Source organism: Idiotropiscis lumnitzeri, chromosome 6 (genome assembly GCF_059441095.1).
Source record: "Idiotropiscis lumnitzeri isolate Australia: NSW breed Sydney's pygmy pipehorse chromosome 6, RoL_Ilum_1.0, whole genome shotgun sequence".
Classification (NCBI taxonomy): domain Eukaryota; kingdom Metazoa; phylum Chordata; class Actinopteri; order Syngnathiformes; family Syngnathidae; genus Idiotropiscis; species Idiotropiscis lumnitzeri.
Window position 1 is genome coordinate 7104570 of NC_142396.1, and position 71584 is coordinate 7176153.

Below are 71584 nucleotides of genomic sequence, written 5' to 3' on the forward strand. Positions count from 1 at the left end.
ATGGCGTGTTCATGCCTCTTGGTGAGTTTGCAGGGTGCTCGCTGTCCACCTGAATCAGAGCCAGTGTCTGAGTCTTTGCTCTGTGAACTAGCGGGCCCACATGAATTGCTTATGACAGCTGGAGCCATGGGCGAGCGAGAGGAGGACGCTCTGCTCTTTTAAATTTGTCTCCTGCATGTATTGCTGTGCCGTTCCCTTTGTACTCGCTCAAGCATCTTGAAAAGTCCCCTGTTGTCAGGATTATATACAGTTGCAAGAACGTAGGTTGTGCAATTTTTGACTGATGCTCTTTACAAAATGGCTTCAGTGCAAGCAATATTTTGGAGATGTCACGTGAGGGTCACTCTTTTGGTTTCATGCCATAGCATCTCAGAAGGTCTAGTTTATGTTGAAGCCATTTTGTTGTTGCGTTACTTCCTCGACTTCCTTTGGGCCATTGTTGTGTTGCATCACCAATATTCTGTAAAGCAAGTGTGGGCAAACTACGGCCCGGGGGCCACACATGGCCCGTTAAACGTTTTAATCCGGCCCGCTGTACTTGGAAAAAAATTAAATGAATAAACCTTGTTCATGTTTTATTTTATAAATACTGTGGTTTTTCAAAGACATATATTTTGTTGTAATTCTTTTGTTCACTTTCATTTAAAATGAAATGTATTTTTTTTTTCTCAGATGAGGTGAGGTTACCAAAACACTCCATTATCTGCTCCTGGTTCGGCTCCTCTGTCAAATTTTAGAACCCATTGTGGCCCGCAGATCAAAAAGTTTGCCCACCCCTGGTGTAAAGGTTCAATTAGGTGATATATGGTCTGAAGTTCTCCTGCAAAATATCTTGACAAACTTGGTCATGAATTTTGCCATTAATGGTCTCAATTTGCCCGAGCCCTGAGTTAGCAAAGCAACCCCAAATCATGCCACCTCTTCTAATAATATACTTCACAATTGGGATGTTTTGATGATGGCTATAGGGTTTTTTTTTCTAATAATTGTAATTTAAACCTGTTAAAATTTCAATTTGTTATGTGTAGGTGACTGCCTTGACCTTCTGAAAACAGTCTGCTGCACGAGGCAATCGAGAACAGAATTTAGCGTCTTCAATAAACTGCAATATTAGTGTGTGTGTGCGTGTGTGTGTATGTTTGCGCATTTTAATGCAAGTGCTTGAGAAGCTACAGTATATGTGAATAGCAATTTATTTAAAATGGCAAGGGCCAGAGAGGATCCAAAGTGATGAAAAAGGGTGGAATACAATTATAGATTGCATTTACATTTAAAAGGCCAGTCCATAAAAAAAGTAAAAACAGGCACTCAAGATGCAATTTTGATGTCGAAATCAATGAGGAGCATTCATTATCGGCAATGTAAGAGCGAGAGCAGTGTTGATAACAAAGAGGAATCTTTTGTTTTATTATGAATGTGTAAAAGTGTCTCAATCGGCTTCTTCAGATGTTTTCTCAAACGCTGACCTCCGTTCACACATTTTTGTGCCCTCGCTGCAGGTGTGTGTCTGGTACTGGGCTGTATGATCTACCCTGATGGCTGGGACAGCGACGAAGTGCGGCGGATGTGCGGCGAGCAGACGGACAAATACAGCCTGGGGGCCTGCTCCATGCGCTGGGCCTACATCCTCGCCATCATGGGCATCCTGGACGCGCTCATCCTGTCCTTCCTGGCTTTTGTCCTCGGGAATCGACAGGACGGCCTCATGACAGAGGAGCTGCTGGCTGAGAGCAAGGGTGAAAGTGACATCATAACCTCATGATGATGTTGTGTTTTGTTGTTTTCCTCTTATCAAACCCAACAGCCAGCACATTCGGGTGATGAGAGGTTTAGTATACTAATTAGTTCAGCTTTGGTGCCCTCTGCTGGTGCATGTGAGCAATACAAGTTGTTAAAGTGAATGATGCTTTTGGCCAAGTGTGAATGTGGGAGTCTATTAATAGCATGACCTTGAGAAAGTGCAGATGCATTTTAATTGTTTCCTTCTTGTTTCTGTACTTTGTTTCAGAGGGAGGCAATGCTTAACAACATTTCGGTGAGTAATTTTACTTGTGGACCCAAGTATTACCATATTATGTAATCAGACATTATGGAACTTGATATTTTGGTAGCCGTTGCATGTGTTAGTGATGTTAACATTTTTTTTTTTTATGCATCGTCATTTTAAGAATACAAACAATTCACCCTGAAGCTCTGTTTTGTGTGCACCATGGTGCAAATTCCTGGGGGAATCTGATTCTCGTATCGACACTGGTCTTGCACGTGTTTGCCATTTTGGCAGACCTGCCTCCACCAATCTGAGCAGACCAGCCTTGCAGAAGAAGTTTGTTGGAGATGCGCCCAGTGGAGTGACAATTTGTTGGCTGAAAGTCGATCTAAACCACGTCTAACACCGGCAGACAGCTGGTCTACCATGACGTATTTCACTCATGAATATGTGAACGGCAGGCATCAAGCTATTTGAATTGTCTTGTACTTTTTAAATAATCCCACTTGGGGGCATAGATATGGGTGTGGTCACAAGTGGGTGTCGGTGGGGCGCGGGGGTTCTCCAAGTGCTCACTTGTGCTTCCACCATGGCAAGACTCTAGTGGAACTTGGTCTGGCCCTGATTGAAGTCGGGTGTGACCACTCCCACAGCGGCGCAGCCCCCTACTCACAGGCCTGCATCTGCTGGTCACTGTTTAGCTGTTTCCATTTTTATGGGTTTAGATTTGTTTTAAAAATCAAACATGACAAAACAGGATTTATGTTTATTTTTTGAAAAAATATTATTTTAAGTTCTCTATAGATCCAGGACACACACAAGAATGTGTTTCTTTCTTTCTGGTCCACTCTGTTCATGAAGATAAAAAATATATTTATAGCTACAAGCACAAGACAGTTAATAGCTTTGTGCTAACGTGTTCATTCTTGCCATTCTTCACCATGCAATAAAAAAAATAAACAACTAAATTTGGAGACATCCAATTTAAAAGTTTTGATTTGTCATACTTCCAGGCTCCTGTAGTCCAGAATACCATCCCTTCAACATGACACGACAGAAGGAAGCGGAAAGGGAACCAACCAGCCTCTTTCCATCGACTTTCCAAAAACTCTCCGCCATTGTCCTTTCCTGTTTGCTTGCAGCCCCTTACGTCATCCTCCAGCACTTAGACCCACGTAACACACATTCAACCCAGTGAGCCTGCAGAGCAGTCCCCTTTGCATTCACGGACCGTGGCGGGGCCGCAGACTGTTACTAAATGACAGAGGTAGACTAAGCACCACCTGCAGCAACCTCCAACACATCATTATCCAATAAACACATGCTTACTCTACTCTGCTGTACAACCCATTTACTACTATACTCTATGTTAACAATGATCTGTATGTTCCACTGTCAACATCCGTGTCACAATTTATCCCGACAACAGAAGAATCGATGTACAGTCAGTCTGTTGTGTTTCATTTTGACGTAAAGGCTTGATAATGACACAATTGAGACCATTTGTCTTTCTCTGTTCACATTTAACAGATATTCGATGTAGATTTAAGTATGTACAGAAAATTCAAGATGCTATAGGACTCAATCCCTTCTATGCCCGTCTAGCTAACTTTGCACACTGCTTCAGTTCTGTTGTTTTTAGTATTTAACTCGAGTATCGACACTGTGATGGGGCTGTTAGAAGACCGCCTGTTGCAGGATGTGTAGCTGCTGTGTGAATGTATGACCGAATGCGCACGTGCGAATGTGTCACATTCCGTGTGTGTGTAGTACTCACGCACACAATTTTCCGGTTGTATCTATTTTAACCTGTCTTTGGCTGTTTGTGTTTCTCTTTGACTCAACCATGAGCTAAGTAGTGAGTGTAAACAGGGTAACAGGATGCAGTGTCATCTGATGGTGTGGCTTATGCGTCAAGTCGAGATGAAATGGATTTAGCTTCACCTGTCTTGTATAAATAGATTTAGACAAAAACCCGTAGGGGTTCTCTCACAGCGATTTAAGAGATTCTTTTAAGAATACTGTATATCAAGACATAATAAAGATTTTGACTCTATCGCTCTTGTGTTTTTATTTAGGCCTGAATGTGTGGTTATAGTATAAATAACGCATAATTAATAGATCAATGGTAAAATACTTGCATTGCACTTTTGATCTAATTAACACGCTTAATTTGAATAACTAAAAAAAATAACCACAGCATAATTCACACAATTATGCTATGAATTCTAATCAATAATATTTTTTATGAATATTGTATTCATGATTATTAATGATAATTATTCACGTAAGTCAGAGTTTATTTTTATTACCCTGCTTTTCAACACACAGCTTTCAAAGCAAAATGCAACTTTGAGGTTTTAGAATGATAATCAAATTTATCAAGGACTTTAAAATATACCACGGCAAACCGAATCAAAATGTTATTACTGTATCTTATCATCACATCACTGAATCCGAAACAATTTCAGACAACAGATGCTGATCCCTTTCGAGGCACTTTACCTCCTCACCATGATGCCCCTCATCCCTAATTTTTGCTGTACTTTTGTTCTCTCTCCCGCCATGGCTCAGCAGGATGTCTTTACTTGTTATTTAGGCATCTAAATGAAACTTTAAATTTCACCCCTAGATGCAGTGCCTCATTAGATATGCGGGAGAGCCCGCAATTTCATAGAAATTTTTTACCGACGATTGGTTCATTTAATCGTGGCAGGCAAATTCTTGATCACGATTCAAATTGAATTTGTCGCGCAGCACGCAGTACAAGCCAAACTTTGAATCAGTCTCATCACCGACTCTATCAATGGAGTTCAGTTCCAAGGGTACTGAGCCGAAAGTCAATCAAGTTCCTTATTTAAAAATGATTTATTAACCATGCAGAGGATCACGGAATAAATGCGGATCGTGTAAATCTAATTTAGAGACTTGCAGATGCTGCCTCCGTGAGTAAAAACACAATCTCAGAGAGACTGGTTGAAATTCTAGCTAGAAAGCAACTGGCTTTTCACGATAGCTCCACCCTCAGTCGTCATGGTAACCAGAGTGAGAAACAGCCAATTGCATGGGGTTTTCTTTTTTTAAATTGCTACGTGAAAATAGACTATAATTCTTGATCCTGTAGTAATTTGCCCAAGGCATGTCACCGACGTGTTTAAAAGACACCAAGGAATTGTTTTATATTATGAATGAAATGCACATGTCATGTAAAATGTGAACTAAAACACTTATACGACAGGATTCCCTTGATTAAGAAGGAAAAACTCGCCTGTAGGATTAAGCAAGCTTAACATTTCACTGGCAAGTAACAATAGTCTTAGCCAAGTCACATGTCCACACTACCACGAGGACAAGAATTTGGTGGCGATTACAAAGAAAATTCATTTATCAGGACCACATTACACCATCAGTACGCCATCATTAATTGCTGCTCAGTCAGCCATGCCTTCTATCATAAAAAAAAAGAATACATTTCGTCCAAGGGTTATGAGGTTGATTCATTGCAGTGAAAGCAATAATGCTTGTGAGTGGTTTCTGGCTGATTGCTTGTGTGTGGTTCATTGGCATCATGGGAGTCGTTCTGTGTCCCCACAGGACCACATGGACAATAACAATCATATTACTTTCAGTTGACGGAATTTCATTAGAACACCTACTGATCACATGCAACAACCGCAATGTGTTAGTTTTTTTGTTTAAATTGTGGTTTATTGACTCTTTTATGACAGGATTTTTGCATTTGGTTAAATCGCCTCAGAATCTTGAATAAAACATGAGTTCTAACAACATCACTGTGTCAAATATTAAATTTTTCCTGACTGGGAAAACTAAATACGTATTTTTTTTCCTTGGTAGTACACTGAAAACTGTCTTTTACATACGATTTCACGTAGGAAAAAAAATAATTAAATGTTGTGTTTAAATAGCCTAAACCGAATGTGTCGCTCTAACGAAAGGAAGCTCAAACGGGATACTACACCTTTAAGAAAAGAGGAAAAGCGGTTCAAACAGTTTGGCCCCGCCTCTTTATTCGTCATCCCGGAAGTAGTTTTACAACAACATATTCCCGAACGCATGACAACATGGGGGCATCGCTGCAAACTCCCGTCAAGTGTCCTCTGTGCGACGAGCAAACGCGCGATCCTGTCGTCCTCAGCTGCAACCACCACTTCTGCCAACGATGTATCGGAGATCTCTGGAGTATTCACCCCGACGGGCCGTTCAGATGTCCGCAGTGGAGGTGTAACACAAGTTACGAAACGCTGCCGTTTGACAGCAGGAAGTTATGGCCGCCAAACAGCAGCAGTCGACGGCTTTCGACCGACAGCAGCCCCGGTACGCTGTGCAAAAATAAAACTAACTGTTCCACTTTCACAACTAATGATAACTTATGGAAATGAAACATACAATAAGAAATAAACGCTACCTGGTAGCTACTGCAACGTTACAAAAGGGTGAAAACAACTTAAGGGAAACTTTTCATTTTTAAAAGGGGCAAATGGGTGAAGTCAGTCTATAAAATTATTTTAGACTGTTTGTTATTAAAGACAAATCATTCAACATTTATTTTAAAAGCATATGGAATGAAAACGTTTTTGGGCGGACCAAACGGCTAATTTTACGCAACAAATATACTTTAAAACGGTGGACCAGCTGCCCTTTCTCAATAAAGAAATACTTGAGATCATCATGATTTATTAGTTTGGTTTTGCTTTTTAAATGCACACTCTTTAATGTTATATATTTGGAGATCCAATGTAAGCTATCTTACAATGTACTTAATTTGTATAATGGTGTATAAATGAGTGTCCTTTTGGCACACTTAACATGTAAATCTCTAAACTAAAGTTGATCAGAAGTATACAACATGTATGCTAGCAGTATATAAATGGGTGCACTTGTAGTACACTTTAAGTAAACTAAACTGTGGACTAGAAGTATATAAATGGGTGTACTTGGAGTACACTTGTGTGTGCCAATTTAGTATAAAAAAATATTGAATTTGTATACTTTCAGTACACTACAAGTACATAATCCAGAGCACTCTTTACAAACGTACACGTATACTTGAGTATAGTTTATTAAGTATACTTCATGTATACTACTTTTTCGTAAGGGATGTTAAAAAAAACAAGCTACATTTGGCTCGTGAGGCATACTTGGATTTAAAAGCATACCAAACTGATAAGTCTTGGTGTCTTTACGTATTTGTTGACAGCAAAGAATATCAAAGAGACAACATTAAAGCAGGAAAAAAGTACTTTTTTTTTTTAAACAACGGTTTCACGTTTGTATATAAGTGTCAAGGGTTCAAACTGATCACACTATTGTGTACTCTTAGCTGTGCTTTTGCCCAAGTTGAGGGAACCAACTGTATTTCTTTTTGAAACACATTTTTCAATTTCATGTTGAGAAGCCACACTCAAACCCCAGATGAGCCATATGTTGTCCAACTAATGCGGTTTGTTACTGTAATCTAAAATTCCGCCCATCCATCCCATGTAACTGGCAGACAAACATTCAAACCTAATATTGGAATTCTTTACTTTGTTCAAAGAGCCCATTTCCGATTAGGCCCTTCTATTGTTCTATCACTTCTTTTGCTATTTTAATCCTTGGTGAACGTCTGGAGTCTAAGGGTTCTTTTTTCATTTCTAGGTATGTCCACTAAAGCCCCAACTACCACAATTACCTCCCCGCAAACGAGGCAATCACTGAGCAGTCGACTCCTGGGAAAGAGAAAGGCCAGCGCTCCTGCTCCGGAGCAGCCTGACACAAAGCGGCCATCCACAAGTGAGCAGTCAGCTGTCGTCAAGACTCATTTAAATTCCCCTTCGGACGCAGCAGAGGACCTCCCCAGTGCGGCTGCAACCGAGAATGGTCTGAATTCCGAGTGTAATGACCTAACATTCTCCTCGTCAGATAATGATGAAGATGACGATGGTGGTGATGTGTCACAAGGAAGCTCGCAGCAACTTAATCCATTCAAAAAGGTGGAACGAGACGACTCTGACTGCTCCGCTGAATCAGATTTATGTGGCGTTCTCCCTCTCGCGACAACCCAGCAAGACAGCCAAGCGTCAAGCGACTCCGCTGCCAGTTGTCATTCATTTACTGCATCTTCCACTTCACCGCTATCACCGTCTCCTGTACAAAATGTGAACAAGTCACCAGTGATGCTCCCCAAGCATGCCGCTGTCCCTTCAGGATCTCCAAGCAGGATTGGCATATCCGCCCAGCCCAAAAAGCAAACTAGAGATCCAGTGCCGTGCCATTATTGCCCGAAAACAGTCTATCAGTCGGCGGTGAAGACCTGCCTTGTATGCGGGGCCTCCATGTGTGCCGAGCATCTGCGTCCCCACATGGAGTCCCCCGTGTTCCGAAGTCACACACTGGTTCCCCCCACGGAGGACATTTCTGTTTGGAGGTGCCAGGATCACCAGGAGATGAACCGCATCTACTGCCGGCAGTGCGATGCCTGCGTGTGCACAGTGTGCACAGTCATCGGCTCCCACCGCGGCCACGTCTGCATCAGCATCAGGGAGGCAGAGCAAGAGCTCAGGGTAAGTGTGTACGAGGGCTGAACAAGTAATCATATTCAAACCGACATTGCAGTGTCGTAGAATGCAATTTTCAAATCGCAAAGGCTTCATTTCGGTTGGTTGGTCACTAGTTGTGCTTCATTTTTGTATGTTTCCACCGAGTCATTCACCTCAATAAATTTGACCAAAAAAAAAGAGTTGCAATAACACTTTGTCCCAATTTTGCATCCAGTTAGTGTACATGCAAGGACTGAAAGAGTTTGAAAATTGTTCAGTCTTCGTAGGACAAGAAGGAAAATGCCCAATGTGTGTGTGGGGGGGGTGTGTGCGTGTCTGCGTGTGTGTGTGTGTGTTTGTGCAGGTTAATTTGAAAGGGGAAATAAAGCAGCTGCACAGAGTGGAACGGCAAGTGAAAGACCAAGTGACTGAATTCACTCAAAGGCAATCAGCCTACAAAGTAAGAAACCTAAATCCGACATGCATGTTTTGCTTTCGTCAGAGTTTTTGTGTGACACTTATCCCGCGAAACAATAATTGACCCCTTCTCAAATTTTTTGTTTTTTCCAAAGTTATCCCACTTTCTTGTCTTAGACCATCAAACAAAGTGCATTTTTAAAATTAATTTATTTGTTTGTCCCGATCCTTGCACAACTACAGGAGGTTTTGAGAGAAGCGCGAGCGGACGTGCGCCAGCAGTACGCAGCCATCAGGGAGGCCCTGGAGGAGGAGGAGCGAGCAGCGCTGCAATGTTTGGAACAGGAGGAGAGTCGAGTGGTGGGGAGCCTGCAGGAGAAGCTAAGCCCCCTCCACAACTCCCTTCGGTCCGTCCAGGAAGGCCTTCACACCTTGGAGACATTGGTTGATGCGAAGGGGGAAAATCTCATCAGGGACCAAGCTTTCATTATGGTGAGTGTGTATGATTGTAGTATGGAATATATGTCTAGCTGGTAGCTAAACATGACTATGTTCTATTCCTTTGTCACAGGAATACAGAAAAATCCCCCAACTGTAAGTCATGCACTTCTATCTTATTATGAAAACATTCATGACAGAAAAAGATATATAATCAGTAATATACTGTTAAAACAATTTAACAGCAGTTTACATGGTATGGTGGTGCGAGTATCGAATTTACGTAAGGATTGCCCGAGGACACCCCTGAAGTTGACATATTATGTGCTCAATAACGCCCTCTTCTGGCAGCACTCTTGGGGCGTCTCACAATAAAAATCTATTAAGATATTTGTTGACTCAAATAAGTAGTGTTCATATGCTTTTTTTTTTTTCATGTTGTCTCTGCTCAGCAACATGGAAACAGTGCATCAGTTGGAGGCTCCAGAGGAAGTGAATGAAGCGCGGCTGAAATATCTAAAGCGGTGGATGGAGAAACGTCTGGACATGGTGGTCATCTCGGAGCTGAGTAGCAACCGAGAGCTCTTCGCAGTGCGCTGTGAGACCTGATCGCCTTCCATTCATCGATGATCAAAGCTTTTAAAACAAAGCCAGTAAAGATGCAATTTCGGATGATTTAAAAAAATAAGTGAATCTGTCGATTTCGTTGATTTTGATGGAAAAACAATTGTTGGTGCCCATCCCTTTGTTAAAAACCAGGACATTAGTTCAAATTGCAAAAAAATGCAAAAACAAAGTCTGTTTCAGTTACTGATTTGGGCCATAACATGTCAGAAAATACGTTTTTTTTTAATCTTATTTCTATTTTATCCTATCTTGTCTGCTTTCATGAAGGACTCCAGAAATCTGAGAATATTTACTGCTGTGAAGCTGCAATTACGGAGATTTTGACAATTAAAAACAAAAAGTATCTGAACGACCAATCGATGATAATTTTTTTTTTTTTTTTAAATGACATTAATTTGATAGTCGATTAGGTGTCGATTATACCTCAACAAGCCAGTTTGTGGATGCCATTGTGCTCGTCTTGACACAGAATCAATTTCAAACCTGAGCAGGCAGAACTTGTCAAGTCATGCAGTTCAAGTCTGAATCAAGTCGAGGGTTTCAGAAATTTTCACAAAGCAGTCCTAAAATTGTCTGACTCCCGTCAGGTCATGTGACTCTCTAAGAAGTCTTTTTTCCCTCCCGTCCGACATGCACAGATGGCATTGTCCCCACCTTTGATGCCAATACGGCCCATCCCAAGCTGCAGCTGTCCGATAACAACAGGAGGGTGACCTACACCGAGGCCCAGCAGGTCTTCGCCGATCACGATGCTCGCTTCAGCTCCTTTCCGCAAGCGCTGGCCAAGAATGGCCTTCAGGGTGGCCGATGGTACTGGGAGGTGGACGTGCCGACGGACGAAGGCCGCTGGAAGGTGGGACTGTGCGAGGCGCGCATGGAGAGGAAAGGTCAGAGGGACAGCTCCCGTCTGGGCTTCAACGCATTCTCCTGGTGCCTGGCGTGTGACAGAAGGAAGCTGGAGGTGCAGCACAACAAGATGACGACGCCCGTGACTGCAGACAGGCTGCAGCGGGTAGGAGTATTCCTCGACTATGATGGGGGGATGTTGACATTCTTTAATGTGACACCAGGGGGCAGTCTTGCTTCAATGCATTCCGACAAGCAAATGTTTACTGGGCATTTGTACCCTGCCGTGTCTGTGTCCAAAACCCAGCTGGCGATCTGTGATCTATTTGAGCTGTAATTAACATTTTCCATCATCATCTTTATGCAATGAATAATCTACTACTGAGCCTGAGGGCTATTTTTATAGAATAGAGCCACAAAAAAAAAGCTGGTATTGTGACCATGTTTTTAAGATATTCCAATAGGTTTAATGCTGAAGAGGAGGATATTTCACTCATTCCACATTTCTCCAACTGATTCAAACAGTTCACTGTTATAAAAATATCACTATCAATATATAGGGAACTATTTCCCTCATGTCAAACATTTCCACTTTGGCCACAATTACATTTTCCCTAGGGGGGGGCATTATATTGAATGGGACGAAATAACAAATTTCCTCTTTCAGATTCCATCTTACTGCTCATCAGCTCTTTCTTGGGGACTATTTTCCACATTCCAGTAATTCTCACATTCACCAAATTCCGCATATGTAAAATAGCTCAAAAGTTTCAAAAATTTTTGGGGGGATAATTGTACTTTTGTGTTCCGCATTTCTTGACCAAAAACCATTCCAACTTAATGCCATCTCTTCAGCATTTGCACTCAATTTTTGCAGGAAATTTGTAGTGTCTCATTCATCTTTACAGTCCGTTGGACCCCTACATATTTAATATTCAGCAACTGTGAATTAACCTATGATTATCCTTTTTTTCCCCTAATGTTTTTCTTTGCCAATATTTAAAAAAAAATGTTTGTGTGGGTGGGGTAAACCACGTATTTTGTGAAAAACGCATATTGGATGCTTATCAGTGTTTTATGAAATTATTTTGAATGTATTTTAATGCAATATTTCAATTAAGGCTGAAATTAATCCTCGAGTAATTTGGTATACAACGATTTTAAAAATAAATACTCGAGCCATTTTATCTGCCTTGGCTACCCACTTTTTTATGTGTACAAGTCAAGCTAACCACAGCAACAATTGTTCATGGTATGCATGACAGTCTTAATTCTCATTTAAGTTTCTAGAGAGGAAATTGATGTCCTGCTATGCACAATTTAAATGTAAGTTTAAAATGTTGATTATCTAAAAAATGGAAACCACAATGTGTTATTTTTGTCTGTTGTTCTTCAACCAAGCAAAAAAAAAATTATCTGCATACCCAATTATTCATCAATTTCAGTAGGATACCCGAATATTAAAATAATTTGCTGGCTGCAGCCCTCAACTATACGCGGACTAGTTACGGACCAGCCCGGTTCGGTCCCTACTTTCTGCAAATTTTACATTTTTGCATTCAATATGATTTTAAGCAAGATATTGTGGCAGGGAAGCAATCATGAAACAAAGTCAGTATGTGATCATTGTGACTCTTTCGGAGCTCATCCTGTATTTCCACAAATGTAAACAAAGGAAAAACACGGCCTCCTTTATTCAACTTAGTCTTGTTTAGCAAACAGTGGTATGTAAAACAAAAAGTGGTACATAATTCATAATCCATTTAATTGACTGAAATTATATTTCGTGTCTGGAAAAATGTAAGAAACATGAGCTTTAAAAACGAATAAAAGAGAAGAGATAACGCTTCACTTGTTGACAGTTGAGTTCACTTTCTCTTGCTTTCTGCCATTTTGTTAAAGCAACAAAAACTGCCTTAATCAAAGAGATTCTGAGATTGTGTTTTTGGATTCCAATAAATCTTGTGATTAGCCAAGGAGATAGGAAGACAAGCAAGATGTTACAGCAACTGTGGAATGAGTACAAAGTTAAGCAGAAATCACAATTCGACCAAAAAAATGTCTTGGGCAATTTACGCTATGTGGCTGACGATATCGTAAATGCACATTTATTGACACAGCTCTTCTATTTCGATTTATTTTGCTGTATTTTTAGCGTTGCGAGTCTGTTGAAATGTCATTTTTAGACGGGAACCTCATGTTTATTTCATCGCATCGATGTCGACACGATTCATGAGGTCTGCTCGTCTTGGTGAGAGAGAGAGAGAAAGCCGGGATCAAGTGTGAGGAGCAGGGGCGTGCACTGGGTTGTCATGCCTTGTGGCTACATCTTGCGTAGCCATAGCAACCGCTGGTGAGCTCAGGTGAGCGGGGAGCCTCGTTTGTGAGTCACCTGGCAGGCTTGGTACGGCACAGTCACTGGAAATGTGAGACGAGGTTGGCGTCAGGCCTTTTTTTTTTTTTGGTATCTTTTGTTGCCCAACACCCTTTTGACTTGGCCTCTGGGCGATTGTTTATTTTGCACTCACCTCATGACTTCAACAGTGATGATCCTAATCCAAATTTTATGTTTGTGCTTTTACATTTCAAAAGGCAGTGCTCCAGTATCACATGCCACTGTGTAATGGAATAATCCACTGACTCAGATGTCCAAACCTTTTCCACTCGGGGGGCCACATACAGATGATCGGAACAGGAGTCTCTGTGAAACATGCTCAAATCTTTCCGATATACTGTAGGTTAAGATAAATATTTTTTTTAAAATCAGGTCACTTCTCAGCTAGCTCTTATCTATGAAAAATACAAAAAGACGCTGGTGCCGATTCAGAATTTTGTCAAAATATGCGTCCTCTTTCTTGCTATTCCACTTTTGTGCACTCATGGCCAACAACGATGCTCTCGAAAGCGGCCTCACCAGCCAGATGCTATCTGATGGGAAACTGTATTTTTTAGCTAGCTAGCTTACTGCATGACATAGAGAGCCGGATAACCGTTTAATTTTATGAATAGAACATGCGATGAGTCAGATAAAAACATGAGTGTGATTGCCCTCAGCGTTTATTCAAACACCCCAGCATTGACATGTTGGCACCTTCGGCTCGAGAGGACAAAGTGGCACTATCTATTTCAACACTGTTATGAGCTATCGTGCCTGTCTGCTCTGCCCCACATACACAAGAACACTCTAACCGTTATCCATCAGGATGGTTCATGCCGAACAAGGTGCTTGTTCTTCCTGGAAGTGCTCTCTGTCTGTATAGTTATGCTCACGTTTTTTGTTTTTTTTTTAAATTGTGGTTTTCGGTCATCTTCAAACATACTGTCTGAAATGTGCTGTACTTGACACGACAATGACAGACTGGAGCTCTCTGATAGTCAAGAGGAGACTCCGAGTCTGCGTCTTTGTCAAGGACATGTTCATCGAACGGATTCTTTCACGCTTGGCGAAGATGAGATGCGATGTATAAACCCCCTCTTCTACCCGCCTGCTGCCGCTCTGGCCTAAAAGGCGCGCGTCAACATATGCCTGACTGCAAGACCTCAAATGTCCGACCTACTTTATGTGTGTTCTTAAGACAGCCAGCTTTGCAGTTTATGTTCTATTTACGGTAAATGTAACAATCATTCCGAAATGCCAACTGCCAACACAACAAAGAATTTTATTTCCCTGCCCCCCCCCCCTTTTTTTTTGTGTAAAATAAAACCTAAAAAATCCTTTTCCTTTTTTATTTATTTTTTAAGTAAACCAAGGGTCCACTCAGAGTGTGGCTTGAATTGAAGATGAGCTTCTGCGCCCGTCAAACCTTTAACTAGAGTGAATGGGAAAAGATTTGTGCATCATTTAGCAAAACAACTTCACTCATCTTTAATTATATACTTCTATTCTTCTCATCTAAATTAGATCCGTCCAGGGCGTAGACCGCCTCTTTTTCAAAGTCAGCTAGGATAGCGTTCTCTGTCTTTGTGCCCTGCAATTGGCTCGTGACCCACCCAGAGTGTACCCTCCCCTTCACACAAAGACAGTTTGTGGATATGCTAACGCATCGGTTATATGACGATCAACGGTATAGAAAATAGATGAATGCTGAGTGGGATTTGCATTTTACATTAAAGGGATGATCTGCCGTAGCCATTGCATCCGATATCCACCATTTCCATCGATTGACGGTCCGTTCAAGTTCGAGCCAGGCTAGAATTAATTACATGGGAGGGAAAAGCAATTATGTTAGCGCCTTGTGTCAACATACACTATTTAGCTCCACTTTACTGCATCAAATAGCAACCAGGAGAGGTCCACGCTGTTGTAAACGAGCAATTGTGTTCTCTTTCGCGCACATCGGTGGAGCCCAATGCAATCAGATTCCTGCCATTTAAATCCTCCCGGACCTCTTTTCAAACACCACCAAATGTATTTCTGTCTTTTCGAAATGTGAGGGCTATTTGGTATGCTGTGGTTTGCGGGGAACAGCTCGTTTCCATTCTGATAGTTTTGCTGTTTTCCATGAGCACCTCAAACTGCAAAAGAAGTTCACATCTTTCATTTTCTTTTTAATGACTATGAGATTTGAAGTATGCTCATTGAAACAATCTGCTGAAAATGTTTCACCTCCGACTCAATGCTTTGCTTGGAGCCATTTTGAAACCTTGGGGTTCTCTATTTTCCTCTTTGTCTCCTCAGAGATTTTCCAAAGTGATTAATTTACACTGCTTGTGAATTCAAGCTGGTGGAGAAATGTGAATAATGTCTTGCGGGTCCCTTTTTCGCTCACCGGTCACCGCTGAATACACTCTGAGCCCATTTCCTTTCGAAGCTAACATCATGTTTGTTCCACTTAAGCGTGACTATAAAAGCCTGAGTTAGACATTTTGACTAATGCAACAACATCTTGACATTAAAAACAAGTTTCAAAGTTGAAGCCTACATTCTAAGTGTGGAGGCGGAATACTACGCATTAAAGTGCTGGGAAAATACATTAGGCCGGGTGGCTGTGTCAAAATAATACACTCCAATTTGCACTTGTCATGCTAAACAGCCAACGTACAAAGTGAAGCTCCATTAATTCCATTATGACTGAGAGAGGACCAAAAAGGAACAAGTACAGATTTTATCTTTGACCTCGAGAGTTGCAGACTACGATGGAGTCGTTGAAAATGTAGCAGTTAACGTAGCTGACGTTTGCGCTGCTGCTGTCGGCTCAGTTCCCGTGACTGGAACGTGATCAGGACACTCCTGGGCGTCTTGGTGGATGGATGGAAAACGATTAGCTTGTGAAGATTCATTCGGGTATTTACCATAGTTATATTACATAAAGAAGGTGAGGTAAAATCATGTTTCGCTAAAATGGGCTACACACATGCCATTTTTACGCAGCAAATTATAATATCACGATAATGAAATTTGAGCTTTATACGACTGTTTTCTTCAATTTATTGTTTTATGTTTTGGAAAACAACTTCTTCCCATTCAATGTGCTTCATCATTACATTAGTTAACATAAAAAGAAAATAATAGATTTTTTCTGAATAAAATCGAGACGCAATCCTGAAGGAACTATGCAGGAGTTTTTAACGTTTTTGTATTTGTTAAATAAGTCTGTCTGGCTGTATATTAGCATGTGTTTGTCTGTGGCCTTGTAGCATTTTTTTTAAAATTCTTTATTCTGCAATTTTTGCCTGTCTTGGCCTGTGAGAAGAGTTACTATAACTCAGTGGGAACTTTCCTGGTCAATAACAATAAAAATTGTGAAGTAGAGGCAAAGCCTAAACAAAATTATGTTAGCCTTGCTAGTTAGCAAAGCTGGGCACTTGACCCTTTTGTGCCGCCGGTCACTCCCCTGCCCTCCGGCCGCGATCTGGCTAGCCTTTCAACCTTGACCCTTTGACCTTATTCCAAAAAATTGACACCCCCCCACCTTCTGTCCCAGAAATGGGCGTCCGGCCGGGCTGAGGGCGGACTGCCGAGCTTTGCTAGTTAGCAAGTTATCGACCTGAGTAGCAAGTCTGTGTTGTTTTGTATTTAGCTGAATTGGATGTTGACCACACAGACTGGGGAGGAAATATTTGTCTTTTCACACCTCACACCACAGGACAATCGGTAAGGATAATCTCTCAGCGACATGAGAGCATTTGCTAACGTTTGCTAACCATGATCACAAGGGAGGGAAAATGCTCACGTTAGGACTGCTTATTGCTGTGTTTATCCGACTTTAGTGACGACCACAACAACCTGATCTCCAGCCGAGCCAATTACAGATCATTTATATGACCGAATCCACAGAATGACTGTTACAGTCAACATTTGCTGTGTCAGTTTTCGTGGGGTGATTGGATGTGAACTGAAATATAGGTCAGATGGTGTGTCATTTTTTTTCTTGGCAGACAGGATGCGGAGTTCGCACACTCTGCACATTTGGAACTGTTCAAATTATAATACTTCAGTCTTTGACCTACCTTGGTACATGTGACTGAAATTGGACAGTTTAAGAGCTATCCAACTAAATGTGAATAAAAACAGAGTCTAAATGGCTCGTCCTTTCACAGTTGTGATTTTTGATGACACTTAACTGAGTTTTTCTGCTAACTGCAAATCAGTTGTGGTCGCTATCCAAGGAGCTACTGTTGTTTTAACTGTAAGGTGCTACGTTTGAGTTGAACATTGCCCTCGTCCATAAATAGAGGCACTGGATGAAATAAATAATTATCCTTGGTGGTTGTTCAGGGTCGTACGGAAAATGTAAGTTGTGTGTTGGCGTCGCATCGATAAAGCACTGGGGGCAAGTGTAATAGAAGTCGTCTCTCATTGTGGATTCCCGGAGGGCCGTTATATTCTCATGCCGCGCTGCTAACATTTCACGAATGTCAGCACGTCTCACTCAACCTCCTCTCGCGAAGGAGAAAAATATCTCGTACACGTTATACGACTAATAAAACAACAGTGAAATACGTTGGGTAGTTTGAGTTTGTTGTGATAGACATGCTTAAGGGTCATAAAGTAGTCAATATTACACCTTTTTATTTATTACCCACCCTGCTTATTATGATTTATTGTCAGTTTTACAACATCCCCGTTGTCCATTCAACGCTGATGTAGTCAGGATTAGGGCAAGGGTGTGCAAACGTTTTGATTGGTGGGCCACAATGGGTTCTAAAATTTGACGGAGGGGCCGGACCAGAAGCAGATAGATGGAGTCTTTTGGTAACCTCACCTCATCAGAGAAAAAGAATAATTTAATTTTAACAAAAGCATTACAACAAAATATGTCTTTGACACACTACAGTATTTGAATGTGTCTTTGATCGGGCAGCGTTGCGTCACACTTGAGAGTCTGAATTATGCACGTTAATTAGCCCATCTTGTTGCCGCTTCGTGGATTTTAATGAACACTAAAATGCAGGGACGAAAAGTCTGATTTCATCAAGGGCTTAATGAAAGCCTCACATTAAAAATTTTGCGCTTATCAATCTACGAACACACCAGGAAAAGCAGTGAGCCTTTTTCTGTACTATTACGTTTTTTTTTTTTTTTTAATATACAACCTAATTCGTTCCCGTCTTATTGCAAAGAAGATGAATTGCCTTCAAATTATGATTGAAAGCAGCTCACAAGTTCCAGGAAGAAAAGTCATAAAACTGAATCCGCTCTGTAAAACTAATGTAAATCACGGGAACCCATTCCGCTGGTGGGATATTTCCGGAACAAACCCATGTTCAAGCTCAGGGATTCTAAAAAATGTACTTCGCAGGAGTGATTTTTTTTTTTTTCTCGTGGGAGATACTTTTCTCCTCGGTCCCTCACATGATTTCTTTGGCACTGTTCTACACTGATGCCCTTTCCTGATGAAAATCTCAGTGGGTGCTTGGACACTTGCTGGTAATCAAACCCAAGCCATTTTCTTTGGAAAATAAAACAGTTATTAATAATCATTTAAGTATTAGAGGACATTTTCGGTTTAAATAATTCTACATACAGTGGGGCCTTGATGGGAATTTTTTAAGATATGAGCGATCATTTCACCCTTTTTGTGTGTCTTTTTATGCAGTACAATCCTGTTGAGTGCAATATTTCCTCTGATATATTGCTTGCATTTCCACTTACTTCATTGAAGAAAGATGATTACAGTGTTTTGTGCAACGACTGGTGTCACGGAGTGAACTAAATTAATATCTCAAGGGACCAGAAAGCTCGAGGCGCATATTTAAACAGGAGTTATTATGCTCTAACTGGCTCTCAGCGTACTCCGCATGTAACTCTGTTTGTAAAATATTCAAACAATTTAGAGCAGGTGTGGGCAAACTATGGCCCGGGGGCCACATGTGGACCGTTGGACGTTTTAATCCGGCCCGCCAAACCTGAAAAAAATTAAACGAATAAACCTTGTGAATGTTTTATTTTCTAAATACTGTGGTTTTTCAAAGACATATATATTGTTGTAATGCTTTTGTTCACTTTCATTTGAAATGAAATGTATTTTTTTTCTCAGATGAGGTGAGGTTATCAAAACACGCCATCCATCTGCTTCTGGTTTGGCCCCTCTGTCAAATTTTAGAACCCATTGTGGCCCGACAATCAAAATGTTCGCCCACCCTTGATTTAGAGGAAGAGCAAAAAAAAAAAATGGAGCTGCATGACTGAGCAGAAATGCCAAGCGTATTACCCTGACAATGGGAAGACCTAAGGGAAGTCCCCACGTCCATGTTTCATATTTCTGAATTTGTTTTCAACATTTGCTTTGGGGAAACAATCAAGCGAATTTTAGACAAGCGTGGGAAGACTTTTGGTTCCTGCAGGTGAATGTTGGATTATCTACTTGACATACCGCAATGATGACATTATTCAACCCTTCCATGCAGTGATTGTATTAGTTTATGATTATATATTGTGGTGACGCACCTGCAGCCATGTGCAGGGAGTCATACATATTCATCCTGGAGGGTTCAATGTATTCCATCTGGTTTTCATGCTGTCAATGTCATGAATTTCTATTGATGGTTTCCAAATCCTCGTCCGTGCATCTCATGCTATCGTTAGTCGAAATCACCTCAATTAATAGAAGTTATTAGTGTTCTGGCTGAGGGGAATTGGAAAAACTTTGAATATTTTAGTATCCGAGACATTTTGGGTTTGTCAAGTTATATTTGGGAATCACGCAACCTATCAACTGTCAAACCGTGAGGAAGATTTCAACTTGTTTGGTTTTAATAACTTATGACTGCAAGGAATGGATGCCATATTGTTCATAAGAGGAGCATCTTATAGACGCAAACTACCCGAATGAGAAACAAATGTATCCTTCTGAATCCTTGGAGGGTTCCTTCACATTTAAAGGCTGAGTAATTGTTTTTGAAAATGAGCTATCATGCAATCAGCAAGCTATTTTGGGAGGACATTTTTACTTTCCTCTTTTATCGTGCATCCTTTGGAGTGCGATTCACTGGAAATAATATAGTGTTTGCCTTTTCTAATTCTCTCCAATGGTCTGACGGAAGGAATAATGATTAATCTCAAAGCCAAGGAAACCATGCTTGCTTCTAAAGAAGACGTTACCTGATATATATATATATATATATATATATATATATATATGTATATATATATATATGTATATATATATATATATATATATATATGTATATATATATATATATATATATATATATATATATATATATATATATATATGTATATATATATATATATATATATATATATATAGAATAGAATAGAATAGAAATAGAATAGAAATCCCTTTATTGTCATTGTACTCAAGTGTGCAACGAGATTAGAGGGCTCCCCTCTCCAGTGCAATACAACAATAATACAGATAAATATATAAATTAGATAAATAAAGAAGACAGTGCAATGGAATTCAGTACTGAATAGGGCATATAGAAACACATCACAATGCTGTTTTGCGAGGTTAGGGTGGTCTCGTGTGTGTGTGAGAGTTCAGTATGGAGATGGCTCTCGGAAAGAAATATATATATATATATATATATATATTATATATTATATATATCAGGTTTATTGATCTCTGGTGCTCCTTAGCGATATAACACTCACTGATGCCTCCATCTGTGGTAACGTTCCCAGAAATACCTCTCCCCTTCCTGTGTTTACAGTATCGGCATCACCGTTTTTCACCAGGCCTTATTGGCTTGTTCTTTCCTTCTTTCAGGAAGTAACTGCCCTCATTGATTTTCGACAACCTTCCTGTTGTGATGAGTGGTTCCCCTCCGGTGACAGCCTTAAATAATCCTTTTCCATTAAATGAAGATACTGCTTCTACAGTCTTGCGCTTAAAACAGCAACATTCTGTTTCCATGTAGAAATCTGGGAATTTGGAGAAGAAATTTGCATTCTTGATTGTTTTTTTTTTTGGTTTGTTTTTTTCAAAGGGATATGCTTTAAAAATATCACTGAGACTTTAATGCTACCGCCTAGAGGGGTGTCTGAAAGGATTACCTGCACACGTAGGATGTCTTCAATAAAGCTGTAATAAGACAATTTGTTTGCGCCAAAAATCGGCTCAACTGAGTGTGCTGTATTCTTGTGTTTGTCTACCATGAATATTTTCTAGAAGGCTCTCAGTAGATTTCAGAGCTCCACACACGTGGAACTGCTGACAAAAAAAACCAAAAAAAACATTTTTTACATTTGTTTGTCATACCACATTCTGACAAGTATGAGGCAGTAAATAAATTGGCCTTTATTGTGGAATCATGCACAAACCCTAACCCCTAACCCTAATCATATTGGCTTAACTATTTATGACGTGTTACCGTCAGAGAGGAGCTGTCCAATTCATACACAGATTTCTATCCCGCTGCCAACCTGTACGCAGATTTCGCCACCTACACACTGTAATCGTGCCTCCGACTCCTCTGAGCCTCTTCCCCCCCAACTCTAATTTAGCACCTCTGTTCAGTGTTGAGGAACTTGTTTTATAAACACCTAGCCAAGTTTCTCTGATGTGGTTATTTTCGCCACAAAGAGAAAATGGGACAACAGAAAGATAAGCAGCTGTTCTTTAATGGCGAGATGCGCAAGCTACTGAGACTGTTCATTTAGTGTTTGTGGAGTACACACCTGCTGACTACCAGTTCCACCTCCAACCTTCCTGTGTGGACTTTGTATGTTCTCCCTGTGCCTGTGTGGGTTTCCTCCGGGTACTCCGGTTTACCCCCACATTCCAAAAAAATGCATGGCGGGTTGATTGAACACTCTAAATTGGCCCTTAGTGTAAGGGTGAGCGCAAGTGGTTGTTCATCTTTGTGTGTCCTGCGATTGTCTGGTAACCAGTTCAGAGTGTACCCCGCCTACTGCCCACAGATAGCTGGGATAGGCTCCCGCACGCCCGCGACCCTCGTGAGAAGAAGCAGAACAGATAATGGATGGTTGGAAGATTTAGTATTGCATATCTCTGTGGTTGTGTCATGAAGTGGAATGATAGGCAATCAGGAAGCACCCTGAATATCATGCACATGTGAATAGAAAAATATGCAAGCTTGCTGGCAAGGTGAACATTGATGAAAAGGACAATTTTGGCTAATGTTAGCATTAAATGGACCTTAATGAATCCGTTAGAAATCAGACTGTATACTGATGAGCAAATAAAGACGGAAACAAATTTTACATTATATAACATTATAGTTAATTATACAAACATAAGATGGATTTCAGTTGTTGGTTTTTGATTAGTTCTTTAAAATAATATTCGTTTTTTTTATTTTATTAACGAATGGACGACGGTCGGCCAAGTAATATCCGTGGCGGTGGTATTATGTTTATTACGGTACCTTTTATATGTGCGTGTTTAAGCGAGTTTGGTGGTTACGGTAAGCGGGAGCTCGTGGCTTGCTTTAGTGGCTGAGGAGGTTGTGTTGACTGAAAGCTCCGAGAGGCGATGTTCCTCCTCACTGTCTGCGGGGCTCACTCGCTGCACTAAACGACTCTCGTTTTTTCTTCAATCAAACTCTCAAGCGCTTCTCCGTTCCTCAACCCGTAAGTTACTTTACTTACTTCTTCACGAAATACTCGTTTCCCGCAAACGCGACTTTCCAGTGATTTGAACCATATTTTTTTTTATGTGTGCGTCCGTGAACGTCTCATAGTGACTGTTAGCTAAAATACTGTCGGTCCACGAGAGTCCACTCCACGAGGATGTGAGATTGCTTCACTATTTTGTTTGTATTTTTGTTCCAGGGTTCAGTTGATCTGCCATTGAAGTTCATATCTGAGTGAGTGATAGATACATCGTAGGGCGAAGTTAAGTCTGGGTAGCCTGGATTAAATTCAATTAAATAACGGGGTAAAACATGTCAAACGCAAGTCATATTTACACAATGGCGATTTTTGAGTTAATCTTGGAAACTTGACCGTTAAGTTTTTTTTCGGGTAAACACAACCGTGACACCCCGCCCTGTTGATCTTGATTTGATTAAAGAATAACGTTGGCTAGTGCGGTATTGTTTTTAAATCATATTTACTAAGTTATTGAATTTGGTTTCTAGTTGTTGCCAGACCCTAAATGGGGGCGAAAAAAACACCACAATATTACCGTGTCATTGAAAGTAATATAGATCTCGAATATTCGAAACCTGGTTAAATACCGTTTATTGTTTTCTGTTTTCTTGGACGAATGTATTTGGATAGCAATGGAGGATTGGTTTGTTATGAGCTAGAGACATGAATGAAGCATTGTGAGAGGCCGTGCTGCGGTTCAGGTGTGTTATGACTTGTTCTAAGAGCCGTTAAGCAATGCTGAGGCACACTCACCAAACACCTTCATCACGCCTTGGGCCGCAATCTGGAAGCTCAGCTCTCGGTTTTGTTTTCTGAATGAGAGCAGATGCTTTGTGTGCAGTGAAATGACACACAACAAACCATCAACTCTTGATGGTGGCTTGGGTCAAACAGGCGCCAATCATAACATGCGGGAAATGGCAAAATACTCCTTTATGGTTGATGTGTTTTCCTCAAACATGCATAACCAATAAATTAAGTTCCACATCGTGCCACAATCACAGAGAGCGTGACATCGGTGTGCATCCGACCTAAAGTTGCCGTTAAAAAAATCTAATCATACTGTAACAAAACTTATTTTGTGTTATATCCAACTACTTGAATTAAATCAGGGGTCACCAACTCCGGTTCTCGAGGGCCTCCATGCTGCACGCTGTAGATGTCTGCCTTCTGCAACACACCTGATTCAAATGATCAGCTCATTAACAAGCTCTGCAGAAAACAGATAACAATTCTGATCTACAGCTATGTGGCAATTTGTTGGCGCAGTCACGTTTGAAACAGTGCAGTGAGAGGTGTATGCGGCTCCCACTAGGTCAATACTATCAATATCTGCAAACAGAAAGCTAGCGTTGTAGGAATTAAGAGCTCTATTACTGGCTTTTCTCTTAACCATGTAACTATTATGAGTTTTTCTTAAGTTTTCAGAGCTTGTACTATTTCATCTTGGTGTTTTATTGACATACGTCCACATTTATTTAATATTTTACAATGGAACAGAGATGCTATTACTCAAAAACTGGACATGATAGAGAGAGAAAGTTTAGGATTCCTCACCCGAAAATGAATTCAAAACAGCTGTCAGAACTAACTCAACAAAAATTGCGTTCCCGTTATTGTTGCCAATGGTCAAATGTGTGATATGGTATTGTGCCTTACAAAATCCACTCAACTGGCTTTGGCAAATGGGTCAGAGTGACCCGGTGAGGACTCCAGCCCCCACCCCTCTTTTTTTCCCTGTACTTGTAGCCTCAGGGTAGACTGACCATGGACTACCCTCATTTAGCTCTCCATCTTACTAATGGAACTCATACAAACCAACTGCACGCCATGCTGGATTTTTCATCTGACATGCTCAACCCACCTCAAACTCTTTCTCACAAACTGGATTTACACTGCACGTCTAAATACCCAATTCGTATTTGATCTATTTTCAAGTGTCCCATATCCAATATCATTTTGTCTTCTTCCTAATATTAGGGATTAAGTCTTTTTTTATTGCAGTAAAAACAAACTGAGCCAAGAATTGTTCACATTATATTTCGTAACAATTTCATTTCAGGGGTAGAATTGAATGATGTTGAACTAAGTATGTAGCCGAGAGCATGTTTGATTAGTTATTGTGGTAAAAACTAGTGGTTCACAGTTGAATTGTTTTATATTTTGTCTTCATTTCCCCAAAATTAATTTATTTATTATTTCTAGATTATAACCGATATAGATTTAAAACTAAAAAAAAAAAAAAGAGTGAATTAATTGAACTTTTTGGGGTCCCTTAGCGCCTACAGCAATTTGACTATTTTACGATGCAATGCCCTTTTTCAACTTTACAACAGAAGGAAAAAATATCTGAAAGAATTGACCATTTTTTTATCTTTATTTTGGGGGGGGTTGGTCTTTTTATTTTTATTAACTTTGTCTTATGTTGTACTGCGTTGATGTGTTTAAAAAAAAAAATAAAAATCACATATTTTTGCCAATTTTCAAAAGTTGACTAAAATGGCTGACTGATTAATTGGTCAGGCCATAGTTATTTATGAGCCTTTAATGACATGACTACTTTCATACATTTCTTGCAAATTTTCATCTACAAGTGTTTTTTTTAGCATGGGCACCCCAGGAGAGAGGCAGTGAGTCTCCACTAATATGTGAAGGATGAAGCACTCGCATATGTAGATGATGGGTGATGTGTCTGTGCATTTTTAGAGATAAGGCACTGAAGCATATAGCAGCACATCGTACAGCTTTAAGCGCTCCCTCAGGTCCTCTGAATATTCTTGCAACGGTAGCCAAAGCAGATGCTGACCCCTTTTTTTTTATTTCCTCAGTGACTAACAACTTAAATTAATAATATCAGCCATTACGACACGGCATGTTCCAGCTTTCGTAATTTTATGGTTATTGGTGTTTTAAAATGTATCCTAATGAAGGGCCAATCTAAATAGGGCAGTGAGTATTCATTCAGCCGATCAAAGGCAAGCTTCCAATGGGTGCAAAAAAAAATGTAAATGTTGTGCATACAAGGTCTGAAAAGCGCATGCAAATATAACAATATTTTCCAGACTATAAGACGCACCTGTATATAAGCCGCAACTACTCTTTTTGGGGAAAAAACAAACCGAAAAAAATATACAAGCCGCAATTTTCTACGTTGGAAAAATTTAGGTAGTAGAAAAATTCACAGAAAAGCCGCACCGCTGTATTAGCCACATGGTTCAAAATCTAGGAAAAAAGTGGCGGCTTATAGCCCGGAAAATGCGGTAATTGGATTCGGAAATATGTAAAATAAGCCTTTTAAAAATGCACTTTTGTGTAAAGTAGTGCAATATGCTATATTTAGAATCATGTTTATATGCTGCCTTGCTATATGTCCTTTTGGGAGTCTTTGTATGAACCAACATGGCTCAATTTCTTCATGGCATCTTGCCTCTTAATTCCCTGCCGACTGCAATGAAAATTTGTTAACTGTGGCTTTAATAATGACCCTTTGGCAGATGTGCTTGTTTATTTTCCGTGGACAAGATTAGCAAAGCTCACAGCATATGTTGCTTTCTATGACGCTGGCACTTTTATTGCAACTGTAGGCTGCCAAAGTCATTAATTCCAGCAGGAGGAAGAGGCGAAAGCAATTCCATTTTTGAGTGGTGACAAACCACCATGGACAATATTGTGTGTGTGTGTATATTTGGAAATTCATGTTCCTCCGCAGGCAGGTCCAGCTGTCTGCAAATCTCTTTTGACATTTATTGTATAATCCCTCCACTTCTTATTGTAATGTCGGTCAACTGGGGTTGTTGTTTTACGTTTATTATCTATTCATTTCTGTCTTGTGTTGTGATATTTTCCAGTTGAATATAATTTAAAACGTGTTGTCATCTTGATTGGCAGGTGAACAACCGTGGAGACCACGGGACATTTGTTACAACAAGATTACAACATCATCTTGCCACTTCCTATCCCATAACTCCAAACGGTAAGTCAGTGTAGTTGCTTCAAAGACTAACAGTCACTGGAAAGTACTTTGTTGTCAGTTTGTGTCGGTATACTCCCTTCCATTGCTTTGTCAGACCAAGTTTCCATGTTCAAATGTGTGTGTGGCTCGCTGTGTGTATGGGTGAGTGAGCGGTTTCACATTCCCCTTTTGCCATTTGGACGAGGTCATCAGCCACTTTCACTCCGAATCGCTTGCATTTCACATCTAACGTTTCAATTCACGACATAATGCGGTGCAATTTAATGCTGATATTTTAGAGATGCTATTTCTGATGCTGGCATTATTCAAATGAAATAAGTACAGAATCTAGAGACATTATTTAGTTGAGCATTTGAGGGCAGCACGGTGGCCGACTGGTTAGCACGATGACCGCACACTGCAGAGGTTGTGGGTTTGATTCCGGCTCGTGTGGAGTTTGCATGTTCTCCCCGTGCCTGAGTGGGTTTCCTCCGGGTACTCTGCTTTCCTCCCACATTCCAAAAACATGCATGGCAGGTTGATTGGACACTCTAAATTGCCCCTAGGTGTGTGTGTGAGCAAGGATTGTTGTTCATCTTTGTGTGCCCTGCGATTGGCTGGCAATCAGTTCAGGGTGTACCCCGCCTACTGCCTGAAGCACTCCCATGACCTTCGTGAGGAGAAGCGGCTCAAATAATGAATGGTTGAGCATTCGAGTCCAATTTTGGCCCAGCTATATTATACATGAAATTAAGTTCCTCAAATTTCAAATTCATTGAAAATATAGTTTCTGTTAAAGAGGCTCTGCATAGTGTTTAATTAACCAGAAGCATTAAAAATATTTGACTGATTATGAATTCTTTAATTTAGGGTAGTTGTGTTATAAATGCTTCACTTGTCGGCTAATACATTTGTGAATGCTCCACATGTGTGTGAGCATTTGGTTGCTGGCTTATTGCATCATTCATGATTCACTGAACTTTTTTGGGGCTCGAGCTTCACTGAAGTAATTCCTTCGTGATCAATATGAAAAGATATTGTCAAATAAACGGTTTATTTGTCTATTATGAATCATGGCTTTGAAATAATGAATGTCTTTTTCTTCATTCTGCCCTTTCAGTTAATTGTGATATGAAAGTGCAATTTCTTCTCCTTTGCTTTTAATAGCGAGTAAAACTAGGCTAAGTACAGGATGATTTTCAATGCAAGAGTTAGTTTAAACAAGATATTGGGTGTGTTTGCTGTGTGCTATGTGTTTGCAGTGCAAATTTTAGTCACATGACCATGTACTGATGCAACCAAAGCCATTCTTGTTGGTTTTATTTGCAATGTCAATTTCTGTCAATTGAAATTTGCATTCAGTCTTTTTTTTTTTTTTTTAAACATTTTTTTTATTATTAAGCAAGTAGCTTTGGAAAATAAATCCCACTTTTTAAAGGAGGAAGGACATATAAAATGCAAATACATGCAAATATATTCTAACATGATAGGTTGGTGCTTTATATGGATAGACACACACACACACCCACACACCATTTACACAATTCTCTTGTCACATTTTGGTAACAGTTGCGTATTACGTGTACGAAGGAGCTGACGCTTTCATTGGAGTGTGCTTGTTTGTGATTGGATGCTCTCGTGTTTTACTTTATACAATTTGTGACGAATTTTGAGGAGATGGTGATGAGGGTTGGGTGTTACAACCATCGAAGGCCCTGTCCGGGATTTTGAGGGGCTTTTCTCTCTGTATGACGTGCGTGCACTCACAGCCGACAACGGGGCACTCTAAAGTGACCACACCAGACTGAAGCCCAAGTCCACGTGATGACCAGTTAATTCAGATTCAGTTTCCCCACTCCTTCCTATACAGGCCATTTTTTTTTGCTAAAAAATTTGAATTAATTTCCCTTTCTACTCAATAAAAAAAAATAATGAATTCCACTTATCAATATTGACTCGCATTTTTGCCTCTATTTCTAATTTATCATTAAGTTCCAACAAAATAAAACGACTTACATCAGAAGGAAAAAAGAACATTCCCGAAGTGTCATAGCCCATCTTTTAACCGATTTAACACCATTTCAATTTCGAGAGAATTAATCTCAAAAGGAAAATTAGTTAAAAGTTTCAGCAGTAATAATGAATGCTATGATAGACAACATCTTTTTCCAACAACAATAACACAGGCAGGATTAATATTAAGAAGCTCAGACGAAGTAATGACTTTAAATTCAACACAAGCATCCTGACAATCATGTGGAGTTATTAAATATTCAAACACAGCTTTTCCTTTTGATGATATCGATGTCAAGCTATCATTCGGGCCGCCACATTGTCAACATCCACTATATAGTCATTTTTGTTTGAGATATGGCAGTTAAAATCTCCCAACACATAAATCATATCTGCATTTGAAATCAACCGCAAAGGCTCGTGTATTAAACAAATTGCCAAAGATGAAAACAAACTAATAATAATTGCTAGTTTTAGCAAAGTTTTGTAAACGTAAAATGCAGTGTCAGTTTTCTTTCTTTTTTTTAAAGAATTTTTATTTTATTTCGTTAACGGAATTTTTTTTAATTGATTTTAGTCTTAGCTATTTTATTAAAATAGCCTTGTTGACTAAGCACCGATTGAATCCACACCCATGAATGAGAACTGAAATGTTGCAAAACAGAGAGAGATTTTATCTTACAAAACCAATTGCCTCACGAGGTGTCTTTTTAACACTACTTTTCATTGCCGTTAGACATTCAAAGTTTGACGATTCAGACCGCATGTTGGAATTGCTCGATCGATCACAGTGTATACTGTATATATGATTTTGTTATTGTTATACAATAGCGTGCGCTCACTTCACTGGATATTGACCTCGGGCATCTGAAACGTCTCGAGCATGCAGTACCGTACGCAAACCTCAAGAAAAATTATTTGGCAAGTTAACAAATAGAAACCGAAAAATAAAATAATGATAATAATAATAAATAAATAAGTAAATGGATAAATAAATACAAAATCTGATACTAATACATGAGACTGAGCCATATTCCATTGAAGTTCAGTTTCTCCCGAAATAGTTCAAAATCTCAAAATGGCTCGAGCTAAAGAAATAAATTAAACTAATTGCTCCAGGAGACAAATGCAACCTTTCCCATGATTATAGCTCAAGCTCCTCATGCATGAACATCAGACGAAGTGTGTTGGCAAAGATTTGCTGTCGGCCAAGGATGGCTTCCCTCATTTGTTGCTGTGTAAACTCTGCCGAGCCCTCATGGCACTTTGGGGACTTGGTAAAAACCTGATTAGCAAGCTGTGTGGCTGCACTCACATAGACCAAGTAGCAGCTTTGGCATATTTGGAGATGTGTGAATTATACAGAGCATGGCGAAAATATAAAAGGCGAATGAGCCACTTAGATGGGGCTCTCGAATATGGACACATTTAAGATGTATCATATTTCATATGAATACTAGACTCTGCACCTTCATAACTCAGTCAAACCAAAAAGAAATCAAATTAGCTCTGGCTTCTTCACTGATTGAACCTTTTCAGTACATTGATCTTTTTCAAATGGGTCTGGAGGGGCGTCTAAGAAAAGATTGACTCCTAATGTCCATATCAAAGCTGTCTTTTAATACTCACGGAGATTCAACACTATTTAAAGCAGGCGTGGGCAAACTAAGGCCCGGGGCCACATGCGGCCTGTTAAATGTTTTAATCCGGCCCGCCGAACTTGAAAAAAATTAAATAAATAAACCTTGTTAATGTTTTATTTTCTAAATACTGTGGTTTTTTCAAAGACATATATATTGTTGAAATGCTTTGTTCACTTTAATTTAAAATTGAATGTATTTTTTTTTTTTTTCTCCGATGAGGTGAGGTTACCAAAACACTCCATCCATCAGCTCCTCAGTCAAATTTTAGAACCCTTTGTGGCCCACCAATCAAAATGTTGGCCCACCCCTAATTTAAAAGGACACTTGAACTGAATTGCTGTGGATTGTTCACCACAACCCAGGGTGCATATACAAAATAAAATCTGAAAACTGAAAAATTTGACTAGAATTAAACTTAGTCTTTAAGTTCATCCGTGAGGTCGATGGGTCGGGAAACAAATGAAAAACAATAACGTCTGGTGCTTTTTTTTTTTTTTTTAATTGAGAACCACATAATTTATTTTTAATTCGCACACCTAAATTTAACACACACATTCAAACAACCAATGTTTGAATTAATCTTGTGTTGTTTGATATCGCAGTGAGTGGACATTTGAAGAGTGAGAGTTGGATAAACAGCTTTAGTCCCGAAGAAACCGATGCATCTTGACAAACCTAATTTAGTTGTTTGTGTGTGCTTCTCGTGATTGGTTGCTGGCCATTTTCTGCTTCCAGGATGAGGACATTTCAAAGACAATTTGCTAAGTCCTCTAGACCAGAATTAATTGAATTCTCTTGTCAGGCACCTGATGATTTGGCACAAGTATGAAAAACGATCTTTCCCCCTTACTACCCCCAGAAGGCTTCATCCATTTATGCAGCCTTTCAAGATCAATGTTTGGTTTTTGAGGATTTCATAATATGCAAATGTTCCTGCGATTGTTTTTTTTTTTTTTTTCTGTCGCGGAAGAGAATAGCAACCACCTGATGTGTGTCTGTGTGATGTCAATTCTCTTTTTTTTGTTGTCAGTGAACATAATAGGGCCTGACCAATATTGATTTTCTTTTAAATATATATTTTTAGGCTGATTCCGACATTTGGTGGAATAAAATTCTGATAACCAAATTAATCAATCAATTAATCTAAAAAATAATGAATAAAATAATGTCTTTTTTTTCACTATGAATTACTATTGCTGATTTTAAAAGAGCTGATATTAGCTGCTGATTTAAATCACCCCTAAAACATATTACCTTTTATGCACTCATAACTGCAGTGTTTGCGTATCCTCAAGTGAGTGGCTCCAAATGTTGCTGATTTGTCAAATCTTCCTGGTGGGTCATTCGAATTTGCAAATACAAACATTTGCAAGCTAGTGTGCACTTTATATCCATTTTTTGATTATTCTTATAATACAGCCTCGGATTGCTGTAAAAAAAAAATTAACATTTGCTGAAGTAAACTATGAAAATGGATTACCAATTGGATTTTTTTTTTTTTTTACTTTTGTCAAGCCATGAAGTCCATGTACAGGCATTACTTGTGACGCAGCATGAGCCCTGAAATTAGTTCTGCTTGTCATCTAGGGAGGCTGCTTAGCAACAAGGTAGCGCACACAGCAAGCAAGACGACCCACTGTGTGCAACTTGGATAGTTTTGGTCCAGCTACAGTAGAACTCAAATACTGCCTGTCAAAGTCCAAGAGTCTTCTCTTGATTGACTTTACTCTCTCGTGCGCGTGACTCGATCAGTAAGAGAAGTCATTGCTGTTCGGAGGCTAAAGGACGTGGGCAGCAGAACAATGGTCTCATTTGCTTTATCGCTTACTCAAGGATATGAACAGAAAGGAAATTTCCCTTCCGTAATATTTTTCTTTCAATCTCTTGACAAAAAATGTCAGACAGAAGAGGTAAACACACAAAAGCTGATTCTCTCATCCATTTTATTAGAATGAAACAATGTATTATTCGACTTATTAACTTCTTCTGCATAATATTCCGCTCGGAAAAAGTCTAATCAATTAATTGATAGGCAAATTTAATCAAATTCCTATTTCTCTTGTGTATTTTGTCATTAAAAGTATAAAAAAAATCATGGCACAATCATGCCACATCAGTACTGATAAATATCTTTTGGCTATCATCTAAAAGCACATTGGCAAAAAATATAATGATTTTTTGCCAGCTTTGTTGCTGTGTAAACAACTCAGGACCTGACTGTTTTACTTTCCAGTGTTAGCTGGATCCCCTGCTGTGCTGTAGTAATATGTGGTTTTATTTTCTTGCTCGGATGAGATCTTTCATCTCCTGTCTGTCGGCACTGCTTTGCTACCCATTTTTACCGTTTCAAGCATGTGAGGAAACCTCCACCACCATCACTGACAGCTCCTAATGAATCCACGCCTTTGAACACACCATCCCCCGACGCTGTGACCCACGTATGCACCATGTAACGGATTAGAAAACAAATCTCAGTCAGCGTTGTCATGACACGAGAGGAAACCAAACTTTTCAAAGCCGTGTTTATCAAAACTCTCTGAAAGTGAGTATAACACTGCGAGGCGACAGCTGGAAAGAATATTGTCTCCGTTTACACAATTCAGTCTACTGGAAATCATTCTGTGGTGGCACCGCTCTTGATAATTTTTACTTTTTTTTTTTTTTTTTTTTTGGAATAGGGTTGAACTCCAGTCTGAAGCGCTATGAAAGCATCACAATGTCCCAATTCGAATTTTCCCTTTTGTGCAGTCTCCTACTGCCGCCCTTACATAGAACAGTGTTTTTTTTTTTTCTTTCTTTTTTTTTTTTTTGCTCTTCTTTCTTCAATGAATGCAAATCATTTAGCTTGTAAAACTGAAGTTGCTGTCCATTTTCCAGCTTTTGAGTTGATCGTTGTCTGTGACATGTACCTGTGTTACTGCTGGTACAAAATGATGTAAAACAAAAAAGAATCATTGTTATTTCGAATGACTTTTGTAATATTGAGAACTCAAGTTACCACTCTGGGAATGGTCATAATTATAATGGACAAGGTTTGACAAAGGCGCCAATTCTCTTTTCGTTATTATTAACTGATGGGTTCATTCTATTTTGACTGCTCTCATCAGTTTTCTTTTTTTTTTTTTTTTTTTTCATCTCACCGCAATTATACATTGATGGTAAACGGGGGATTAGTTCATTGTACAGAACTGCACTCATAGATCCATTCTGTTTTATAGATCCCAATTCTCAATGACATTTAGAGTCTGACGTCAGTCTCGTGTTTTTGGCTTCAGGAGGATTCAGAAGTGCTTGCCGCAACAAAGAGCAGAGTGGTCTGAATGTAATCTTAACCGTCACCTCAGTGTTAAATTCCAGCTGTGATGATTGAGCAATTGATGCCCCTCTGCGACAGCTTCTTATTTTAACTGCACTTGCAGCTTTACGCCACTATGGAGGCGCTATATCGTCAGCAGTTGACCGGAAAGACCTGAAGCTATTACCGAAGAAGAAATAGATAGAATAACGTTAGTTTTTTTCCGCTTGTTGGGGCTATCGGCGACCGGACATTCCCTGGCAGATGGTACAAACAAGTTCAAACACCTAAAAAGACTCAACTAATATAGTTATGAAAACTAAAATACTTTTCAACACAGAGTTAAGATAAAATAGATAACTATTAATAATTGAAAGTGTTGGCAACGAATTTCCACAGCTGGGCACTTGACCAATTATTTATTCAATTATTCAATCAATTATTGCATCGATTATTCAATCAAATAATCTGAAATGTTTTTACGTTGCATTAAAGTGAATTACAAAACCATTTTTCCTGGACTACTACTTTTAACCAATTAAATTACCTGTTTAGTTAATATTGTTATTGACGAAAAAAATCACCTGAGGAATTGATATCATTAAAAATGGGTTCAGTTGTTGTTTTCCAAAGTAATGTCTTTTTTTGACGAAACAATTGGAATTAAACTTGTTCCAAACGATTACTAAATTTAGAAAAACGTCGATTAATAATCGATTAATTGTGACACCTCTAGTAACCATATTGTTACACCATACATGCCACGTTTATTTTGAAGGCCTGTTGCTGTCGAGGCACGCTTCATTATTACTTAGTCAAATTGACTCATGCAGTTTAAACTGTGTATAATTTCATGCAAGTGTGGTCATCATCCTGGAAGGAAGCCTCCTCCTTTTGTTCCCTTCTCAAGCTTTCTTCCTTTTGTCCTTTTTTGCCTTCCTTAATTGTACTTGAGCTCTGAATTGTGGGGTTTATGATGCTGAAATTGATATGGATGCTTTGTTAGATTATATTGTTATTGGTATTATACTTTTTTGGCACCGGAATCAGAGTCTTTGGTTTTAAATATCTGCCGATATCCATTCATTCTGAAATTAATATACAAATATACATACACCCTGTATATAAGTTATGTTATTATTCTTGTGTGTGTAAATATAATTAGTCTGATGCTTTGTTGTGCTGTTTTTCAGATTTATGATTTAGTTACTTGGAAGCCATTTTGTGATTAAGGGCTATGAAAATAACATTAAAAATGCAATATGATGCCTGAGTGCTGCCAAGCACACCGGCAGGATTGTTTTGAATACAAGCTTGTATTGTGGAATACGCTTTGTTCTCTTTTTTTTTATTTATTATTTATTTATTTTTAAATATTATTCCCATTGAAGATTGTGCATGTAAGCCTGAACACTCCCTCGAGCTAGTCAGTCCGACTTTTTCCTTTCCCTTTTAGAGCACAGCATCCTCAAACTAAGTCATACACATTTTCACTAACTTGACACACATTAGTTGCACTGACATTGCGGACTTCATGTATGTTTTTCATCACGCATGCCTCAGAACCAAATGTTTTCAAACAAGCATTCACCTCTTTCAGGGACTAAACAGGCCTTTCTTCGTCATTGTGTTGTCACCGTGCCGACTGCACATTGTTTAATCTATATACAGAGGCAGAACTAATGTTAGGATATACTTTCACAGTGACTTGACTGACAGTTTACTGATGCTGCTGCTGTTGCGATCCGCAGGGACTGATTCTTCCTTTCATTATCTTAGCTACACCACTATGAAGCTATGAATCCAATCATCATCAGCAGTAGTTGTTACACATGGCTCCACTCGGCATATATCATGTCACCGAAAAATGAATAAGTGTTGGAGTTCTGTTCAAAAGAAATGTTTTGTGTGCGTTATAGTCTTATCAGTTGGTACACCCCAGGAGGTGAGAAGCTTGTGGGGATGCTTGGTTATCTGTTGTGTCTTATTTTGGGAAATAGGAGATAAAGCAAGCGTGTCTACACTCTAATTTTGAGTCACACTTTATTTTTTTTATATCACATCTAATTTTGCCTGCAAGACTTTCCGTGGTGAGTTCACACATTTCCATCAGTTCTTACTATGTTTAGCCATTTTGTTTTCATTTCACCAACACATGCTCTGACAGAAAATCCAGCCAAGGAATGGAGACGGCGATGCCTCTTGTACATATATTGGACTAATTGCGTATGTTACTCTCTGCATGTATATTTGCAGACCGTGTATATGTATGTATCTACCGTGTAAGATGTTTGTTTGGACCTCATAACCTTTCAATCACTGAGACTCACAGCAATTCATACCTTCAGTATCATAAATATATTTATATAGTATTAGTTGATAAACCCAGTTTGTTCCTTTCTTTTCCATTTTTCCAATCCAACAGTGCAATTTAATTTGCAAACTCTGGATCCCTTTTGACATCTAGGGTATGTGCGACTCTATTTCCAACATTTTATTTTATTTTATTTTATTTTTTTAACCTGTTTCTGAAGAAAGCAGAGTTGTTCTCTAATTCTGGTTTGCTCCCACCTCCTCATTCATTATGAATACATGGACGGACCAGTTGACTGAATATTAATCAAATCATTTGAGTATATCTTGACGTTGGCCGTATTCTATGGGGAATAATGCCAGTGGAGTCATCAGTGGCACTCAGCAGAGACCTCCTCATCAAAGCTACGGTAGTTGTAATCATGACAGGTGTTTTCTACGATGAGAAGTTGATTGGGCCATGGGCAGTTGCTAGGCAACTGCATCAGCGCTACATTGGCAAGTCAAGAGGCAGTGTTCGTGAGATTTATGGAAGATGGGGAGGGGGGCGGGATTTGAGGGGGACAATGCAGGAGTATTTGAACATATGGAAAAAGTGTGAGTTTAGCACTCAGTCAGACTTTTAACGGGGTAATGGCCATGAATCAGTTCCAGCTTGCTCTAGTCGTATATTTTGCCAACATTTGGAACAGCCTGGCTCATGCTGCGCCACATAGCCAAGTAAATGGGTCTTGACGCTATAAAGACTTCAGTGTTTGCTCCTAATGGGGAAGTTTTCCAATTTTACTTTACTATTTTCCTCTATGGACTCTTTTGTTTTGTGTTGTCTTTATGCCCTGATAAGAGAAGACATTTTATCATTACTACATTGAATTACAGCAAAGTAGGTTATTTTCAAAGGCAAAAAATTTTGATTAAAAAATGCAAAGATGGAAAATATATTCTTGTGACGTATACTGGCAACAATTACAGGGCGCGTAATCTCACCCACTCAGTTGGCAGAAGCTCCAGCTCACATGACAGGATAAGTGGCTCTTTTGGCTCGTATGATTTCGTCATTCAGATAGCTTTCCGACATGCAACTCCACTCTCATTGATCTTTGAATTTGTATGTCAGGAAGAAGGAATCCACTGTTGTTAAAATTTCAATGTGTAGCGACAGCACTCTGAGCACTCAAACAAAAGGAGATTCCTCATTGTCCGTGTTCTGACCACACCCACATGATACCACATTAGTTTTTTTAATTATTTTTTTTTTTGGGGGGGGGGGGGGGGGGGGAGAGAGAGAGAGAGAGAGAGAGAGAGAGAGAGAGAGAGAGAGAGAGAGAGAGAGAGAGAGAGAGAGAGAGAGAGAGAGAGAGAGAGAGAGAGAGAGAGAGAGAGAGAGAGAGAGAGAGAGAGAGAGATCACATGGCTTTGCTGCATGTTTTTTTTTTTTGGGAGAGCCTCACTAATGATTGTAATAATCAATTGGCTTTCTGTAATTTGCCCGTGACAGTTACAATTCTCATGCATTTACGAAGCAACAATTAATGCACACGATGTATTTGAATCCTCTGGGCCTGATTTAGCCAATGTTTGCATAGGATGTACAAAAATGGATGGAAGCTTGAATTGGATTGCGTCTGTCAAATGGCCAAAATTGCCACGTAGTTCATTTAGCTCATTTTGTCAGTTATGTATGCAGTTATGTATGCAAGTTAATTTATGCTAATTTTAGCATCTAGCTGGATTTAGCGTCATCATGTTAAGGCTTCCCCATAAAAGTAACTACGGTAATACTAACAGTCACTCACAGCCTGTACTTTCTCCTGGCCTAACTTTCCCTTGCATCAACTGAGTTAAGATGATATCAGTGTTAAACTCAAGGCATCTGGCCCGCGACCTCATTTTATGTGGCCTGCGAAAGGCAAATCATGTGCGTCAACTTCCTGTTTCTAGCACATTTTCTTCACTTTTAACCACATTGAGATATGAGATATTGCCGTTTATTCGTTACCATTCCTCCACTTTTAAATTAAATTGAAAAATTGATGAACTAGCAATTACTTACTGGCTTCTATTTAAAAACTGGCTTTCCATCAATTTGTTGTGTGTATGTGATAACGCAAAGTGATCATACATTCTTATGGGTTCACAGTCATAACGGCCCTGTGAGGGAAACTTTAACTACGATGTGGCCTGTACACAAAAATTACTTTGACACCCCGCTCTTGACCAATGTTAAGTAATTGTATAATTCCACTTGGGGATTTTTCACATTGTATAGGAATTTGCCGCAATTGAGCAGCATTTGAAAAATAAAATAAAAATACCCCCCCCCCCAAAAAAAAGTTAGTTTTTTGCGTTTTTCAAGCTGGTCTTCTCTTTTCTTCCCAGGCGTGTGGATCATGGCTTCAAAACCCCACCCTCCTCTGATGAAGAAGCACAGTCAGACCGACTTGATAAGCCGCTTGAAAAGCCGGAAAATTCTCGGAGTTGGAGGCGAAGATGACGATGGGGAAGTTCACCGATCAAAGGTCAGATTAAATTCCCGTCTTGTGGATTCAGCAAAATGTGAAGCACGTGATTCATCGTTATCTAAATTATTTTTAGAGCCATGCATATAGCTCAGTCTTCGTAACCCCTTTCAAAGCCACACCAATCAACTAATTGGCTCATTACTTGTACCAGTCTCCTCTTTTCTGCATTTGCTGTTTATGCTTGTCAATCGAAATCCCACATTGCCCGCGAGCCCCCCATAGCACTCATGAGTTATGCTTATCTCCTCACGAAGACAGAGGACTTGGATGCTGTGCATTCCAATAAGCCTTGTGCATAGAGACAGTAATGCGAACATTCATTTGCAAAACACGGTGACCAAGTTGGCAAAGAAAGATTGATTCGAAACTTAGATCATTTTTCGATCATGATTTTTTCTGGATTTTGACTGATTTAGGCCTTCATAATATTGTGCTCTAAAGATATAAAAATATTGGAGCTCTGATGAAAAAGGCGAAGACGTGTAAATACGTCTTTGGGAGGCGGGGACTACAACTTTCAAAACGTTCATAATGTAAGGTGATGAGGGGGGAAGGGGAGAGTGGGAACGGGAAGTTAGTTCCATGCCGATGCTTTCTCTAGAGAGGAAACAACTGCATCTCTGAATTCATGTGGCTTTGTAAACAAAGGAGGGAAGTGCTTCTCTCGTGCCGCACTGAGTCGCTCTTCCTGCTGTGATAGGAATACTATTTCTATTACCAATACTCAAGTTAGATTGAAGCATTCTATTTATGCTTTGCTGTAAGACACGCTGAGTTTCACTGCCAGCTTCTTAACACAATGCTCGCACTTTCAATGCTCTGGCAGCATGAGACAAGGCCTTCACAAACACCCACCACTTCATAAAGTGTCAAAATCCTGAGCAGCCTCGTATAGATTCTCTTTCACCTGGACATTTTTCATTCTCTGTTTACTTCCCGATTCGGATCGGTCGTGATGAATGGTGAAAAAACAGGACAGAGCAGCTGTGATTAAGCCTCTCTCCTCAAATGCCACTGTCGTTCTTCATTTCCTGTTCCTCGCTTTGGCGCAGTTCCCCCTCAAGTCAATCCTTTGCCACTCAGCTCGCTTTGGGTATTTTTCAAGGCACAAATATTCATGTGTTTCTGTCAAAGAGCACAAAGTTATGCCATCGCAGCTGGCACAGATGAATTCATCATGTATGATTTATGTAGAGGTTTGCAATATAACGATATAATTTATATTGTGGCACAGTATAAAAACGCGTTGCGCACTATATAATCATAATCGTTGTTTTGATGTCTGTGGATCATTGGGTCAGCTCTGTTGCAACAAGAGCTGGGCACTTGACCCTTTTTTTGCCCTCCGGCCGCGATCTGGGTAGCCTACCAGCCTCGACCTTAGGCTTTATTCATAAAGATTATCGACCTCACAGCGAATATGCTCGCATTACAAGGTGTCTTTGAAATTCATAAAAATATTGTATGTTGCTTATCTGATTGGGGCGCGGGGGATGAGCGGTAAATTCTCTGAAAGCCCATTTTGTTTCTCTTTTTTCTTTTGATCAGTCAGATCTCTTCTGTTCGGGGTTGGGTGGAGCAAAAAAAGAAAAAAAACTGTAATTGATAGCAATTTTCTTGTAAGCACTCTTAGCTTGCTACTTCTCACGTTCCAGTGTGTGTGTGGTTTTTTTATTTATTTATTTTTTATTTATTTATTTAGTTTTTTTCAAATGACACTGATGCTCTGACTAAAACACAAGACCAGTGTGGAGTGAAAAGAAACCACAGCTTTTGGAGATTCAAGGCTTCGGGCAAAGCAATTCAACTTCACCGCCAATTGATTTAATTTCCAGTAGGTTTATTTTTTAGTGCAGCAAAATAGGTCTGACATATTGTGATTGACAACAAAGCTAACATTAGTGCATTAATGTGATTGTGGTAATTGCGACAGTTCTAAATTTTAATCTCCGGACCAATCCACTTTTGTACCGGCCAAGCTTCACAAGACAGTCCTTCCGAGAAATGACAATCGGACAAGCAGCTGTTGAATGGTCTGTCAACGGGGAGGCGGAGGTGACAAGCTCATGGCGTCTCTTTCCTGGAAACGCTTGTCGAGTGTCCCGCTGTCTGCTTGGAGAAAGTGGGTATGTGTTTATTTAGAAAAAAAATTGAAAGAGCGAAGCGAAGGATTGTGTCTTCATCGGACATGCGTACGGGCAAGCACATGGAGGTGGAAAGATTTCAGAGCGGCGGTGACCGCTCATAGCACTTCTTTCCCGGATATGATCGATGGGTGTCTTGCTGTCTGCTCGAGAATGTGAGTCTGTTGAGTCTGTATGGGTGGCATCTCCTCAATCTTTTATATATATTAGATGAGTGTTTTCTTAAATTAGGAGGATGGGTGAATGGAGTAAAAAACAATTATCATTTTAACATGGCTAAAAGATAAAAAAAAAAAAAAAATTGATTTTGCTTGATATGGCTCCTTAAGGCTTGAGAGTCTTTTCATGCACTGAATCTGTGTAGTCTTTTCTTTTCACAATGTTGACCAGTTTTCCTGATCTGTTGACTTGTCAAATTTGTTTATACTGACTGCCTTTGTTCGCAGAAAACCCTACAAGGCCTTTTTTTTTCTGCCCTCATTTGACATGTTGACAAATATTAACAACATCCCCCTTACATGCTGATCGTGATCACTTCATTGGGGCAACAAGTTAAAAAATGGATCTATTCATCCATTTTCTTGAAACACTTAAGTTTTAAGTTCTTGGGACCTGAAGCCTATCCTTGTTGATGGAGTGTAAAAAGTGAAACGTACTCAACAGCCCACACACTACATTCCCAGTCAATCACTTAGAGACGGACAACCATTCACGCTCACATGCGCAGTCATTGAGTGGGAGCTGGAGCTGTGCTGCCTGGACCGACGTCAGGCAAATGAATCACCGCGCTATTCATTTCAGGGCTCTACACAAACTTTTCATCTGTTCGCACTGTCTGGGGCCACCAACTTTCTCACTTGGTTGCACCAGCACATGATTTGGTCGTTTTGCTGGACACCCTTGGCGTATGGTTGTTTCGTAGGAAAGAAAGCTTGAAATTCCGTATTTTACCGTGAATGGGAAGTTTGCAATAAGGAATGGTTGACAAAACATGTCATGTCTTTTATAGAATTTTAGATGTCAAACAAATTAATGATTGGGCTTGCATGTTTGCTGTGTCTTGGTTTTGTTTTGTTTTTTTCATAAATGCTGTTATTAACCCCTGCATAACTTTCAGTTCAACTAAGAGATGGCCATTTGTTTTGGTGGGAACTCCAAACACACATGCACTGGGATGACCACAGTTAAACATCCTACCTGGCGACATAAGCCATTAATTCTGACTGCTTAACGCTTTGCATTTATCAATTATTTATCAATTATTATTCAATTAATATTATGGATTTGCTAATGCGTATATAAAATTCTAAATATAAGATTACTATTATTGCTTTTTATTGTACTTTTCATTATCATTGTGTACGGAAACAAAATAATCCAGCACTCTTGTCTGAAGATGTATTGTTGGTGTCTCCATGTATCAGAGATGATATTGAGGGGAGGCGGAGACGATTTTGTCACCTGTGTTAGGTCCGCCTGGACTTAACACACATCAACGCCCCTTGACAATACATGCGCCAGAGCAACAAACAACAATAGACACCTGCTTTGAGTACAACAAACACATTAGCTATTTTTTTATTTATTTTTTATTTTTTTTTGCTTTCGTGATGTCGCCATTTAGGTTATAAATGTACATGCGTGCAGCTCGTTTATTGATGGGGAAGCATGGACCAAAGTATATGCGTGGAACGAATTCCGTCATCTTGAAATTGATTGGAACAGCGTGCAAGTCCACAGTCAAGACTGAAAAAGAGGGTGATTTTTAACCACAATATGCAATACTGTGTCTGTATTGGTGGGAGTTAAAAAAAAAAAACACTTGCATCAACACAACGAGATGAAAGTCATACTCAGTCATACAAGTCTTTTTGAGAAAACTGCCACCGTTAATGCAGCTGCAATTTAGAATTGGATGAAGCAGAACGTAGGCTGTAAATCAACTATGCGTACTTACATGGGCTCAACAACTTTATACAAATAAAACTGCATTCTGCTTTTACGCACAGTTTGTTTTAAATTGGGTGAGAGTTAAAACAAGCCCCACCCCAAAAAAAAACAAAAAAACACACGCACACACGAACACTTGGCTCCAGATTGAATCACTAATTGTGCAGGAAGCATTTATTTTATGGTTGCATTTTTTTTCCGTCTAAATATTTTTAAATCCCCCCCCACACACACATTTTTTAATTGAAAATAAAAAAAAATCCCAATGCATTTCAGTGGACATAAATTGTTTGTATTTTCACTATTGGTGTGCCAGCCCAGTCCCGATCCTCCGTGATTAGTGAGTGTCCACTTTACATAATGATGTTGGTACTGTTAAAGCAAATTAAGACAGCGATTGGTTGTTAAACATGTTATTTATTTGCGCCAGATGGTACAGATTTCATAATCCAGTGATGTAAAACATGCTTCAGATTTGACTTGGCAATTTCCAGTGAGCATTACATTTAATGGAATACTGCCTTGTTTGTGACTCCAAAGGCATAATCTGTCATATTTTCCTCCCTGCAAGAAGCTCCCAGTTTTCAAACTATAAATTAAGCACTATTTGGTAACAAGCGTTGCCTAGATTAAGTTAATTTGCAGCAACCAATTTGCCTCCTGGGATTCACTTGGCTGGTGCTTACTCATCCGGAATTCGCAAGATGACGATGTTATGACACATCGCTTCTTAATCTTCAGGCTCTCATTAAGGAGCTGAAGACATTTACAGTCGCTAATTAACACCATAATAGCACTTTCTGTCACTTAGCGTGACTCTCATTTTGTTTGATTTTTTTTGTAAAAGTGTTTATCAACGGCAGTTTTCGAAAAAGCCATGAGCTACACCTCCAAGGATGGCGCACCCTTCGTCGTTATTTGCTTCTCAATTAATAACTCGCATTTGGATATCATGCTATCAAAGTTTCACGAATACTGGAATTTCTAATTGCCCTAACTCATTTATTCCCTCCTCTGTGTTGATTTACAGATCAGTCAGATGCTGGGAAATGAGATGAAGTTTGCAGTTCGGGAGCCAATCGGCTTGAGGTGAGATTTCAGCTCTTCGGTTACTCAGCAGCAACTGTGTTAACACAGTGCACACGTCATCGCTCCCAGTAAAGTTCAAAATGTGTTAATGAAAATAGGGGCGATTTAAAAACTGTTTGTTTATGTGTCCTCCATTAAGGATGTGGTTGCTAATCTCAGCTGTGGGTTTCACTGTGATGGCTGCAATGGTAAGTGCTGCGGAAAATGAACCAATCTGCATGCTGAGAAAATTGAGTCCATCAGTCTTTGTCATGGGCAACTATGAATGAATCGTCAGTTTTTCCAGTGGTGAGTGCATGAGGTGTCTTGAGAAACAGTTCAGCCTTTGTCGGCTTTATTGCTTGCCTGTTCAGTATCGCCAGTGTTCTTGGCTTCGAGCTCACAAACAGGCACAGTGGCTGCATTTTGAAAGTTCTGTTTCATTTGACATTTGGCGGGGGTGGGGGCAATTTTGCTGTGTTTTAATAATGACATTTGTGTCGTCGTTTTCCGACACAGGCCTTGGTGTTTCCCAACCATCTATATGAGGTTGTTTTTGAGGAGGAACTATCGACAACCAGCCTCTCAGTTCGCCTTTACGGAGGAGCACTACTCAGTGAGTCCGAAGATACAAAAAATGCAATAAATTCTCACAGCTTTCCCGCTCAGTGACCTACAGCTGGACTTATAAATGGAGACGGGATGTTTTAATGCTTATTCCTTGACATGTTCTCAACACTGCACTGGATTTCTTGTGCAGTGGAGTCATAATGGCTCCATCCAAGCATTCATAATGTTGGCTGAAAAAACATCCCTAAGGGGTAATAGTCGAGCTTTTCTATTTTTTTTCCCCTCTAATTTGATTCATTGTGTGTTGGATTTATTATAGGGGCATGAAAGGGTTCCTGGAATTGTTCAAGAACAGCCTCTGCATCCTTATACATCATTTCTTCTGCAGGATGATTTCTGCGCTGTTGGTTAACGAATATTCCCAGATTGGTTTGTGAACCCAACAATGAAATTTATGGCAAGATAAAAGTTAAACGTTTAAAAAAAAAAATCCACTTTCTTTGGAAATATTCTATGTTCTAACATGACTGCAACTATTTGTTTTCATGGCTATGTTTAGCTGCTGTGGCTTTTAATCAGGTGGACTTTTTAGTCTGGAAAGCGGTATTATCTTATTACCAATGTTGGCAAAGTTACTTCCATAATCTAATATTTGACATATTACTTATTACTTGGCCTGCGATTGGCTGGCATCCAGTTCAGATTGTACCCCGCCTACTTCCTGTAGACAGCTGGGATAGGCTCCAGCACGCCCGCGACCCTCATGAGGAGAAGCTGCTCAGATAATGATTGAGTTTATTCGATGCCACAATGACGGTTAATTCAAAGAAAAAAATGCAAAGCGTGATGCACGGAGGTAATAAAACAGACAACTGAGATGTAGGCCAAGTCAGTTTGTGAAATCAAGCATAGTGGGTGAATCAAGGCAATATGTATCTTTTTTTTTTTATTATTTGTCTTTGTCCCTGGACTCGTGTACAAAACCATGTGAAGGTTTGAACTCCATCACGTACAAATTGACAGTCTGCAATCCTGCTTATACTTTAAATTGGATGTTGTTGTTTTTTTTGTCTCAGTTGAATTGAAACTTTGCAATCAATAGAGGACAAGCGATGTTGTGGTGTAATTATAGCTTTTCTGCTTTGCCGCTTCCATCCAGCCATTCATTATCCAAACCACTTATCCTCACATGGGTTGCGTGCGTGCTGGATGGAGCCGATCCCAGCTGTCTTCGGGCAGTAGGTGGTACACCCTGAACTGGTTGCCAGACAATATCAGGGCACACAAACAACCCTCCACGCTCTCAATGATGCCAAGGGACAATTTAGAGTGATCAATGCTTTGCCGATTTTCTTTGACAAAAAAATCTATTGGCAATGGATTTGAACGTTTGTGTGTAAAAATTGTAGTTTGAGTAAAAAGGCTTTCAGGTGAGTCAGTCACTTTGTGATTACAGGGTTAGTGCTGGCTTAGTGACAGTTCGACCCATAGAAAATGGACTAAACAGGCGTTGTGATGGGAGGAAAAAAAATCACAGGAACACTTGAGAAATAAGTCTCATAAAGACTTGTGGAGACAAAGAATTGGGACCGCAGAATTTATTGATGTTTTATATAATAGGGCTTGTTTAACCACCTTCAAAGTATAGATTATGAATTGAATTCAGAGATTTATTTATCAATATATTTTATGTCATCCCTCCCTGAACTGTGTGAGGAGGATGGGGAAAAAGAAAAAAAAGAAATCGGACTTGACAGCCAGCGTGTGGTTCAGGGCTTTGGGCTGGCGTGGCCGCTTTAGAACGCCTCATTGCCAGCTGTGAGTGTACACACATCACGGAGAGGTGGCAGAGTGGAGAAGGGTGTGTGGACAGGGACTTCACTCTGGTGAGTCCGCTTTTGAGTGCCTCGTTGTCACCGAGTGGGAAAGCCCTGTCCTGTGACGGCTGGGTGGAAGAGGCCTTAAGTGGTTATACTGCTCAAATGTATAGTTACTATAGGCAGTAGAAAGCCGCTAGACATAGACATGACATAACTTCCATTTTCAGGTCATAGAAGTGGTATTTGACAATTGAGCGGTGCTTGGTTGATTCATCATTATGTATTTTTGGGGTTATTCTTAATTGTGTTTATTTTCACTGAACATTTGAACTTAACTCAATATGAAAAAATTCTAAATATTGACAATTAGGATTTATATTTCAGTTGTTGATTGAATTTAATTACTTCACATTTTTCAGATTTCATTCGAATCTCCGTAGCGCACTGTAGCAGATGTCACATTTGAATCAAGCAATAAAAATAACCTATATGGTAGTGAACCTGCGACCGAGTACAAAGGGCAGATAAAACATGGCATTGGAGAAGCAGAAGATATGACTGAGCCAGCTTACATGGGAAATAAGAGTCTTTTTTTTTTCTTCTTTGTTGAATGTCAACTGGCCATTGGGGATTATCACACAGGAAGGTGGGAGGGGTGAATTCTTCCTCGATAAGAAGCTGCAAAGGGGTTGAAGGATTGAAGGACGGGGGTCTTGTCAGCCAAAACAGCCACTATCTGGCAGCGAGAGGATGCGGTCCATCAGCGCTCCCACCTTCAAGCCCCCCCAACCTGCTCGTTCCCATAGCATGTCTGTCTGTATGCAGGATGGAAGTGGCATGCAGCGAAATGAACTGGAAGAATGACAGGGAAGCACATAAAATGGAGCACCAGCTTTTATCAAAATCAATAAGTCAACGTGTTTAACTGAATCAATACACCAATTATACGGTCGTGTGTTCACAATGTCACAGTCAACGCTAATGTCTTATTAACTGCTAGTAATTGTGTAGGAATATTTTGTTTTGTTGATTCTAATGCCCCTGGTCCAATCATCTGTGCAGGCTTGGCCCTCATCATGTGGAATGGCCTCTACACAGCAGAGAAGATCATCATCCAGTGGACTTTGCTGAGTGAAGCTTGCTACTTTGCAGTGCAGTTTCTTGGTATTCGCTCTACGTTCCCGCGCAACATTCTCTTGACCATTTCAAAAGATCAGCGGATCTATTAAGTCACAAGTTTTGATCTAAGACCCGCGGTATTCATTTTCATGTGAAGACACTGCCCTCTAGTGGTCAATATGTAAAGTTACAGCCTACTTTTTTGGAACCACAACTATTTCTTTCCTGTATTTTCTCACTCACTTAAGGCTATACTGCATATCGATGAGTTTCAGACATTTCATGAGGACCATATCATAATTTTATTCCCAAGGTTTTCATGATGTCCTGACGCTGTACCTTAAAGCTACTAAAACAAGTTATACTGTCCAAGATGTGCTTGAATGGAATGGGAGCTCAGAACAGTCAAATGCTTCTGCAGTCCTCTAGATAAACTCAGTCAATATGTAGATTTTTTTTTCCCTCACTGTTGATCAATGAAATTTAGCAAAGTGCACATCGCTTTCGACGGAATTGTTAATGCTTGAAACAATCGGAGCCTGCCAGATAGGACATGATGTTTGTTTGCAGATCCTTAACAACTGTGCCTTTGTCTATTAATAATTATGCGATGCTTTGTGGTTTCAGTGACATCTATCACTTTGATGGAGCTCGGCATGCTGCCCAACGCCGCCATACTGCTGCTTCTCAGCAGAGTCCTATTTCTGGTGGTCACCATGGCTTACTACTACCACCTGGGCCGCAAGCCAAAGAAGATCTGAGCTGATGTGCATGCCGCGGGGATACAAGGAGTGCACGGCTGAGCTCAGATCTCATAACAAATGGTGGCAAGGTTTGCATTGTTATTTGAAATGGAACTTAGTTGGAGCGATATATGTTTCCAATCGGATGCAGATACGGCACCTAGCTTAGTTTTACCCCCAAATAATCAACAAATGAGCACAGAAGACATTTCTCCTTCATATATGTGTGAGGTCAAAATCTCATGACACAGATTCCTCCTGAGTGCTGTTCCTAAAAATTCTCTCTATATATTATATATAAAAAAAAGACGCATTGTATTCTTGTCACCTTGTTTATGATCAGCTGTTTAGTAGACAGAGCAACCTCTCACGTTGCTAAGGTACCTTGAGAAATTTACAGTTTACTGTTATTCCATAAAAAGCAACATCTTGGCACTGCCTCCTAACTGCACTCAAGGACCAAGAGTTTGCGCTAGAGTGTGTTGTTCTGTTTATTCAAAGTGTGTGTTTGCTGAAGCGCTCAGTCAAATTCAAATGTACGCCTAAAGAGCCAAGTCTTCTCTGTTGACTTTCATAATTAGCACAGTCGTGAACTGAACCGGGCTCACATTGTATTCGAGACGGTGTTCAACGAGGGGATTCGTTTATTTGGCGGGGTTTTATTTACTCAGTGCTACCAAAGTGAAGAGTAAATGTGTTCAGTGTGTTCACCAGTAATAATCTCTTTCAACATGCAAGGCAGGATAAGCATGGAATATTTGGCCGTTAGTGTTCAACTGTCATCACAAGCAGTTTTTTTTGTTTTTTTTCAAGCAAACAAAACTGCTTTGGGTTCTCATGACTAGTGTAGCACAATTTTTTTTTATACAACGCCATATCTGTAGTTTTGCCTTAAAGCTATTTAAAACTGTCACCGACACTGCGTCTCTACCCTTATTGGGTGTACAGTATATGTAAATAAAAGTACATGTGGCGATGTGAAGCAGACAGGAACTTGTTCAGTATTAGGAAAAGCTAAGGTTTCTCTCCAGTGTCATTTTGTACCTATTTAAGCAACTCGTGTCACTAAATGTCATGCATGTAATAATTCCGCGGCACAGAAATATGAGATAGAGTAGCAACCAATGAACCAAATGGATAAATGTGTTCACCTTGGTGGGTGTGAACGTCTAAAAAACACATTTTGATTTGTGCTTTGTAACGGGTACTTGCCAATTGTGCTGAGTCCAGTTCTACCTCCCAGTTATTTGCCATCATTCCAGTTCAGTTCAGGTTTTAATTTCTGAGCTTGCGCTTTTCCACACCTTAAGCTCTGTCAAGGGGACGTTTGAAAATTCAACAAAGCTTGAATCGGTTAATATAGGCAGGGCGTCCTTCAAAGGTGGTCCCTCGGTTCCGCCCCAGATGGGAGTAGTCCTGAGGTCTGAGTGATTGCGGGTTTGCAGTTGCATGTTCGGTATTGAGCACACATGTGCTTGTGACTTGGGTGAGTCTTAACTCCAGATAGGGGATACATGGGTGAGGTCTGCTTCACTCCGTTTAAGTTGTAATTATCTCTTAGCAATGTTTAATTAGATACAATTCTCCCTAGCAACAGTATGCTGAAGCTTGCTAGTCTGTCCTTACTAGCATGCTAATTGAGGGGTTGGTGAAAAAAAAAAAATGTCATTCCATTTCCGCCAATACTAAAGGCCTCAAATCATCAGACTGGAAATGTTCAAAGGTCTGCGGTGTGCATTATTTTAGGGCAGATGGGATTTTTTTTTTTTTTTTTTTCCAGAAATAGGCTAATTTATAGGCTGTTCTATCCTTATAATATTAGTCACTTGAGTGGAAGATGACCACATTGTTTATGTTTGATACAGTTCCGACATACAGCACATTGTTCGGCTCTGAATTGCATCCCGGGTCAAGCGGTTTCAACTTGTAGCATTGTTTTCTGATGTGTATATACTGTTTTGTGAATCTTGTACCTCAGATTGAATTGTTGGTTTGAAATAAAGTACCTTTGTTTATTTTGAAGGCTTCCAAATTTATGTTTATTGCTTGTATTTTGTTGTGCACCAAAATGGAACTTGCTCAGATTTTAACAGCTTCATTTTTCTTTTAAGTCAGCTCCCATATTTGATGAGGAAAAACCTTTTGCAAGTTTGTGATCATGGTTTGTATGGGGGAAAAAAAACTGAATGTTAGACAAATTGAAATGACAATGCATTTTTCATCTCGTTATTGAAAAATAGTTTCCTATGAAGTATGAAAAGGTCATGGAAATATTACGTGAATAATGTTTAGAATGAGTAAGACAACAAAAATAAATAAATAATTGGGCTATGGAGGACTGCTAACTTCCGGTGTTTCATGCTATCACTATGCGTTATAATATAAAATGCTTTAAAATATACTCACAATCAGCTGAAATGACATTACGTTAAATGACGTACTTACCTTATTTGCTCCAGTCAAGATTTAGATCGACTTACCGCCTACAAATTGGCAAACACGTGCAACAAGGGTTGTGTCTATATGAAAATCAGACTACTTTGCACCACGGTATACAAGAAAAAAAACATTTAAAGCATTTAAAGTTTAGTTAGTTGAGTTTTACATAATACTGCTGTTTTGGTCCATAGAGGGCATAAAAAAATATTTACGTATGGATAAGTCTGACCCCGTGAACATTTTGAGTGGTTGGAAGTAAAAAAAAATAAGAATTCAGAAATAACTTCGTCACACCTCAAAAGCAGAGTCCTTTTTTGGTCATTTTCTATTTTAATTTCAACGCACAAGGGTCTTTTTAACTTTTTCAGTGTTACCAGTTTGAGTTAAATAAAATAAACACACATTAGGGCCATTAATTACAATATAGGCTATTCATTTAAAACAAAAATGCCGAACTTTAAGGCTATTACAGTGAAGTTGAACATTTCCGCTGACAGGCGAAGATACTAGCCACTAAACTAACGAGGAAGTTGCAGTGAAGTCATATATTTATTTTTGTAACAATATGACAATGTAGTTGATTTAACCTAGTTATTCGCCCAGTATTGAAAACTCCAAATGAAATATGTGGCCTTGAATGCTGTCAGTCGTGAACGGACAGGAGTGGGTTAAACAAAGTCGGCCACGCGCGGGTGTGCGCGTGCCTGTGAGCAAGTGAGCTCTTCCCAGGACACGCACGCGCAGTCGCGCACACGTTCTCAGTTCTTACCAGCAAGCGAGCGAGCAAGCAAGCCGTTGGAATCCCTCACACGCTTGTCCGAAGACTGTCGACCTAAACTCGGTGATTTGAAAGTTACCAAGTAAGTGTTTCTTGACATTATTGGATTGTAACCACCATTATTTAAATGTGTACTGTACTTTGTTGCTCTTGTCGTATTTTTCGTCGTTCCTTGCGCGTGAATTAAACTTTTTTTTTTGTCCCAATGTTAACGCGTTGACTGCTGTGTCGAGAATTTTGGCGTATTGATTCTATAATCTCGTTAAACAACTTTTGAAGCTCATGAAGCCCGACGCAAGAGTGTCTAACTCAGCAGGACGTCAACGTTACATGTAGGCGCTTTTTGGTTGTCTTTTTAACTAACTTCGGATGTCTTTTTTTTTAACTGTATTGTACACTGAAATACTTAAAATTACATCAACCACTTCGTTTGGCTTCACAGTAAACGAGCTGCATCCCATTTCTTAATATATTCTAATATATAAGCGTGTGTGTGTGTGTGTGTGTATATATATATATATATATATATATATATATGTATATATATATATATATATATATTAGTGCTGTCAAGTGATTTCATTTGTAACTAATTAACCACATAAAATTCCATGATTAATTGCCATCAATCACATTTTTCTAGTTGTATTTTTTGTGAAGCTTGTAACAGATATTTACTTGAATAATATCTTGGATTCAATGCAAAATCACCAAATATGAAGTATATTTAATTCAAAGACCGTTCTAATAGCTTTCTTTGATTCTTGAATATGATCTAAACGGGGTCGTCTTTACGGGCATTTTTCTCAAAACTGCCCACTTAAGCAATGTTGGTTTGCAAGGCCTGGTGGTAACTTGAGCAGGGTGTTTTGTTCTGAGATGATGTGCTAAGGATGTACAGCTTGTATGGTACAATATTTGCAAAGTATGCAAATTATTTTTGAAGTAAATCAAACTGAGATAAACTATTTAATTGATCTGAAAAAAATGAATTAATCTCCAGAGTTAACGCTTTTGAGGTATTGACTTAATAGTGTGGTTATTGTTGTTTGCAGTGATGTAGTGCTAAATTGCATCATAATGATTTTTTTTAGGCCTCTTTTAAGCAACTCTCTGAAATAGTGGTTTGTGCCCTAAAAACTTTAATCACTCTTCTAAACTGCTGCCTACGGTATTTCCTTTAATGAAACAGCAGTTGCGACATGGCAACCCAGGGTACTTCAGTGGATTTTTAAAATTTTTTTATTTTATTTTGTGTGGTTGATCAGCAGACTCTGTTGAGCAATCTAAACCATGATGTCTTCCGGTTTTGAAATGGTGTGAGATTGTAATGGCAAAACCCTTTCAGAATCTCATAGCTGGTGTTTGGGAGCCCCCTCTTTGTCACCACTGATGAATCATTGTCTACACATTTCCCATGACATCACACACTTAAACAACCTCCAGATGATATCACCCCAGAAGCCTTTTCGCTTACCTTTTATAGATACAATCTTCATCCAATCATTTGTTTTTCAATCACATCCCCTGTTCAGGGTCACAGGGAAGCTGGGAAGACGACTCAGTGATAGGCTCACCCCGAACTGGTTGCCTGTTTTGTGACCAACTGCACTACTAATGACCACGCTAGTGAGGACATTAAACTACATCTCGTGTTGAAGCAGGATTCTATGACCGTATTAAAGGCTTTTTTTAAAAACCAGGTTAGTGTTGGAGGGTCATGCCAGAGTACAGGCTTGACAGATGTTTAAATGGGTCAGATATTGATACAACAGCAGTGGATGAAGGTAGGTCGAGACCTATTGCCTTCAGGGCTGTGTTTGATCCATGCTGGGTCCGTTAGACATTCTGCCATCTGCCACTCATGCTGCCTGTAATACAGGGGTGGGGAACTCCAAAAACAAAAGCGAATGGGAATTGTCAAGGGAAATGCTCTTAAAAATGTTTGATTAGTGCATCATATGCTCCCAATTCGATTATGGAAAATAATATAATTGAATTTTTTTTCCCTCCAAATTGCGTCTGCGATTTTTTTTTTTTTCTTCTTAGGTCCTTTTTAATGATTTTTGAACAGTTAATCTTTGTTACAACAAATAATACCATATCTGTTGTGTATTATAGGATTCTGAGGTAAATGCAAATGGATCACCAAGACAAAATAATTCTGCCACACAAGTGTGGTGTCAAAAAAGGCAAAAACTAAAGTGCAAATTAAAACAATAATGCAAACAAGCCCGTAGCTTTACCACTTCCTACTTATCACTTTGTTTTATGAAACATGATACAGTATGGAAACGTGGACTTTATTTCTTAAATCACTCACTCAACTCATCGTATGGATAAATAAGTAAATAAAACAAAATTAAAACTTACAGCTTTTCAGTTTGTAGCAGCACAAATGTCAACAGGTAGGATAAGTAAGATAATGTTTACGTTTGACGTGAACGAATGAGCGCCAGCAGGCTTTACTATTCGGTAGCATCTCATCATTAAACATCTTTTTGACTGTCTTTGCTCCGAAACATACGGTCGAATTCATCCTCTTGATATTTGACTGCTTGACAACTTCGCATGGATGCGTTTTGATTTATCATGGTTCAAGTAGCCGCACGCTATCGTCTCTGTGTGTGCGCTCAAACTTCGGAGACGCGTAAATCAAAGTCAACCCTTACAACGGCCACACGCATCACGCAGACATGTCCACACACACTCACTCCAACATACGTGAGCAGCCCAAACATCACAAAATGCACAACACATGTACACGGTGAGTCTTTTTTCCACACTAGGAAAATTTTGTTAATCTAGCAAAGTGAAAAAGATCAAAATGTTCGAAAATGGAAATGTTGCACGGCTGAATGTTAGTACAGCAGCATTCGGTTTGCCATCTTGCCCTCCGCTTTGCTCTCAGCAACAAAAATTTTTATTGCAAATGCAATTAATCCTTCCGTCCTACTACAGAAGAATTATTTATTTATTTGATAAGGAGAAAGTTCCCTTCGACTGAACTATTTGCATTTCAGATGACACATATTCATCACTATTGAAGAATCCTACTGCTAAAAAGTGAAAAGTGATTAAAGTGGCTGTTCATTACTCTCTTTGAAGCTACGCCGGTAACCCATCTAACATGTTGCGTTATGGCACATTGTCCGAGGCCCGTTTTCGTAAAGGGCTCTGTTTACTAACAATGTGAATCATCGCTAAACCATTTTAATCTACACTCCTGCAGTCCATCAATCCGCAAAGAAAATCTTCTTTGAGGATTATATTCTTGCATGACTATCAGTTGTGTGATGTAGGCTTTGTATGCCAGGGTTCAGCACAAAATTGTCGCTATTTAGGTCATCTAGCCACCAGATGCTCTTTTCACAAGTCAAATGTTTTATGGTGATTATACAATTTTTGTTTACTTGCGAAAAAATGAACCATTTTATGACATATATTATTACTGAAATTTATGACTGGTCAGTAAGTGACCACAGCCCATGGTGCTGAAAGTCAAGGCAAAACCACAAGCTTGTAAATGATCCTACGACAGCAGCAGTTTTGTTCAGAACTGGGCAATATTTTCTTTTAGCCAAACAGCATAGTAGGCTCAGTTTGAACGCTTTCGGAGAACAAGAATTAAACATGACAAATGCAAAAAAAAAAAAAAGAAGATGAGTCAAGTTGCCCTGGTTCAACATTTCAATGATCTTGGTGACTGAGAATCGACATAGAAGAAAAATTACTTAAACGATTCTGTTATCATGCCAATAATATGTTCATTAAAAGAACAGCAAATGTTTTCTTCTCCAAACAGTTACTATTGTCTTGTTAAAAAATGAACTATTGGCCCATCAGGTGATAGATTAACACAGTGACTTTGTCAAGTCATGTGTTAAGTATTTCCTGTAAATGCAGTAACGATTTAGTGCCTTTGTATGTAAAAATTGATTATTGAGCAATTGTCTTTTAAGCAACCTCGTGTTCTCAATTAGCCACATTTGCTAGTCATATTTTGTGTACCCAATGAAGGGAAAGGTCTGGCTATGGTAAATATTTATTTAGCACTTTTGGAGCACTGCCTTCTCATCCTGTTGCTAGGGAGCTCCAGAAAGTGTGCCTGCTGTTTGGCCTACAGCTGTTTCTCACAAGGAAAGTTTTGCTCATGGAGAAGCTACTGAGATGCAGTCATACATGTAGACTTGTGCAGTCATCCTTATGCGACTGTGACAGAGTAGCAAAATAGTTGCGAAGCAGATGTCACTTTAACATGTCCAAACTTTTTATTGTCTTACTGCTCTGGTTCCACTTTTTTAGGCTTGTACGTCATCGAGCCACGCTGATTACTGTTTTGCAAACTTGTTGCACCAAGTAAACCTGGCTTGCGTTTGCTTTTGATGACATGGCATTAGCATGCTTCGTCACTATTGTGTCTTTTCTGGCTGATCTAGACTTTTGAAACTTAAAAAAAAAAAAAAAAACTCTTGACATTGTTGATCTCATAATCTGTCGGAATGATTAAGATATCTTAAAGGACACCACAGGCCCATATCGGAGCTGTTTGCATGGAGGTTGGCTCATGGGAAAAAAAAAGTCTCTGAGTGTTGAATTTCTGATTTTTTCCGTTGTTCTTTCTACGTGGTTTGGGTTTGACCTTCTCCCGGGTAACTGCCTTTGTATAATTATCTCTTTTCTATCTGTGTTTTTATGTTTCTCGCTCACTTTGGCGATCCAAAATTAAATGTAACCACTGCACTGTGTTTACTTCTGTCTCGCAGAATCGCAACCATGGCCAAAGGATGCATCACCGTCATCAAGTACTTTCTCTTCCTCTTCAATCTCATTTTCTTTGTAAGTATGCACCGATTCACAATCACACATTCGGTCCTGTTTTACTTGTTTAAAGTTATCCTTAGTACTGTATTTAGTCTAATGTTTTCCTGCTGTGTGGTGGAACGCGGCATTGCCACCATGACTTGACTTTGTAACTATGTTTAGCAAGTATTCAGAGTCCCCTGAGACAAAAAAAAATGGGACTAGTGACAAATCTTGTGACTTTTCTTGTGTGTTATTGGAGGCTTTTAAAGACCCCCTCACAGATCTAATCATAGCAGAAGATGTTTACCCGAACTGCAAGTTAATTGTGCTTGCAAATCCAATTTGGAATCAAAAGTGTGTGTCCACACAAAGATTTGAAATGTGACATGCACACGAAAGACATTAGTGCGGAGTGATGACGAGGTAGAAATTGAAAAAGCCTTGGTCACTGGCAAGGTAAAGCACATCCCTCACGGTGATCGTCGTGATTGAATAGCCGCTAAACATAACTCGATTAACGGAGCACCAAATGTCCCGTTTGCTTTGACTGGCGGTGAAACGTTAAACATGGCGTCAGCGCTGGCTGGTCTCGAGCGCTGCAGATTGTTTATTAAGTTTTATTGCCATCTTGTTCTGACGGGGCACCACATGTAGTCAGGGCCAGATAAAAACAAGACTCTTAAAATGGATTCTGTGAGGATGTCTGGACTTCCAACGAGTTTGTATCCCTGAACGAAAGTTTTTGATGTGTGTGTCTTAGGAAGTGTGTGTTGCTGTTTGTCCATGTGTAAACTTTAGTGGACGCCAGGAACTGGTGGGCTAATGATGACTGCCGGGAGCTCGATAGGCCCACTAAATGAACACCTCTTAACCAGGGCTTTAATTATTGCTCACGTGCTAGGGAGGGGTTCCGCAAGCACCCATCTACTGCCCCACACCCCCAAGCACGGTGCCCCTCAACTGCCTAACAAGAACCATCATTATCATCACATCAAGGGTCTGCACTGAACTTCATGACCTAATTAGTAGTGAACAAAAGGTTTTGGGGCTGTTCCACACAAAATCCCAAAAAGTGGTTTCTTAACATGACCGTTGGAATAAGAAGGCTCTGAGCTTGTTCGTCACATTGTCCTATTTCCAGCTGTTTTTCTTTTTGAAGAGAATTGGATTAATCCCAGATGTAACTGGCTGCATAATCAAGAGTTGCCTCTGTTGAAGGCAGCCCAACAACAGCGTAATTTCAACATCAGTCGATAGTGCTTGACTCTTCTCTACTGTATTTGCCTTTGCAGGTCTTTGGAGCGTTGATCATGGGCTTTGGACTGTGGGTTCTGTTTGATAACCAGAGTTTCATTGCTGTTCTACGTAAGTGCCTAAACACACGCCCTTACTCCCTCCCAACTCCCACGTCCTGGTGTGATAATGCTCCGTAAATATGCAGATCGTTTGACCCGTGTCAGTTCTGCTGACTGGAGACTGCCTATTCTGCGCAACATATTCAGATCGCCTCCCAAGAGGCTTTGTGCAGAGGAACCATGTAAAAATGTTCACACCAAACCCAGAAAAGCACCTAAATGAAACATGATGACTTCTTAACTTCCTTTTTAATAGTCCCTTTATTTTCTTGTAAGAACACAAAAACTCAGTGAAGAGCTCACCATTTCAAGACTTCTCAAGTTGTTTAGTCTTATGACAGAGAATAGCTTCTCGTTTCCATGGGGAGTTGTACCTTGAACCCAGTAGCTCTCAACACACAATTCACACCCCCACAGATGTCGTCGCAGTTATATTTGTACCCAAGGAGCTAAAGCTTCCACAGCGTTGAATACGAGAACATTATCAGCACAATGCTAAAAATGTTTAAAAGAACAAAAAAAAAAAGGAAATAATGAAACCAAATTGTAGCTTTGGCTGACAGGAAGCCAGGATGGAAAGTCATCTCGTATAAATCTCTACAGCCACACTTTTGCTATATTCATTCCAGATGTATCTTTGCTTTGTAGTAGCAAAGTTTCCTTCTCCCCAAAGTTGAAAATTTACTGTTCTACCCGTTATAGTTTGAAAGCTAAATTCTTGCAGGGATTTCTTTTTTTGCTTCCTGTTCGTGACATGCCGACACCCCCATGTAAACGAGAGCTTTTTATACTCTTAAAATGCACCACTTTTTTTTGTTACCATTAAACGGACAGAATGAAATTACAACACAATACCATTTAGTCAAGTTCTACGGCGTCCATAATATGACAATACATCGGCAGAAAAATATTCTATTTTGGTCGTTTCATTTTGAGTCCACGAGGTAACTGCGACTCTTTACAAAGTGTACTTAACCTTATGTGTCTGCTGGAACTACTTTAGAAACCAAGACTGGGAGTTCAATTGTTTTACTTTGAAATATTAGAAACTCAAAAAAAAAATTCCACAACAAATAATTTGCAAACCGCTGATCAGTTGACTGTATCCACCATGATCCTCAAAAGTAATGACCATAAATGACGGCCGTTGTTTCCGTTAATTGAAGTGTAAAAAAATATTTTAAAATTATTTCGTGTACTTGACCAGTGTTTGCTGGCCTTGGAACAACCCAACCATGACTTTCAACAATCTCCTGCGAACAAGGGCTGAGTGAATTTTCTCTCATGTATTCATAGCACACTGCCAGAATTTTTAACGCATGTATCATTTTTAACTAGATCAGTCTTAGACTCACACTCCTGGACCATGATTTCTGAGATCAATTTCTGCGATTTAAAGCATATCGACCTATGTTTGAATATCTTTCCAGTTGAGTCATGAATTTTAAGCATTGACAAAGACCAACCAAGATTGACCTTAGTGTCCTGAACTCGTCATATTCGAGTGTTGTCTTCTTCCTGCGGGAGAATCTGTTTGCTTATCACCCCTCTAGGCATCAAACACATAAAAAGAATTATAATATTTGTGTTCCCCTCACAAACCAGCAGCACTGTTATGATAATCCATCTGTTGCTCCAAAGATTGTAGCGACCCTTCCTCCTGTTGCATATGGGACTTAGGGAACCCCCCTCCATACGCTTTCCAACCTGTTCACCCCCTTGTCCAAGAATACTGACCTCACTGAAAGCACCCTGCTGCTGTGCATAGAAAAAAAATTGCTTTGTCCAGCTAAGTTTATTGATCCACAGTAGTCTCTGAAGTTGCACCATTGCTGTACATAAACAGGATCTCTTTGTCTTCTGTTTCCATTCATTATACGCGATATAAATAGAAGCATGTGTTGCTGCTTCAATAACTGGAGGCAAAAAGACACTGGGAATGTTTTGATGTCAAAAAAGCATTTTCTCTCCTTCCCTCACACTCGGCTTTCCCCAGCTAGAGAGTGGAGCAAAACAGATTTTCAGACACCCTCCACAGGAGAATATTTAGAAAGCCAAACGTCTTCATGGTAATTATTTGTAAAAACGTACAACCCTCACTATTCTCCAAGTGCATGTTTGCTGGCGCTCTGGTTGTATTTCCAGTAAGATCTGCAATACCAATCCCTCCTCTCTCCATCGGCCACTTTCTCAAAGGACCCCATGACACGTGTGGCAAGTTCATGAAAACCAAGCCAAACTATTTTAGACGAGACTTGCCTGGAAGTGAGGCTCAACGCATTATGGAAAATTATAGTACAGAGGCCAACACTTTCTGACTCGAGCCATGCTCGTGTTTTTAGCACGGAGGAAGACGGCAGGAAGTCGATGAAATATAGTTCACCCCACAGATGAGGTACACTTGGCAGAGGGCCTAAGAGGAAATACTTCACTAGAAATTTAACAAGCGTTTTCTTTTAAGAAGAGACAAACTGTCCCATAAAACGTCACGTATTAGGAGCAGTAAACAGATAAAAGCGACAGTCATGATAAAGAGCTACCCGATTTCTTAATTTTCGTGATTATTCCACTCATGTAATCCTTAGCGGTTGAATGTTTTTATGCTTTATTGAGCTTCTTGTAGCGATTGATTTAGGGAAACATACAGTTGCCTTGTAGGCTCAAATGTCGGTGTTGTGGGAGAACTCTCCTTCCATTGTGTTGCCAGAGAAACCTTTTTTTTTTTTTTTAACTCAAAGTGTAATTAAAATAAGTGTCATTTCCTGAGGCTTGGCCAGGTGCTAAAGACAACCAGTAAAGTAATGTAGTGTAGTGTGTGTCAGACGGATTTATGTGGGAAGATTTGTGAGCAGTCTCGTATTACTGAGTTTAGAGTATATCGCTTATTTTTATCATGTCTGCTTTAATGACACCAACACACAACCATGTAAAGCATCAGCAGATAATTGAGAAGAATTGTATATGTAGTCGGTTGCCAAGAAGCAGTAAAGGGCAGCCGTGGATGAGCTGCTGCAGCTGCCAGGCTCGTCTCAACAACGTGGAGTGAATTATCTGATTCTTGCCAGTTTGTTCCAGCCTGGAAATGTTCCACGGTGCTTCGTTTCGGTTTTTTGTGTTTTTTTTTTTTCCCCTCTTTAAAAACACAGATAACACATGGCCTCACACTGGCTGTGGTTTATCTCCTCTGCAACCCAATCCAATCTTCCATTTCATTCTCTCACCGTTCCAAAGACGGCAATCAATTAATCTTACTACATATTTTACTTGTCTTGCTTCAATTTTCTGCAGGCTGATAATGTTTTTTGGAGGAGGGAAGTATGTCACTCTGTTTGCACTGAGAATCCTCTCCTCCCCCTTATTTATTTATTTATTTTTTGCTCACTCTGACTATCCATATCAAATTGTCTTGCGTGTGAATAAGGATTCCATCTCAGCTCAGATAGTTTGGAAACTTTTTCTGTGGTTACAAGAGAAAAAGAAGAGCAACGTTTGGGGTGTGGCTGCTTATCCCAAAGACTCGTAGTGCAGTTTGGATCCTTACTTAAAGCGGAAGTCAAGTCAAAAATTTTCTTGACAATATGTTCTATGCAAGGGTGGCACAGTGGACAACTGGTTAGCACGATGGCCTCGCAGTACAGAGGCGGTGGGATTGATTTCGGCTCCGGCCTTCCTGTGTTCCCCCCATGCCTGCGTGGGTTTTGTCCGGGTACTCCGGTTTCCTCCCTCATTCCGAAAACATGCAGAGCAGGTTGATTGAACACTCTAAATTGACCCTATGTGTGAGTGCGAGAGCAGAAGATTGTTGATTGATGATTGTCTTTGTGTGCCCTGTCATTGTCTGGCAACCAGTTCAGGGTGCACCCCGCCAAATGCCCGAAGACAGCTTGGATAAGCTCCAGCACATCCACGACCCTTGTGAGGAGAAGCGGTTCAGATAATGGATGGATGGATGTTCCATGCACCCCCACTAGTCTTGACACTTCTGATTAATTGTTCATTTGTGGCTCAGTTTGTAAGCGTTACATGACGAAACCCAGATAACATATTGGCCAGGATTGGTTGTTTCCTGAGCCCCAAGACGCTTCAATGTATTTTTCAGTCAACAACAGGTGACAAATTGGCCACCCCCTGACATGGATAAAAACATTATTTCCTGCTAAATTCATATTCCACAAACACAGCATTATTTATTTTTTATGATTTTATTTTATTTTTTTTACAGAGGAATCATCAGACACAGTTAAAGTGGCTTCCTACATCCTCATCGGTGTGGGGTCCTTGTCAATGGCCATGGGCTTCTTCGGCTGCATTGGAGCCATCTATGAAATTCGTTGTCTTCTTGGTCTGGTGAGTATGGAATACGGATACAAACAATATTTTCTTTTTGTTAAATTGCCGATGGGTGGCTTTAATCCATCTTTTAGTGGGAGAGTTTTCATTCACAGTTTATGGCCCAATTTTAGATTAAACTAACAAACTCACAGATGACCAAGAGATGATTGACCAGCAGCAAGAAAACATCCTTGGTTGATTATCCTTTAAAATTGTCCCAGTAATTATGTTAAAACACAATCCTTGAAAGTTTGCCAAATATTGGTTGGTTTCTGTCAATATCAGGCAAAATGGAATGCACTACTTGGCTACTACTTGTGGCAAACTGTCCGTTATTCTACTCAATTATAACACATTCCGAGAGCAATTCTCCTAATCCATTAAAATCCCTGACAAAGCAACAACAATGCTGACTGCAATCTCTTGTATGCATGTTGACCTTTTTTTACTCCAACCACAAATGTGCAAGTCATGCAACATCTCGCGGCACCCCGCATGATAGTCATGACCAAAAAGCTAACTAATTGTTTTGTTGTGTGGTGGCCGGATGAAAGCGCTCTCTCCATGGTCAGCCTGATTTAGTCATGTTAGTCTCTACTTCCCGTAATTCCTTTACATTCCCCCATGATACTGAAATAGAGGAAACCCTAAAACCATGCTTCTTGTCCACAAAATTGACCATAGTAGTTAATCATCTCTTGGTGCTATTGACTGTTATTTCAAGCTATCATTCGAATAGAAGCCGCACGTTTCCTTGCAAGAAAAGTGCATGTATTGCATCTGCTTCAGGTCCACATGCCTGCTTAAGAGCACGTGACAAATTCCCGCTGACACTGAAGCCAATCGCGCCGCGAGTCTCTCGACTTATGTATGTGTTGACTGCCGGAGGTGGGTCGGCGGGGGGCCAAGGGTAAAAGCCAGTAAGATGGAGTTTATGGTGGGGGGTGTACGTGGCCTCTTCTGTTGGCCGTTAATTGTAGAGCTGTTGTTGACCTACTTTTTTTTTTTTTTTCCAGTGACAGTGAGCAGCTGCCACTGGACCTCTTAACAATCGCACAAACGTACCAAACCCTTAGAGATCATGTAAAAGAAAGTCCTACACGATTAAAAATTAAATGTTAAGATGCCTGACAGTGTTGAGCCTCAATGGGTCCATTGGAAGGCAAAATATGAATCAGAGCTATTATTATTATTGTCAGTACTAGTTGGGTTTTTAGATTGTAATTTTGCTTGAGTGCCACCAAACTACTGGAGCGGTCTCAGTTGAACGTTATTCTCGTTGTGTTTCTCCCCAACAGTATTTCACCTGTCTGCTGCTCATCCTTATCGCCCAAGTGACCGCTGGAGTTCTCATCTACTTCCAAAGAGATCGGGTGAGACACTCTCTTCCGTTTTCTTTTAGTTGTCTTTCAACCCTGCTTAGAATGCTGCCCGCCATCAATTCCTCCCATTGCTGCAGCTGTGGCCTGCCGGGTGTTTGTGCTTCCTCATGTCACAGCTGTGAGCGTCAGCCACCTGCTTCCTGTGGTGAAACAGTTTCATAGCTCGACAAGTAGAAAGTCACAGGATGTTTTTTTTTTTTTTGTTTGTTTTTTTGTTTTTTGTAACAAATGTGAGGCTGAGGCTTGTGGTACGCCAGATGATGTAAGTCTTAGTAGTAGTGTAAAATACAGCAGTGTTTTATCATCACATATTCACCTGCCTTTTTTCTTCTAAATGGAAATGATAAATATATTCATGTCAACTATTTTCCTCTGTCTAAAGTTGTTTGTGAGGGAAAAAACAAAATTTTGAAAGTCATCCTTAGGCTTTGGGAGTACAGTGTCCCCAACAGAGGTGGGCTGCAACTGCCTTGCCATTAAAAAAAACACACACACAAACCCCATAATACACACAAACCAAATAATCATCATATGCCTGATTATGAGCTCATGGTAAATTTCTTTGCAGATTTTCTCAGTTTGCGACCAGATCATGCTCAGTTGCATGTGTGGATTTAGATCAGAGGAACTAAAGTGTAAATACATGTAAAAGAAAAGCTAATGAATAGTCATTCAACACAACATCAAGAGCATGAGTAACAAATTAACAGGATGCGGGGGGGCGACTGGCCTTTAACTTGTGAGGCACCTGCAAGCGCAATTGGCCAAAAATTTATGACACACAACATCCTTTCATTCACTATACTGCTTTACCAGAAGCAGCGTTAACCACTCAACCACCCAGCCAGTCAGGCTAGTCCTTAATAGCACATGGGCGACTGACTGCCACACATCGAGCCGTCAGAACTACCAACTACATAACATTTGTCCAAATCATGTTAAAAAGTGCTGATCTCATTCATTTAAGGGAGAACTAAAACAACCAGGCTTAGTGTCGTTGCACATCATGTGGAGGGTGTGTTGTATTTGACCACTCCCAGGCAGGCCAACTGAGCGCTTTCCTTGTGCGTGCACGGCTGCAGACTGCTGCTGCTGCTGCTGCTCTTCGGCAAGAGCGTGTGTGCGCGGCCTCAATGAGCCTGGACGTGCTCCTTGTGTTTAAGGCTCACCACAGGGCAGGGCGGTGCCCCTTTCCCAGAATAGGGTGAGGTTGTATCTCCAAAAAGAGCTCTGAAGGCTCCCAACGCTGCCGCAGCTCTGTGTGATCTTGCACACAAACAGACGCTCGGGCTGCATTTACGCAGCTTTTCAGTTCGGCGTGGCACCTGACAGATCCACAACACCGGAGGCGTGGCCTAGTGAAACATTTATATTAGATGTTGGCACAAAGACATGGGTGTGTTTTTTGTCTTTTCCATTCAGAATACATTATATGTGGACAGATTCATACCCTTCTTAAAAATAATTATTGTGCAATGAATTAGAGCTCAACAATGTATCAAATTCAAATCAACAGCAAAATGTAGTAGAATGTAATTTTCAAATCACAAAGGCCGAAATTTGGAAGTGGGCACTGCTTAATTGCGGTCTGTAGGCTTTATTATTTTCTTTACTTTATATGCATCTTGATTTATGTTGAGTGCCCGAGACATTTCACACAATTACATGAAAAGTTGAATTGATATGCCACAGATTTGTTTGGTATTTTAATCTGATTTCTGACTTGCTGCCTTATGTTTACGCCACACTTGTTGGGTGAATTGATGGTAGCATTATTGTAGAGAAATCTTAAAAGAATGCAAGTCAAATTATTTCATAAGTTACCAACTCTAATTAAAGTACAACAAACTGTCTTTCATTTGAATTTATGATTCATCCGACCAAAACGTTTGTGTAAAACATGTTTGATTTTCTTGATTGTATTTGCAGATTTGCAGGTTAATGTATTGCCTGTTTGATTGAAAAAAGAACAGGTAGAGGACCTTGAAAAAGTAATCCCATTTCAAATTGAAGTAGAAAAAATTAAAATTACCATTAGATTATTTTTCAAAATCATTCAGCCCATCTATGAATGTTAATCAATACTCTACATTGTGTTTACTAGTTGAAACATGAAATGTCCAACATCATCAAAGGCATGATCGTCCACTACACCGGCCAGAACAAAACCACAGAGCACACTTGGGACTACGTCCAGAGGACGGTGAGTTGACGACGCTGATCGTGTTTCCAAGTTTACAAACAATGCATTCGGCATTGACTCTGTTACTGTAGTATGTTGAGCTTTCACCTTCACTGAAGGAGCTGGAATATATTTGCAGTGGTTAAAACTGTGGAAAATGACATTTGACAACCTCAGTAAAATGAGGTGTATTTTTGTCACGCTTCAGGAAACAATCCGCTACCCACTCAGCTCACACTTCTCCTCTCTCGTCACAGATGAAGTGCTGTGGGTGGACGGGGCCTGGCAACTGGTCTGACAATATGCTGATTAAGAACTCCTCGCAGCACCTCTATTCGTGTTCCTGTCGCAACGAGTCCATGCCTGGAACTGACATCAAGGTGGAGGGCCTGTGTGAGCACCTGTCCTCTGATCTTCCTGTCTACCAAACGGTACAGCCGCTTTCGACTTGTTTGTTTATTTCTTATTTAGTGTCATGCACAAATTGAAGGTTCTCAGCTGGCATTCTGCAATATTTGTGTATGGGCTCTTGCTGAGTCTGCTGGTCTTTTCGGCTTTTTCCAAGTTTTTGCTTAGGTCTTGCCAATTTTTGGCTGTGCAGTTTTCATTGGCCCAAGTTATCCTGCACATCCACTATGACTTACTATATTTCCCTTTCACTCTCAATGTCATCACGTTGTATCATGACATATTGCTACGGAATTAATGGTGCGTGAAGTCCCTGCTGGTGTGCACTGCCGCTGCTTAAAGACAGCTGCAAACAGGGGAGATTATTGATAAAATAGGGTGGACTTATTTTCACATTTTCTGAAAGGAAAGAATTGTGAATTTCTATGAAAACCGATGAAAATTATTGTTAAAAAAATTGCTGCAGGGAAAAAACTGTTCACAAACGTGTTTTGTATTTGGAAAAATAAAACAAATCCCAGAAGAGGAACTCAATACACGACTGTTAATGTCACGTGAAAGTGGAAATTTGAAAATAAATCTGTTTAAGTCAGCTGCCTTTTTGAAGGCTCATTTTGGTGTTGTGGTCATCACTCATCCCTTGTTAATTTTTTTTCTCCTCTGCTTCCCCTCTTCTGGCTTCCTCAGGGGTGCATGACCAATGTGGAGAAATGGCTCTTGGAGAACTGTGGAGTTATCCTTGGAATATGCGTCGGAGTGGCAGTCGTGGAGGTATGCATCCATTTTGACCTCATAGCAGTACAGGAGCAAATAGATGATTCCTCCTCCTCCTCCTACGTTTTCCTACCTGAGAGTGTTGTAATGTGGTGGCACCACACATCTCATGGAAATTGTTTCGAAAAACATCAAATTCATGCGTATTGCCTTATATCAGCTTCTTTTACAAATGGCTGAAAGTGTGGCTCGTCTTGCCTATTTTCCGCAATGGATTTATGTTAGGAGGGTCATGCAGTATGCCGTGGAGGCATAATTGCAGCTACAGCCATTCACTAAAAGGATCAATGTTGATCGCTTCTTTTTTTTTTTCTTTTTTAAATCCAAACAATTTATTCTGAAGTAGATTCCCAGCACTATCGAAGTAAAGGACATTTCACAACTGAAGAGGGAGCCCTTGAGTAAGAAAACAAAACCAAACATGTTGCTGCCAGCAGCGCAACACGTTCCACTTGCCGCAATGTGTAACACGCTACATTGCAACACACTTAATTGTGACTCCTTTTTATTCCCCCCGCCAGCTTCTTGGGATGATCCTCTCCATGTGCCTGTGCAAGAGTGTCGTCCAGGAGGATTATACCAAAGTACCCAAGTACTGAAGTGCCGCTCACACTTACATACCTGTACATACATGTGTACTTGGATGGACTCCTTCCCTCTCTCGCTTCCTATCTCACATTCCTATGCACACGCACACACACACAAACACACACACATATAATGCACAAAGGCAGTCTTGCATTCGTGCTTCTCCTGCCTTGACAACTGTGCAGATTTCTCACACCCTCAAACGCGCAAAAGGTTGACAAACGTGTTGGCCATTGTTCACAAGTTACCATTGTTGTCTTGTAATAATAATAGTTATTATTATTATTATATACATTTAAAAGGAGACTGTGAGACATTTTCAAATTTTGGCGGCAGGTAGAAGGTTAGAAAGGATGCAAACGAGTACGATTTATTTTTTCCCTTTTGTGTTTCCCTCCGCTGACCTCAATGAAGCGCTTAAGAGTCAAAGAGAGCGAGAGAGAAAGAGCACTTTATTTCGATTTGATGGAGCCAAGACGCCGGAGACGTTCCTCACCTCGGCGCATCAAGATGAGTGTGAGTGGGCGTGTGTGGAATTAATCCCACTCTGTGATCTTGTAGTTTCTATTCCCGCCACTCCCGGGTGGAGGAGGAACAAAAAACAAAACAAAAAAACGGGCAGGGCTGCCATGGTGGAGGTTTTGGCTTCCCACACCAATTCCTCATACCTCCACAACTCCTGTTTAATCCCAGAAGCCTCCTCCACCCTTGTTCATGCTCAGCATCACAGAATTAGCCTTCCTCTTGAGCGCGTCTGACTGGTAGCTATATTTGAGTTTTCTCAAGGAAGCTTTCTCTGCCATTTTTTTTTTAATGGAAAATATTAGTGAACTGACAGACTCTTGATTCTGACCTTCCCCTGCCTGTTATTTCTGAGTTCTTGTTTTTCTGTTTATTTTCTGTAATAACCCATTTCACAGGAAGAATCTTGTTTAATACGTAGTGTACATCTATTTATAGTAATTTGTGTTCTCCTGTTCATTTAAAAAATATTGCTTTCTTCTACATGTTGCTGTTCTGTTATGTTGATGCATTTCTAGTATGTTATTGTTTAATCTGCCCAATTGTAACATTAATTTAACTTAAATGAGATGAAGTATTTTTACTGTTTTCAATCTTTTTTACACTTTGAAAGAAAAAGGAACAGTAGTTCAAACAATGTAAGTGGATCTGTAAGACATTTTTGAAGAAGAAAAAACAATTTTGTATTTTTGTTACTATGGAAAATTAAAATGAAAGGGGAATCCACCATTGTGTGCTTTTGTGTGCTCAGGATTGTACTGATGGAGACCAGTAGATGGCAGTATACACTAAGGCAAAATCAAAATGGGTCAACAAAGCAAACGAGAAGGTTGTATTGTATCTTGTAATTACCCCCAAACAAACTCTCAGAATGACAATGATTTGGAAACACCACCCCCTCCCTCCCCCAATACATGTCTTGATTTCAATGTGAAAACACCAAACCAAAAAAACTTGATTACAGCATTGTTTTCCTTGACCTTTCCGTCCTACTTTAAGCGCTGTCGCTCTGATCAAAGGGAGGGCGCCTCTTAATTTCACGTCAAGGCACTAGTAAATAGCTCCCCTGTGATTCACCAGCACAAACTCTCCACTATTGTATAAAAAAATGCATTAACTGCAGCTGCAGCATGAGAGCGTCTCATTGCTCCCACAACAGACCTCTCCACTAATTCACATGTCTGCAACTGGCCATGCTGAAATACAATCGTTTTACTTATATTTGAGACTATGAACAACAGCTGTGACACTCGGAATCTGTATTTGCATACTGAGAAACTAAAATAAGCAACTATAGTAATTCATGAAAGTGTTCACATCATGATCAATACAAGTGGATTTATGGTTTGTTTTTTTTTGTTTTGTTTTTTTGTGGTTTTTTTTTACGTGGTCGGAGGGCGGGGGACTGACCGGTAAAAAATGGTCAACTGCCGAACTCTTGAAAAAACACAATGGAATGCAATGCGCAATATGCTGTTAGATTAACTATATTTTTCCCTTGAAAAAGACACCACCAAACAAAAGTGCCCCCAAAAGTGTTGACTACTGATATAATGATCCTTGTCCCAATGTACTCACAATTATTTCCTCAGTATGCAAGCTGTGTCTGCGTATGAGCTAACTGGCAAAGAGCATTATGCTATAATTGACAACGGCTGGACACGCTGTTGAATTGTACCTTCTGCCATCTAGTGGACGTGAATTTGATTGTTCTGCCGTCACTAAATGTCGCTGGCAAACACAGATGACAAGAACAAACATGTATCAAGTTTCATCTTGCGAACGTCACTAGACCAAATGTAATGACTCAGAACAGGTGAGCCATGATTGGTCAAGTGACAAAATGGCCGCCACCTAAGATTAATAACCGCAGTATTAGACTAGTGGGGGTGTATGGAACATACTATCATCAAGAAAATGTAAAAAAGAAACTTTAATTCCAGTTTAAGTGATATTGTATAATTTTCCTTGATCCATCTGCTGATCACTCACGGCCCACTAATGTGCCGCATGACAGTGTTTGGAAATCACCTTTGTAGAACATCTCATCTTCTCCGGTTTTGGATTACTTTGAGTCTGATTACTTCAGAGCACAAAAATCTTGTTTGGCTCGCAGCGCCCCTTAATTAGATGGCTGGAGAGGATCAGCCCGGTTCCAGTAGGTGTTTAAATTGTCCCCGTGATAGGCAAAGAGTTGGCAAGTGGCTCCATGTTGATGGGTGTCCACCGCCTCATTTCCTGCCCAGCGGCATGAAGAATCCAACAGCGATGGAAAATAACACATCTTTCTCTTTAGAACCCCGTAGGCTCTCTGCTCTGATTGGTTGTTCTACTTTCTGGTCCATATGTTTTGTGGTCGCTTCCCCTGTACATGTGCGGCTTCTCTTCAGGTACCACAGTCGTAAATCATACGTTTAAGTTATTGAAGACTCTAAATTAACTAGAGTTGTGATCGGGAGTCTATGTGACAGCCGTGTGATTGACAGGCACTCTGTCATACCTTTCACCCTGAGTCAGCTGAGATACATTCCAGCTTTCCAGCTACCCTGAACATGGATAAGCAGTATAGAACATGGATGGCTGGTTTCTGTCTCATGGAAGAGAGGGAGATGGTATTGACATTGAAAGAGACTAGAGACAGCAGGGGTGTGGTGGCCATCGGGAATTTCAGGAAAATGTTAATTTTCCAGACTGGCTGGTGTCGGTCACTAGCAGTTAAAAAAAATGGAGTTAGCCACTGTTGTTCTCTTTGGCTAATTTGTAAAGACACATTTACGCCAATGAACAATATTAAATACATTTTAAAACATCCAATTTTCCCAGTTTGACTTCTATGATCGGAAGGAGAAGGAGGTGGTTCTCTTCTGGTTCTTCTTCTCTAGACGTGCTTATCAAACCTAAAGGCAGCAATTAGGAAAGAGCGGAGACTGCTAAAAGATAAGACCAATCTCATTATTGATTGCGTCCTATGAATAAATGCATGAAGGAGACAAGCTGTCTTCCTGGTGGGCTTTTTGCTCTCATTTAACATTCACCATCTCCTCTGATAGGTATTTAATGCAATTATGACTTTGCATCAACAGCGTTACGGGCTACAAAATAAATTTACCATATACGTCTTGTTTAATATTTACTTGAGCAGTTAATGAAGGATGCGGCATGCACGATCCAATAAGATCGGAGCTCATTAGATTAGCTTTGGTCGTATTTAAAGCTTTTTTCATGAAGTGCTTCACGCAACTATGGCATTTTAGCTGATGTGGCAAAACTTTTTTTTTTTTCTTGTTTCAGCCATGATCACAAAAACATTCTACAAATGCGATTTTTAATCGGGGGGTGTAGGGACAAGTTGTGAGTCGAGTTGAAAGGAGCTCGTTTTGTTTCAGGCTCCAATGGGAAGACTGAAAATGTGCTTTAGGATCCTTTTGATGAAGGATCTGAGCTGTCGTGCTTAATGTGGTCCAATCGTTTGCACCTGAGGGTTGTGTGTTCTGCTGCCTACGTACTGTAAATCCTCGCAATTGCGCTGTCATCTCTTGCTCCAAGATATTGTTGAGCATTTTCCATAATTTACAACGATCCTGATGTGTTTGCGTGCTGTGCAGTTTCTTTAGGGAAAAAAAAAGCAGTGACTTCATACTTAACATGCAGGACATTTCACATAATTGATTTGAAAATCTAGTTTATTTACTACAAATATTTGTTCATCTTTCTCCGGTAAGATGGCGATGTTTAGTGACAGGCACAATAATTGAATGCTCTTGCAAAGACAACCCAAATAATCTCATTGCATTGCATCGACGATGAAGGGTAACACTTTATTAGAATGGGGGTTCATAAAACTGTCATAATCATGTCACGACACCTGTCATGAACGTGAATGAATCCTTATGACAGATGTCATTAAGTGTCGTTCGGTAAATTATGTCACTTTTGATGCAAAATTGAAATTGCTTAAGATGACAAAGACATCTTAAACGCGTCTACTTT

The 71584-nt window shown here is 39.9% G+C and overlaps 4 protein-coding genes across 6 annotated transcripts in view; all 4 read left to right on the forward strand.

Moving 5' to 3' along the window:
- LOC148334960 (LHFPL tetraspan subfamily member 3 protein-like) overlaps positions 1 to 4043 on the forward strand; it is an 18014-nt gene extending 13971 nt beyond the window's left edge. The window contains exons 2-4 of the mRNA XM_088299074.1: positions 1500 to 1736; positions 2009 to 2035; positions 3001 to 4043. Coding sequence (XP_088155200.1) covers positions 1500 to 1736; positions 2009 to 2025 — 254 coding nt within the window. The 3' untranslated portion in view covers positions 2026 to 2035; positions 3001 to 4043. The remainder of the gene's footprint in view (positions 1 to 1499; positions 1737 to 2008; positions 2036 to 3000) is intronic.
- Positions 4044 to 6031: 1988 nt separating this feature from the next.
- LOC148334962 (E3 ubiquitin-protein ligase TRIM21) lies at positions 6032 to 12715 on the forward strand. Of its 2 annotated transcripts, XM_088299253.1 has the most exons (8): positions 6032 to 6322; positions 7646 to 7780; positions 7910 to 8550; positions 8891 to 8986; positions 9187 to 9435; positions 9515 to 9537; positions 9834 to 9979; positions 10647 to 12715. In XM_088299253.1, the coding sequence occupies exons 1-8, from the start codon at positions 6070 to 6072 to the stop codon at positions 11189 to 11191; spliced, it is 2088 nt and encodes a 695-aa protein (XP_088155379.1). In that variant the 5' UTR covers positions 6032 to 6069; the 3' UTR covers positions 11192 to 12715. The 2 variants fall into 2 exon arrangements, with proteins under 2 accessions (XP_088155379.1, XP_088155377.1); XM_088299251.1 differs by having other exon boundaries at positions 7646 to 8550.
- Positions 12716 to 22699: 9984 nt separating this feature from the next.
- On the forward strand, positions 22700 to 50050 carry tp53i11b (tumor protein p53 inducible protein 11b). 2 transcript variants are annotated; one of them, XM_088299427.1, is made up of 8 exons: positions 22700 to 22855; positions 26765 to 26849; positions 38472 to 38611; positions 43739 to 43797; positions 43937 to 43985; positions 44296 to 44392; positions 47229 to 47330; positions 47913 to 50050. In XM_088299427.1, exons 3-8 carry the CDS (start codon positions 38483 to 38485, stop codon positions 48044 to 48046), a joined length of 570 nt encoding a protein of 189 aa, XP_088155553.1. In that variant the 5' UTR covers positions 22700 to 22855; positions 26765 to 26849; positions 38472 to 38482; the 3' UTR covers positions 48047 to 50050. The 2 variants fall into 2 exon arrangements, with proteins under 2 accessions (XP_088155553.1, XP_088155554.1); XM_088299428.1 differs by lacking the exon at positions 22700 to 22855 and adding an exon at positions 22959 to 23091.
- A 1108-nt stretch (positions 50051 to 51158) lies between these two features.
- On the forward strand, positions 51159 to 68320 carry cd82b (CD82 molecule b). The gene is made up of 9 exons (XM_088299509.1): positions 51159 to 51327; positions 56012 to 56084; positions 57344 to 57416; positions 61629 to 61753; positions 63037 to 63111; positions 65225 to 65323; positions 65560 to 65733; positions 66398 to 66481; positions 67006 to 68320. The coding sequence occupies exons 2-9, from the start codon at positions 56022 to 56024 to the stop codon at positions 67081 to 67083; spliced, it is 771 nt and encodes a 256-aa protein (XP_088155635.1). The 5' UTR covers positions 51159 to 51327; positions 56012 to 56021; the 3' UTR covers positions 67084 to 68320.
- The last annotated feature ends 3264 nt before the right edge of the window (positions 68321 to 71584 follow it).

Excerpts from the sequence above, each read along its gene's own strand:
- cd82b (XM_088299509.1), top strand. The coding sequence starts at position 56,022 with ATGGCCAAAGGATGCATCACCGTCATCAAGTACTTTCTCTTCCTCTTC. Across the intron at positions 56,085-57,343 it reads TCTTCAATCTCATTTTCTTT|GTCTTTGGAGCGTTGATCAT; the intron begins GTAAGTATGCAC and ends TTGCCTTTGCAG. Across the intron at positions 61,754-63,036 it reads TTCGTTGTCTTCTTGGTCTG|TATTTCACCTGTCTGCTGCT; the intron begins GTGAGTATGGAA and ends TCTCCCCAACAG.
- LOC148334962 (XM_088299251.1), top strand. The coding sequence starts at position 6,070 with ATGGGGGCATCGCTGCAAACTCCCGTCAAGTGTCCTCTGTGCGACGAG. Across the intron at positions 8,551-8,890 it reads AGGCAGAGCAAGAGCTCAGG|GTTAATTTGAAAGGGGAAAT; the intron begins GTAAGTGTGTAC and ends GTGTTTGTGCAG. Across the intron at positions 9,436-9,514 it reads GGGACCAAGCTTTCATTATG|GAATACAGAAAAATCCCCCA; the intron begins GTGAGTGTGTAT and ends CCTTTGTCACAG.
- tp53i11b (XM_088299427.1), top strand. The coding sequence starts at position 38,483 with ATGGCTTCAAAACCCCACCCTCCTCTGATGAAGAAGCACAGTCAGACC. Across the intron at positions 43,798-43,936 it reads CGGGAGCCAATCGGCTTGAG|GATGTGGTTGCTAATCTCAG; the intron begins GTGAGATTTCAG and ends TCCTCCATTAAG. Across the intron at positions 43,986-44,295 it reads TCACTGTGATGGCTGCAATG|GCCTTGGTGTTTCCCAACCA; the intron begins GTAAGTGCTGCG and ends TTTCCGACACAG.